The sequence below is a fragment of the Capsicum annuum genome, chromosome 7, assembly GCF_002878395.1.
Source record: "Capsicum annuum cultivar UCD-10X-F1 chromosome 7, UCD10Xv1.1, whole genome shotgun sequence".
Classification (NCBI taxonomy): domain Eukaryota; kingdom Viridiplantae; phylum Streptophyta; class Magnoliopsida; order Solanales; family Solanaceae; genus Capsicum; species Capsicum annuum.
The window spans coordinates 171,577,074-171,649,162 of record NC_061117.1 but is presented as its reverse complement, the minus strand read 5'-3'; the positions used below and the strand labels follow the sequence as shown (position 1 = coordinate 171,649,162).

Below are 72,089 nucleotides of genomic sequence, written 5' to 3'. Positions count from 1 at the left end.
ACCTTTTTGCATCATTGATTGATTGTTTTATTTAAAATTGACGTTGATTAGGTCAAACCCGATAGTATTATGCTTTTGGTCAAGAATTAATCAGCAAACGGTAGGTTGGGTAAGCAAATTTAGGAACTGTGGATTGTTAGGTGATTGAATGTTTGTTGGATGACTTTTATTTTATCAAATTTGAATTTCTTGTACTGATCTGATTGGGGAATGCTCCAAAGAAAATTTTATTTAAGCATCGAAGAATTCCTCGATGTATTATATATACGGGAGATGTTCGTGATTAAGGCACGAGGTATCGGGTAGAGCATAGCTTAGGACTAGTATAGGTTAGCATAGTTTATTTCAGTATTTTTTAATTTTGTATTGTATAATTGGACTGTACACTATTTTTGAATTTTTGAATTTTTGATTGTTGGTTTTCTTATTTATGTGTTTTGTTGGTTTATACATTCCATAGTGTCATACTAGCTGATATACTTCATGGAGTAATCGTGGTCGAACCACGGGTCCGAGGGGTGCCTTACACTTTCCCCTTGGTCAATAGACCTTAGCCGAAATCTCTATTCGTGGATTAGTTTTGAAAGATTCAAAAATAGTTTTGAAAAAGAATTTCCAAAGGTGACTTGGCACACCAAATTTATGCCAAGTGGAGACTCTGAGTTTTGATTGCTAAAGTCCTTTTCGAAACAAACTTTATAGTTTGTCACTTAATAATAATAATTCTTTTCTAACTTAAATTCAATATTTTTTGGTAAAAAAAGGGTGTGACAGCTCTGGCGACTCTGCTGGGGATTTTTTAGAATTCGAGCTTCATTCTTGAGGTGTATCGGCTTAGTGAGACACTATGGGTTTATATACGCCTTGTTTGTGTTATCGTTTGTGTTATTATTTTATCATTGTTGAGTGCCTACGTGCTACGTGTTTACAATTTTCTTTTATGTGTTACTGCATTATATCTGGTATTATATGCATTACCCCAAGTCATTCTTTCGCAACAAGTCTCAGATGCATATCGTGTACACGAACTCTAGTTGAGTCACCCTTATTTTAGGAGGAGAACCGTCGGATGTATGGAGTAGGTGAAAAACAATCGCAGCCACTATCGACTATATGCTCTCCTGAACGGCCTTGTTAGTGGACCCCAACCTAGGTCAGCCTTTAGATCATGCTTATCTATATCATATTGAGACTTAGCGGGACCTACTTGGTCCTTTGTAGGAGACTCACACTTGACTCATCCCTATATACTATTTTTTGCATCTTTAAGGGTAACGAGATCATTTGACGAACTGATTTGGGGAAAAGCATATGTTTAGGTAAGAAAAAGTTTGAAAAAAAGAAGAAAAAAGAGAAGTGACAACAATAAGAAAAGAGTTTCGTAGTTTTTAGGAGTTCTTTATGATTTTTATTTTCCATAATAAAAAATTCAAAACGATTTTTCTTTTTTACCTTTTGCATGCCTTTTTCTCAAAAAAAAAAAGATCAAAAAGATTTTTCCTTTGTTTCCTTTAGCATGCATTCATAATTCTAAAATTTCAAAAAGAATTTTTTTAATAAAAGCTTTTATAAAAGAAAAATTCAAAAAATATGGTAAAAGTTGTGTACATAATAAAAATGCCAAAAAGATTTGTCTTTCATAGTTGCTAGTGTCATTTTTATGTGAAGTGTCAATTGAAAACTCAAAAAGATTTTATTGACGTTGTTCATCGTCTATCTTTGGTTGTGTCTCTTAAGTTACGGTTCAATCTGTTATTCAATCCTTAGCTATCCAATCTGAACAAACTACGAACACCTGATTCTCCTCTCTCGGGAGTGAGATACGTAGGTAGCCTTTCGTGGGTTCGGTGATCTTATTTAAGAATCCAAAAAGATTTTCTTCACTCTTCATTTAGAGTAGGTATTTCATATACATATTTAAAAGAAAAATACAAAAAATATTTTCCTTTGATAGTTTCAAGTTTCATTTTCATATGAAATGCAAATTAAAAATCCAAAAAGATTTTTCTTTGGTAATCATAGGTTTCATTTTGTATAGGAGTTATAAAGCTAAAAAAAATTTTAAAAAGATTTTCGTCAATTCTTTTGACAATTTGTTATTTTGTTTTCTTCTTAAGGTTTCAAGGAAAAAAAAAGAAATGAGAGCTTGATTGGTTATCTTTTGGCCAAACTTCACGAACTACACATACCTGATTCTCCCCTCTCAAGAGAGAAATACGTAGGTGCCCTTTAGGGTTTGGTGATCTTTTCAAAAAAGGTAAAAAGATGTTTTGAAAAAGTGTTGAACCCTAACATATTTTTTATCTCTTGTTCAATTAGTTTAAGGTGGTTGGTTTGTGGCATTCTGGTTAGTCGTCCACATCACACCAAGTCTAAGAAAGAGTTAGTCATTTCCAGTAAGGATATAGAGAGTGACATCATGGATCAGGCAAAGAGTCAGGAAAATAAGAGTTTAAAGCAAGAGATTTTGAGACTAAGGCAACAAATGATAGAAATACACCGAGCTTAGGTCAGTGGGTTGCCTCCTCCTCCATTTCCTGTTATTGATCCTACAAATACCTTGAGTTTTCCACCAAAACTACAAAATCAATTTTCTACTATTGTTGATGCACCATAATATGCCTCAATAGTACTCCACATCAACTGCATCCCAATATTTCCACTACTCTTTCTCTAGCTCCTCAGTATAAGACTACTATATTTACAACACCATATATCATCTGTGATTTTATTGCTCAATCCTCTACTGAGGCTTCCACATTAGATATTCACCCAATGATTGTGCTTTCCCATGCCGTTAGTGAACCCATGTTCAATACTCTTGATGATCATTGCTATACTCCTGAGCCTACTTTTAAGTTAACTGGAGCACTAAAATTTCTTACCAAGAATCTTGGTATGCCAGAAGAGAAAGAGAGAATGGTTAAAAGAATAAATAGTGCAGAAAATGCTATGAAAAGTTTCCTAGGACTTGTTGGTAAAAAAGATTATTCGTATAAAGACTAGGGCATATCTTCAAGTGTTAACCTTCCTCCAAGCTTTGAGATATCAAAATTTGAGGAGCATGATGGACATGAGGATGTCGTGAAATATTTGGGATGATATTGCAATCAATTAAAGGAAATTGAAGAAAGAAAAAGAAGAAGAAGAAATAAAATGTACCTATTGTCATTCCAGAGGAAAAGCAGAGCTCAAGATGTCCAACTCAATAATATTGTCAGTATCAATCCCAAGCTTACACATCAAATCCACATACTTACCTGAAACAAGGTTCCTCTTTTCAAAATCCAAGATATTCCATTCCACTTTCTCAGTATCCTTTGAACAATGCATAGTTGTATGCTCATCTGTCTTCTTATCCACAATGGCATACACCGATCCATCAACATCGTCCTCGACCCTCCACATATTTACCAAGGAACTTCTAAGTCCAAGTTTCAACCGAGGTCAGAGTTTGTAAAGAGGAGGAAGTCAAAGGATAATTTTACACTAATTGGGAAATCATATGCCAGTTTATTCCAGAGATTGAGAGAGTTGGGAATAATCACTCCTCTCCTTGGGTGTCTTGATCTACATTCAAGAAATTTTGATCCTCATGTACGATGTGCATATCATTTTGATGCTCAGGGTTACAGTATTGAAGGTTGTAGTGCTTTGAAAAGAGAAATAGAAAGGATGATTCAGGAAAAATTAATTGCAGTGCAAAACATTGACACCACAAAGGTCACACAGAATCCTTCATCAATGCACGATAATGCACAATATGTGGGAAGCATCGAGTTAATCATGGGGATCCAGAACTTATTTGTTGAAGAGAATATGTCTGACAGTGGTAGAAGATCTAATCATGCTGATATGCAAACTAGTGGCCAAGATGTCAGGCTCAGCAATTGAGAAGTCACTTCTCTCCTTATTAGAAATAGGTCTAGTAGTTTGTTTTATTTTATTTTCTATTATCCGAATTATTTTAGGGTTGTAGTTCGGGATCTATCTTTTTTTATTCCTTTGTCGTTTATGTTCAGACCCTTCTATATTTTATTTTAAGTAAATATAGTATCCCTTTACCCTTTATGTTAAATATGTATTGTTGGTTTGTTTTCTTTACAAAGTACATTTTATGTTGATTCTAATGATATGACATGCTGGCGGAATTTTCAGCTAGATCTTAAAATTCAGTTTAATCATGAATTTTGAATCAAAGGGCTAAAGTTAGAAAAAAGTATCTGAGAAAATAAGTAGAGTGTTGAGATTTTTGGTGACAAGTTGAATCCTTCTTTGAAAATTAAGAAATTGATTTTAAGAATCACAAGAATAACGTGGTCATTAATTGAAAGACATGTCTCAATTATGTCAAACAGTAGATGTGTGGTCCTATATCAAGAGGAACAAAAAGAAAATCAGCTTCACAAAAGCATGAGTCATTCAATGTAAGGGATATACAACAAAGGTGGAGTTGTATGTTGGACAAATGCAGAAGAAGTAGTGACGTACAGGATCAGTTAAAGTTAGTGCTGTAAAAATATCATAAATGATTTTCATCTCCTACTTTTATATAGCATGTTATGATTCTTGCATTTTTAAGGATTGAAATGAGAAAGACATTTTATTCTGCTATCCAAACATTATGTCATCCTTTGCTTACCCCGTTCAAGCTTTAGTTCTATTTTCTATCATACCCCTCTGTTGGAATCAAGATAGAATAAACAAAGTTCAATAAAAAGGATCAAGTGAAAGAATTTAGTCAAAAAAGTTTTTAAAAAAAAAGAGAAAAAAATATGTCAAAAAGAGAGAAAAGAGATGATTGCCAAGAAAAATAAAGTCAAAAAAGCTACAAAGAGAAAAAGAGTCAACAAATAAAAAAAAAAAAAAAAAGGAATCAAAATCAAGCAAAAGAACAAGTTACCAAAACTATTTTTGACCTGAAACACCTCTTTCCAGTGTGAGATACGTAGGAAACCCTACTCTGGGTTCAGTCTAACCAAATATACAATTGGGAATTACTTAGTCAAAATAAACTGGGCATGAGTTAATTTTCATGGTTTGAGTTGATTGCAAAAGTTGTAAGTCTCACCCCACTTCAAGTGTCGTTTGGTCCTCATGCCATCCTTTTGTAACCTTATCCAAAAGCTAAGTTACAACCAAAGAAAGGCCTTCAAATCAATCTTTGAGGATGTTAAGGCTAAGTATGCAATAGATATGATGATGCATTTTGAGAACTACGTGTCTTCCTTAGTGTAAAGAATCAAGAGAGAAGTAAAATGATAGAGTCTTAGTGGTGAAAATCCTCACGAGCACCGTAAGATGATTATGAGTTGAGACAATGAAATGAGAGAGTCTTATTGGTGAAAACCCTCACAGGCACTGTAAGACTATTGTAAGTTAAAAAAAAATGAGAAAATATTATTGGTGAAAACGCTTACGGATACCGTAAACGATGGTGAGTTGAGAAAAATATGAATGAGAGAGACTTGTTGACAAAAACCCTCAAGACTTCACTAGCCGAATGAGATCTGCGAATGCAATTGGTCTATGGAAGCAACTCAATTTTAGAGTCATTAACTCAACAACAATTGCTAAAAATTGGATGGAAAAATCAGGCATCTTAATACAAAATGCATGTCATAATCATTAGAGTTGACTATCATTTTCAAACAAATTTTTCTTTTCTCTGTTTCAAGGGGGACATTCATTGTCTTTTCTTTCTTTTTTTCCATATTTTTATTTTTTTTTCTTGAGTCAGTTATTCAAATGAAAAGTCATTTTTCTTATGTCTTTGAGTCAAAGCAAGTGAGAAAAGATTTCAAAACTGGCAACCAACTTCTTTAATTGCAAAGCAAGACAAAAGGTCAGCACATGAAAGAAGCATGACTGTAAGTAAGAACAAGGCATGCTGAAAGTTGTTGTTGGAAATACCAAGATTTAAAGGGGGTTATCTGAGAAACATAACAAAGCAGAGATACTGTGTTTGATTTAGAGTCACTCTTAATAATCTTAATTTGGATCAGTGGTGCAGCAAAACCATGATATGTCAATAGATGGAAGCAAAATTATATGTGATAAGTGTAGGGGCAATCACCTCAAAAGCTAAAGTTGCAAGCTAACCACCATGTTCTTAGACTAACAAGTTTTATTTATATGAAATAGGAACACATGTTACCTTCAAATTAAGGACTTCAGAGCCTAAATATCATAGGCTGCAAGGCCTCACTTCTATAAATGCAAGAAGTAAGGTTGCTGCATAGGTTTGATAATCAAAACTACGGTAAAAAATAATCATCCTATATCCCTTGAAGACATACTTCCTTGTCAAGGTATTTCAGTTTTTAATTGTTAGGTGATGCACTTCCTAAATTAAACCTTCATTCCTAGAAGACACACTTTCTAGTTGAGTCCTTCCATTTAATCTTTAGAAGATGCATTTCCTTTTCTGTGTAATTCAAGTGGCATTTGTAAGGAGACATATTTCCTTGTTTGGGTAATTCAAGTGACATTTGTAAAGAGACGCATTTTCTTAACTGGGTAATTTAAGTGGCATTTGTAAGGAGACATATTTCCTTGTCTGGATAATTCAAATGGCATTTGTAAGGAGATGCACTTCCTTGATTGGGTAATTCAAGTTCCACTTGTTAGGTGATGCACTTCCTAACTTAAGTTTTGACTCCTATAAAATGCACTTTCTAGTCAAGTCATTCCACCTGACCCTTAGGAGACACACTTCCTTGTTGGGTATTCAAGTTTTGCATGTTAGGTGGTTCACTTCTTAACTTAAGCCTTGATTCCTAGAAGATGCACTTTCTAGTCGAGTCATTCCACTTAACCCCTAGGAGAAACACTTCATTATTGGGTATTCAAGTTTTGCTTGTTAGGTGGTTCGCTTCCTAACTTAAGCCTTGACTCCTAGAATACGTACTTTCTAGTCGAGTCATTCCATGTAACTCTAGGAGACACACTTTCTTGTTTAGGTATTCAAGTTTTTTTTGTTAGGTGTTGCACTTCTTAACTTAAGCCTTAATTCCTAAAAGATGCACTTTCTAGTCGAGTCATTTCACTTAACCCCTAGGAGACACATTTTCTTTTTTGGGAGTTTCAAGTTCATTTGTCGGGTGACGCACTCCCTAACTTGAACCTTCACTCCTAGAAGACACACTTTTTGGTTAAGTCCTTCCATTTAATCTTTAGGAAATGCATTTCCTTGTCTGGGTAATTTAAGTGGCATTTGTAAGGAGACGCATTTCCTTGTTTGGGTAAATCAAGCAACATTTCTAAGGAGACGTATTTCCTTGTCAGGGTAATCTAAGTGGCATTTATAAGGAGACGCATTTCCTTATCTATGTAATTCAAGTGACATTTGTAAGGAGACACACTTCCTTAATTTGGTAATTCAAGTTTCATTTGATAGGTGATGCACTTCCTAACTTAAGTCTTGACTCCGAGAAAATGCACTTGTTAGTTGAGTCATTCCACTTGACCTTTAGGAGACACACTTCCTTGTTGGGAATTTTAGTTTCGCCTGTTAGGTGGTTTACTTCCTAACTTAAGCCTTGACTCCTAGAAAGTGCACTTTCTAGTAGAGTCATTCCACTTGAACTTTAGGAAACACACTTTCTTATAGGGTATTCAAGTTTCACTTGTTAGGTAGTTTACTTCCTAACTTAAGCCTTGATTCCTAGAAGATGCACTTTCTAGTCTAGTCATTCCACTTAACCCCTAGGAGACACACTTTCTTGTTTGGGTGTTTCAAGCTTCATTTGTCGGATAACGCACTCTCTAATTTGAACCTTCACTCCTAGAAGCCGCATTTTCTATTCAAGTCCTTCCATGTAACCCCTAGGAGACATGTCTCTTTATCCTCAAGAGATGAATTCATTTATCAGAGCCTTGACTCACCTTTGTATTATGCATTTTGTAAGTAATTGTGATTGGGTTTGACACCCGTAAAAGCTTTCTGAGGATAAACTGGGGCAAAAAATTTAATTCTTGTTATTGGGAACATCATTTCAGGACCCACCTAGAAACTGAGACTTTATTTTTCTAGAAAATGAAATCTTTCTTTATCATAATCTTTGTTTGGGATAATGCCCATTCTAGTTTTGATTTTGATTTCAGGAACTCACCTGGAGAACAGGGTAAAAAAATTGCACGTCAGGAGCCCAATTGAAAAATAGGATGATGAAATTATAACTCGAGAGTCCACTCAAACAGGATGATAGAACTGAAAGTCAGGAGCCCGCCTGGAGAAAAAGATAATGAAATCGCAAATCAGGAGTCCGCATGAAGAACAGGTGATGAAGTTGCAAATCGGGAGCTTACTCAGAGAATACAGTGAAAAAATTGAAAATCAGAAGCTCACCTGAAGAACAGGGTGATGAAATTGCAAGTCGGGAGCCCGCCTGGAGAACAGGGTGATGAAATCGCATGTTAGGAGACCGCTTGAAGAACAGGGTGATGAAGTTTTAAGTTGGGAGCTCGCCAGGAGAACAGAGTAAAAAATTAAAAGTAAGAAGCCCGCCTAAAGAATAGGGTGATGAAACTGCAAGTCGGGAGCCCGTCCGAAGAACAAGGTGATAAAAATTAAAAGTCATGAGACTAAGAAATAGAAAGTCAGGAGCCCTCCTGGAGAACAAGGTGAAGAAATTGAAAAGTCAAGCAACAAGGAGAGGAAATTGAAAGTCAACCAACAATGAGAAGAAATTGAAAGTCAAGCAACAAGGTGAAGAAATTGTAAATCAGGAGCTCGCCTGAAGAATAGGGTAAAGATTTTCAAATTCAAGTTCAAATTTGGAAGTACTACCGACAGAACATGGTCAATTTTTTAGTTCATCTCCAACACTAGGTTTCGTATGGAGAGAGAATTATTCTCAAGCTAAATCCAGAGAAGATCAGATCATTCATCACTTTTGAAAGCATTGAAGAATTAAGTCAAGAGTCAAGAGAAGCTGCATAAATAGGAATTTTGTAGTGGCAGTTATCTTCTTAACTTGTAATTTTTTTTTTTGATGTAATGACAGAGTCGCGAATCGAAACCTCGACAGGACCTCACTCGACTCTCCAACTCGGTATAGTCCCTCTCCTTCCAACCCTTTAAGATATTTGTGACTTGATTTTCTCATAACTTGGGTAGGTAGGATTTCCTAAATCAAGACTCGGTGGCACTCTGTCCTTCTTTGTCTCCCTTTTGAATAATGTTCGGATCAAAATTTTATCTTTTTGTCTACTTGTTTTTCTACAAACACTTTGTGTTCACAAACAAAGATGGAGATAATGTAGACACGTAATTTTATCCCTCCCAAACATCACACTATCAAAATTCACTCTATTTTCCGTATTGTTACCATACACACTCACTCATTTAATACTTCCACCATAAGAATCCAATAAATTCATAACAACTTTAGACACCTCTCCAAACCCACGTACCCCTACACACCCTACTCACATTTCTCTACACCCACTAGCAGATATACTCACATACACAAGAATTCTTAATATTCAATGAGCACACACCCACTGGAATACATACCCACAGTCAGAATACAAATCATACACTACACACTACATACAACACACCACAATGAAGCTCTCTATTTTTTTATTTACGCACACACAGAGTGAAAAGGGGTAGATTAAACTAAAGAGAGATCAAAGAGAAGGGGAAAATTAGTGAAAGAACTAGTGAGAAAGAAAAGGGTTCATTTGTTGTTCACTGTTCCGACGGCCAACCCCTAGCTGGTTCGACCCAAAACCACACTGCCCACCAAAAGTTTAACACACCAGAAATTTGACAGACTCTGGCCTATCTGTCACTCCCTGAGCTTATTAGAGCTTCGGTCAAGTAACAATAACCGCCCTATTGACTCTCTAGTCAAACCACCACCGAAAAACACCATCAATTTCACCGACGATGACTCCCTCAAAAAATGACTAAAACCGACCGCAACATACAAAAAATAGGATAGGTCTTCTCTATTTTTAAATTTTGATTTGATTTTTGGGCAAAAAATAGCAAGCGTATATTGAGATCGATTTCGGATTAAGGTCGTTGGTTCGAGATTTATGAATTTGGTTCCGGTAGGTGCTCCTTCTATGTATTTGTGAAACTGCTAAAGGAATTTAGTGGTCTAAGGCAACATTTGAGGTCTAATTTTTATCTCTTTATTTATAATTTTGGGATTTTTACGTGAATAATGGCGTGAATTGTTGTTTGTTTTGATTTCGGTGTTTGATTTTCATGATTATGGATTGCATGGCGGAATAATATTCCTTTTGTGTTTAGAATGAAATTTGGGGGCGGAAATGAAAAATTGATAAAAATAAATGTAATTGTCTTTTTGCATCATTGATTGATTGTTTGATTTTTGGGTCATACCCGATAGTATCATGCTTTAGGTCGAGAATTAAAGACAAACGGTAGGTTGGGTCGGAAAATTTAGGAACTGTGGATTGTTGGGTGATTGAATGTTTGTTGGATGACTTTTGTTTTATCGCATTTTAATTTCTTGTACTGATCTGATCGAGGAATGCCCCGAAGAAAATTATATTTATGCATCGGGGAATGCCCCGACGTATTACGTATGCGGGAGATGTTCGTGATCAAGGCTCGAGGCATTGGGTAGAGCATAGTTTTGGACTAGTATAGGTTAGCATAGGTTTATTTCCGTATCTTTTTATTTTGGGTTGTATAATTAGACTGGACATTATTTTTGAATTTTTGATTGTTTTGATTGTTGATTTTCTTGTTTATGTGTTTTGTTGGTTTATACATTTCTTAATGTCATACTAGCCGATATACTCCACGAAGCGATCGTGGTCGAACCACAAGCTCGGGGGGTGCCTAACACCTTCCCCTTAGTCAACAGAATTTCTTAATCGAAATCTCTGTTCGTGGATCAGTTTTGAAAGAGTCAAAAATTATTTTGAAAAAGAATTTCCAAAAGTGACTTGGCACACCAGATTTATGTCAAGTGGCGACTCTGAGTTTTGATTGTTAAAGTCCTTTTCGAAATAAATTTTATCTTTTGTCACTTAATAATAAAAATCCTTTTCAAACTTAAATTCAATGTTTTTTTATAAAACAATGGGTGTGACACCTACTCCTTACCAAACCCCACCCCAATTTTTTTAAATTTGTTTTTTAAAAAAAATTCAAAACTTTTTCTTACCCCATCCTCACCCACCCCTGCCTCTCCACCACCACTCACTAGCCCCTCTTTTGAATCAATTTTTTTATTTAAAAAAAACATTAAAAGAATTTCTTACCCCATCATCACCTCCTACCAAGCCCCAACCCCACCGCTATGCACCAACCCACAAAAAAATATTTTAAATTTTTTTAAAAAAAATTCAAACCTTTTTTCTTACCCCACCACTACCCGTACCCTCGATCTCCCACTCTACTAACCCACCACCAAGTATTTTTTTTAATAAAAATTTCATAATTTTTTTCTTACTTCTCCCCCCTTATCCTATTCGTTTTCAATTTTTGTCTTAAATATATACAAATATTTTTAGAAAATATTTTTCTATTTGCGTAACGAATACAAGAACAAGTTAGAAACAATTTGTTTTTGTATAATTTTTTTATTTCATATCGAACACACCCATGCATTAAAACTTTCTACTTGTCGTTGGTGGTCACGTTTCAAAACACCAAAAGAAAATGAAAATTGTTACTAAAAGAATAAATTTGATTACATTTATTTTGATATACTCTTATATTGATTTTGTTAAAATTTACATGAATTTAACAACTTAATATATTACATGGCATAATTTGCGACAGATTAGCAGGAAGAAAATTATTTTATTAACAATTATTGACAAATTTAACATTTATAATAATTAAGTACATTTTAGCAAACCTATCAGTATGATACAGTACCATACCATCAAACTAAACAATAAAATTGTTATTAAATAGCAGTGAACGATGCAGTTCATTTAAACATTGTATTATATTATACCGTATAGTATTATATCATACCATATAATACTGTATATTATGAAATTATGTCAAACCACCATCCAAAGAAAGTTAAGTATGTCGTTATCATTAGTAGACTGATTCATATTTACCTTTCAACTGTGAGGAATGAAATAAATTGCTCTAACTTTGTATTATTGATCTCCGACATAATTGAACTGTACTTGTCAGACTTCTTTGTGCTTCTCTATATTGGTTGCTTAATTGGTAAATATTTCTTATTTAATGTCAATATCTCTTGTTCTCTTTCCTTTCTCCCATTATTGTTTTTGATCTACTATACAAGTTTAAGGTAATGGTTATCTTTTTAACAATGCTTCACGTTGGTATATCACGAGCGATTGATGATACTTACTAAATACATGTTGATGAACTCATACTGTACTTCTACTCATTTTATACAATTTTGGATCCTAGCGCTTGAATTTCAGCAAAGAGCTTGGGTAATGAGCCAATTGCTTCCCCAAACCCTGCCATACGTGAGTTTTAGTGCATAGAGATGCCATTTTACTATATTTACATTGAGTCAAGTTATGCCTTTTTCAGAATCACGTGTATTTTTAATTCCTATGTTTCTCACTTTCTTGTGACAAGCATAACAAATCCTTTGGGTGTTCTGGAGTTTAGCCTTTGATTGGTAATCGACTTATGGCTTTATTTATGATACTTACTGTTGTTATGAAGGAAATTAAATCGGATCATCCATGTGGGTTAGTCCGGATCCATATTAAGAGAGAGATAATATATAATTGTAAATATTTTTATATTATTAATAAAAGGGAATAGACACAACTATTTGAAGAGTTATGTTCCTCTGGGATTATTAAAGATTTCTCTTTGACAGAAATCAACGTATTTTTCATTCTCCAAAACAGACAAAATATTTCTCTCTTTCTGTAAAAACTCTGTTCTTCTTAGTGGGAAGAACTTCGGTGGAAGATTCCAATAAAGATCGAAACTATCTCCACCAAAAACGTTGAAACAATTTTCTGTAATGGGTATGATTTTAGATTGTGACATTACATGGTGTTGTTCACCTTTGCATGTGATTACACCTTCTGACTATTGAAATAATATTCAATTATCATGCAAATTGTGTGTTTGATTAGAATCTGTAGACTTTAAACTTTTAGTATGTGATTATTCTTAGAGTAGATCACTATGTTTAAGTTTAATGCAAGAAAAGAAGAAGAAGAAGGTATGCAAGAAGAAGAGAAAAAGATGAGGAAGATGAAGAAGAGAAGAGTTCACAGAGAAAAAGAATTAAATTCTACTCCATTAGTTGATTATAATCTCTCATGTAGCAAGTATTTATAGACTACTACTATGATCAAGTATCATAACTAACTAACAAACTTTACTATCCACTAGTTAGTTATAACTAACAGCTTGTTCATAACTGACTTAGTGAATAAGTAAGGCTACTAGTACTCTGTACTCTAACCACTCCCCCTCCAGCTAGGAAGGAGTGAATATGTCACACATTCCTAGCTTGGAGCTGAGGTAAGTGTGTTGTACTCGGTTAAGTCCCTTAGTGAACAAGTTTTTAGGTTGATGTTGAGTAGATATGTAGTTAATTGAGACTGTCCCTTGTAAAATTTTCTCCCTGATGAAATAGCAATCAATGTCTATGTGTTTGGTCCTCTCATGATAGACTGGATTAGCAGCTATTTGTAGAGCTGATTTGCTGTCACAATAAAATTCAGCTGGAAGAACCAAGTCAATACTAATCTCCTTCATCAAGCCTAGAATCCATGTTAATTCATCTATTACATCTGCCAAGCTCTTGAGCTTAGCTTCAACTGAGCTTGTAGACACCGTGGTTTGCTTCTTGGATTTCTATGATACTACTGAGTCATCAATCTTCACTAGATGTCCAGTGATAGACCTTCCAGTTTGAGGACATGATGTCCAGTCAACATCATAATAGGCACTTACATGTTCATCAGCACTACTGGAGAAAAGAATACCCATTCCTGGTTGATTCTTTATGTACCTTACCACTCTATATGTGATTTTTTGGGATTTTTCAAAAACTGACTCAGTGTTTGAATATTTAATGATATGTCTGGCCTGGTCATTGTTAGATAGAACAACTTCCCAATCAGCTTTTGATACCTTTCTTAATTTGCTGGAGGATTAACTTCAGGTTGCACATGTTTGCTATGATCATCAAATTCTTTAGTTGTAAATTTCACAGTATAATCAATGGGTGTCACTGCAAGCTTGGCTGCTCCAAGTCCTAACTCAGACAACAACTCCAATGCATATTTCCTTTGGTGCATCAAAATTCATTTCTCAGACCTTACAAATTCTATACCAAGGAAGTACCTTAACTCTTCAAGGTCTTTCATTTTAAAAGCTTACTGCAGAGTTATTTTTATTTCTTCTATCAACTTAAGAGCGTCACCAGTAATTAACATATAATCAACATATACTAATATTAGTACAGTACCCTTACTTGTCCTTTTAATATACAAGGATAGATCATACTTACTCTGAACAAATTAAAACTTCACCAAGACATCTGACAACTTAGCATTCCACTGCCTGGGAACTTGTTTTAATCCATATAAGGATTTGACAAGTCTGCACACTACATTCTCCCCCTGGCTCGCAAATCCTTCAGGCATCTACATGTATATCTCATCTGTAAGATCACCATTCAAGAATACATTATACACATCAATCTGATGCACAAACCAGTGCTTTCTTGCTGCAGTTGCTAACACTGTTCTCACCATTTTCATCTTGACAACAGGTGAAAAAGTTTCCTTGTAATCAATACCTTCTTTTATACTATACCTTTTGGCTACCAGTCTAGCCTTAAATCTTTCAATTTCTCCTGAAGATTTATACTTTATTTTATAGATCCACCTGCAGCCTATAGGGTTCTTTCCTTTAATTAGTGTGACTACATCCTAAGTGTGGTTAGATGTAAAGGCTTCAATCTCACTTTTCATAGCATCTATCCATCTAAGATCTTTACAAGCTTTTGCACATGTAGTAGGTTCAGTAATAGCTGAAGAAGATGTAACAAATTCCTTGTACTTATCAGATAATCTAGTATATGACATATGATTGGACATGGGATAAGTAACATCTTTGTGTATGTTGAGAGACACAAAATCTGTCATCTGTGCTGGAGATTTCCTACCTTTGATTAACCTTCTTAGTTCTTGCACCACCACTTGTGTATGTGGTGGGACTGCTTCTTCATGTATATGTTGAGTTTGTGCTTGTGGAACAGCTATCTCAACTTGTTGTACAGATTCCAGTACACTCTGAGTTGGCATATGCATGTTGTCATTACACCAAACTGTCTGTGGAGATTCTAAAGGAAACACAAGAAGAGGGGAACCAGCCTGAGTACTCTTCTGTGTGAAAGGAAAAATATCTTCCCTAAATGAAACATCTCGACTCACAAACACCACTTTATCTACTATATCTACAACACATACCCCTTCTGAACCTCATAATATCCTAATAGCACAGTAGACTTAGCTCTAGTCATCAACTTATCATGTTCATTTAATACCCTGGCATAGCATAGACACCCTATAACTTTGAGGTGACTATAGCTAGGTATCTTGCCATATAACTTTGAAAAAGGTGTTTAATACTCTAAAACTGAACTTAGAATCCTGTTTATGATATACACAGCAGTTAACACCTAACACACAATATCCCCACAGATGTATTGGTATCCCTGCTTGAAACCTTAATGCTCTGGTGACTTCAAAAATATGCTTGTGATTCCTCTTAGCCATACCATTTTATGAGGTGTGTATGCACAAGTTGTCTGATGTATGATACTAGAAGCCTTAAACAAATTGTGACATACTGAATTAACAAACTCAGTCCCATTATCTGACCTTACTACTTTAACAATTTTGTCAAATTGAGTTCTAACATAAGCAATGAACTACTGAATGATCATACATACTTCAAACTTAAACTTTAACAAGTAAACCCAAGTAAATCTTGAGAAATCATCCACAATTGTTAAGAAGAATCTTTTTTCATTCATAGTGGAAAATTTATAAGGACCCCATAAGTCCATGTACACAATATCAAAACAGTTGACAGTTTTAATGTTGTTATTCAAGAAAGGCAATCTATGTTGTTTTGCACTAGGACAGATTATGCAATTCTTCACTCTATTAACTATTACTTGAGTTTTCTCAGACACTAATCTCTGTAATATACTAGAAGATACATGACCAAATCTTTTGTGCCAAAGATCTACTGTTGTTTGACTGTGATTGTCTTTAGTCATACATGATCTATCAGCTGGTTCACTTGCCAATTCCCTGACTGCACTTTTGTCACGTTGATCACTGAGTAGATATAAACCTCCTTCTAATCTACAATCGCTCTCACCTTTCTAGTTGAGAGATCCTGGAAGACACAAAAATCAGGATAAAAGGTCACTGAGCACTGCCACTCTTTTGTCACTTTAGGAACTAATAGTAAGTTAAATTAAAACTCAGGCAAGTGATACACATTGCAGATGACATTCTCGTTTGTCAAAGAACAAGTTCCCACACGTTTAACTATAGTTGTATCCCCATTTGGAAGATATACTTATTTAGGCATACCAGGTCTCATAACAGACTTTCCATCTAGTAAACTCACATCAGATACCATAAGGTTTGTAGCACCTGTGTCTATTATCCATTCATGTGCTATAGAAGATACTAAGAAGGCATTAATACCTGTTGCATTGGCTAACTCAAAATCAGTTGATGCTTCTTTGTTCTGATTGATCAACTGCACTATCTGTTCATATTGTTCTTTAGTGAAAGCTTCGATTCCTACCTGATTTATCTGAGACACCTGCATTCTTGAATCTGAGCAACCCCCTGAGATAAATGACTGGGAGCAATGACCCATACCTTGATTACTTGTTCCTTGATATCCAGGCTGAACATAAGTTCTTAGACCTGGGAAGTTATCTTGATATAGTACAGCATTATACGCAGCACCACCTTCCATTTTAGGCTTCTTCCTGTTTTTTAATTCTGGTGGATACCCAATGATCTTCCAGCAACTATCCTCAGTGTGCCCCTTCATTTTGTAGAATTCATATTGCACATTGTAGTTCTTTTTAAACCTCTGGAACTGATTAGTTGCACCTACATTTTTGGAATACATGGCAACATCACCACCTTGTGAATGTATCATTGGATTAGCACCCAAAATTCCTGCAGTATTAACCACTGATTTGTGACTCTCATCACTCAAGATCATGGCATAAGCTTGATTAACTGTAGGCATAGGACTCATAAGCAGGATCTAACTTCTTGCTTGAATATAAACATCGTTTAGACCCATCAAGAATTGAAACAACTCCAACTTTTACAGATGTGACACAAAATATCTTGATTTGTCACAATCACAAACAGGTGCAGGGACAATCGAATCAAATTCTTCCCACAAATCGTTCATCGTAGAGAAATATGTGGATACAGACACACTTTCTTGTGTGCAAGTTGCAATCTTTTTATGTAAATTGAATGTTCTAGCACCATCTATTTTATGAAACCTTTCATGCAGATCATCCCATACTACCTTAGCAACAGATACATACATAATTCCACTAAGTAAATTTTTTGACACAAAATTCATTATCCAAGACAACACGATTGCGTTAACCCTTTTCCCATTGGTTGTCTAACTCCGCAGGGAATTTATCTTTAGTACACGTACCATCAACTAAGCCCAACTTGTTTCTTCCTAGTAATGCAACTCTCATGGAACGAAAATAAATAGAATAGTTTTTCATACCTGCTAACTAGAATGAAACAATTTGAATACCACTCTGATCTGCTGGGCCAAGAAACATAGGGTGATTATAGTCGATTGTTGTGTTTTGGGTCCTATTTACGCCATCATTCTCAACATTCGCCATTTCTGATCTTATTTATTAGCAAACAAGGGACCAAACCTTCCACACTTTGTAGATTACCAGACAACTATCAAAAAATCTTGACTCAAGATCAGTCAAGAACATAACCAACAACTTGATATCCCAAGAAGACGACCACCCCTTAGCTATTGATTCTTCTAGCTTTGTGGGTATGATATCATGTGATTATTCTTAGAGTAGTTCACTATGTTTAAGTTTAATGCAAGAGAAGAAGAAAAAGGTAGGCAAAAAAAAGGGAAACAAATGAGGAAGATGAAGAAGAGAAGAGTTCACAGAGAAAGAGAATAAAATTCTACTCCATTAGTTGATTACAATCTCATGTAGCAAGTATTTATAGATTATTACTATGATCAAGTATCACACCTAACTAACAAACTTTACTATCCACTAGTTAGTTATAACTAACTTGTTCATAACTGACTTAGTGAATAAGAAGGCTACTAGTACTTTGTACTCTTAACATAGTACTATACTTTAATTGAACAGAATCAAATGTCTTGTTTTACCTGATTTGGAACCGTCGGGTGCCATTACGATTTTAATAGGTTTTGGGTCATGACATCTGACAATGTTTGATTTGACACAATTTAAGAAAAAAAATCTTTGACATTTATGATCTAAATTCATGACCTTGTGACTGACTATAAATTATCCCACTATAGTTAAAATTAAAAAAAAGGGAAAAGGCATTGTTTCCATTCCAAACTATACCCGAAAAGTCGAAGCCACACCTAAACTATACTAGTGACCTATTACACACCTAAACTATAAAAAAGTGAAACTATTTACACCCTGTCAGGCTACCACCACTTGCATGTGGTGTAGTATTTTACACGCACTGCCACGTCAGCATCACGTCAGTAAAAAGTATCACTTTTTATAGTTAAGGTGTGTAATAGGTCACTTATATAGTTTAGGTGTGGATTCAACTTTTCGACTATAGTTTGGGGTGAAAACGATGTATTTTCCCTTAATGTTTTTAGCCGTTTACTTTTGTTATTTAATAGGTTGGACGCGCCTAAAATAAGTGTAACACACGCGCCTTAGAATGGGGGTCGCGGGGAAGTAATAATATCACTTTTATATAGTTAAGGTGTGTAATAGGTCACTATATAATTTAGATGTGGCTTAGACTTTTCTTGTCTAGTATGGGGTGAAAATGATGTTTTTACCCTTAAAAAAAATACTTATTTTTTTTTTAATAAGAAAGAATGGCAATCTTTTTTCTTTGAAATATTAGAAGAAACTGTATTTCAGACAAAATAATCATATTAAAATTTTTAAAAAGGCATTCCAAGGGGAAAATAGTGTAGGTACTACAAGATAGGACATTCAATAGTAGGAGTACAAATGTACAATGATGAGAAGGAGCAAACACAGCCGCAGTATAGTACTTTGTGCTGGGGTAGAGTAGATCTCATTAAATCTCCAACAACTACAAACTGAATTTTGCAGTAAATTAGAGGATCAATTAACATCAATGTCTCTTCATCTTTTATTACCCTTTACGTACTTCTACATGTGTTCATGGTTAGGGTAAAAAGCGATCCAAACCGACTCGTTAACACCCTTGCTACCTCTCAATACACTCTTTTAACCTTCTCATATTTTCTTGATTCCCCTAAACCTAAACGCACACAAAAAAGAGTTTCTTTTTGTTGTGACAAATTGTTCATTGAGCTTGCATTAATAAAAAGCAGCTCAACTTTATAATGGCTTTTCTTGGTAATTGACCAAAATGAAATGTATACAAATTTATAGCATCAAAAAGTTGTTAGGGAAAATAATTTGTTAGGATAATAGTAGTATATAAGAGGGGAAATGATTTCCTAACTTTGTGAAGAGAATCATATTTGGCGGACCAAAAGCAAAAAAAAGTGTTGTCCTAAATTGTAGAGCAATGTCAGGTTTAAGGTTATGATGGTTTAGTTAAATTTTTCATTTTTGTACAAAACAGTTTGATTTTTCAGCTGAATGATATCTCAACATTGATTCTGGTGGGGTATGCAGCTTTCTCCATTCAAGATAATGTACATCTCAATTTGAATGTTTAATCTTTTCCATACTCGGAAAAAAGTATTTTGTAATTTTTTTTTTTAAGTCATATTTGTGGGGTATTAAAGTTGGTAAAAAAAGAAAGTATGATGCATAAAAGCTTTCACTATGCATGAGGTTCGGGAGAAGTTGAATTACAGGTTCCCTTACATTTTACATCTCAAAGTGTCTTCCTTTCTTTAACTTGCACCATATTCTATTTATTTTTATAATTTATACTCTAACCTCTTGGGTCCCTTACATTTTACTCCCTAAGGTGTCTTCCTTTTTTTAACTTACATCTTATCTTTTTTTTTTTTACAATTTACACCCTAACCTCTTTATTTCCTTACAAAATAGTAAAATTATTTTTTAATTATTTTTTAATGAGGGAAAAATAGGAATAATAATATACTCCTTTCGTTCTATTTTACTCGTCCCAATTTGACATTGCACATTGATTAAGAAAAATAACTAATGACATGACTATTTTACTGTAGTATCATTATTAAATAATGTTTACATTTTAATTTGGAGATAAAACAATTAATACTAAGAGTAAAAAGGGAAAAAAAATTATCTTGTCTTGATTAATGAAAAATAACAATTAAAATAAAAAATAGAATTAGAAAATTTGGAACGAGTAAAATGGAACGGAGGAAGTATTATTTTTTAAAATAAATTTATTTAATTTTTAGTGTAACGAACTTTCAAGATATGTTCTTGCATTCACACTTATCATCTAACTATTGTCATGTGATAAGTATTCTCACTTTAATTTGTAACTGCTAAAATTTCGTAGTGGCGTTGCTTCTGAATGATGAAAGTACGGTGCAGTGAAATTTCTGGAGCCATATCTATATTAATGCAATCATAATCACATATACTACCTGTCAGAAAGAAAATAATAACGTAAAGAAAGGACCAAAATATTGAGGGGAAATGAATAGAATAGCAGTAGTTAAGGATAAAGCAAAAAATATAACACATGAATTAATGGAATTTTGTCTTTAACAATGTCTTCCTATATCACTAGTTCTGCAATATCAATCTTCTCTTAACTCATATGGCATTCGTTTGAAATTTTCTAAAATTTGACTTTACAAATTTTTCATCTAACTTCCTACACTAAAAATTAAATAAATTTATTTTAAAAAATAATACTTCCTCCGTTCCATTTTACTCGTCCCAAATTTTCTAATTTGATTTTTGATTTTACTTGTTATTTTTCATTAATCAAGACAAGACAATTTTTTTTCTTTTTTACCCTTACTATTAATTGTTTTATCTCCAAATTAAATGTAAACATTATTTAATAAAGGTACTATGGTAAAATAATCATGTTATTAGTTGTTTTTCTTAATCAATGTGCAATGTCAAATTGAAACGAGTAAAATGGAACGGAAGGAGTATATTGTTATTCCTATTTTGCCCTCATGAAAAAATCATTAAAAAAATAATTTTACTGTTTTGTAAGGAAATACAAAGGTTAGGGTGTAAATTGTAAAAAAAAAAAATAGAATAGGATGTAAATTAAAAAAAAAAAAAAAAAAAGACACCTTGAGGTGTAAAATGCAAGGGATCCAAGCGGTTAGGGTGTAAATTGTTAAAATAAATAGGATAGGGTACAAGTTAAAAAAAGAAAGACACTTTGGGGTGTAAAATGCAAGGGACCCGAATCACAGGGGTCTATTAGCACGTAACTTGTATGTAGTATAATATTGGAGATGCGACATTTATTGGTGCTTTCATGAATTTTATGTTAAAGATTAGAAGAAAATATTTATATGGAGCATCAATATTTGAAATCCACTCAACGAATTGTTGGTTGAGTTAAAAAAAAAAAAAAACAAGCACTAATAATAAAGATAATTATAACGGAAATAATTAACTTATTTTGTTTAAGAATGAAGTCATTTTCTACAAATATAAATTTTCAGTAACTGAAAGTATAGTCATATGGTTCTTGATTACACAAGTTGAAAGACATACACCAAGATCAATTTAAAATTTAATTTATGTGTAAACAACTTGTTATCCAATTCGACGGGCAAAAAATGATTATCCATTTCTCAAAGATGATGACCAGCAAAAGCATATAAGATATCTTAATTAATACTACTAAGTATAGATTATCATTACAACTTTTCCTTAAGCTTTCCCACAAAAAAAATGTATTGATCGACCTTCTGTTCCGACAATATTTCCACTTACACTTGTACTTGAGGACATTTCTTGAGGAGGTTGAGCCTAATCCCCTAATGAAAGTTGATTTATAGATTGTTTGGTTAAGTGTTTTTTTTTTTCTTCAGTATCCGGTACTTACATTGAAGCTTGACTAATTCAGATTTGTACCACATAAGACTCATTTGGGGAGACACTTCCTACCAAGAATTTTTTCATACATAAGACTCGAATTCGAGACCTTTAATTAAGGGAGAAGCAATTTCATTCGCTACACCACATCTTTTGACGGTTTGATTAAGTTTTTAAGATGTCAAAAGTGATTTTTCTTCTTCTTCTTTTTTTGGTTAAAAATTATTATTTAAAAAAAAGTAAAGTATTTAGATAAACTTTTGAAAGAACATAAGTGTTTGTGTGGAGCAGCATAAACTAATTTTGATTCCTCCAAAAAAAAAAAAAAATTACTTTTCAGAAAAGTATACTTAAACATATGTTTTATTTGTTGGTCAAACAATAACTACTCTTCAAAAGTGCTCTTTAAATTGATTGGTCAAATACAAATCATTTATCATGAAAAATTAAAATTGCTTTTAAATTTCTTTTCTTTTTTTTAATATTTTTCAAAATAAGATGTCTTTAGACGTTTAACCAAACATGTTATTAATTTAATTACTTTAAAATATGTAGAAAGATTATTTATAAATGAAAAATGAATTTGATCATTAATTCAGAACACTGATTAATGGGTTATATGCAAGACATGCAACTTTTTTCATCTAAAAATCAACACAGCTAAGAAGGCTCATTTTTTTCATGCTTTTCAAGACTTGGGCTATTTATTATTGGCATGTTCTAAAAAGGATTGACCAAAAACACAAAAATTGTGTGACCTAATTACCAGAAATGCATATCGTCTAAACGTCTAAGGATTATAGTTTAATGTATCGATTTAAGTAATTCATGCAATTCTTTTCATCATTCATTTCAGTTTTCCCTATGTAATATCAGAAAAAAAAAAGTTACAAAAACAAAATTTAAAAATGCACATTTCAAAAATTACAAGACAAAAAATGCACGACCACTAAAAAAGTAGATAAAAATGATGCAAATTACTCTTTAGTTTTCGTTTCAAAAGGACAGTATAATACATTTCATATTTTTGGTCAATATTGGTTCTTTCTTAATCTTGGAAAACAAAATGAAATAGTATCACTTTTATTTTATTTTATATGACGATTATTTGAAAATAAAATTTTAAACTAAATATAAATAATATATAGAGTACATTTGACATTTAATTGTTTTCAATATATCATGCTACTACCAATAAATGGGAAAATTCTGTCACATGAAATAAATAAGTAGGTTTAGTACAGATAGAGTAATTTATGAGAGAAAACATACTTTAAGCTGACACTTGGAATGGTCGAAGTACAATTGCATAGGTTTTCCGGTGAGACTAATACTCTGTTCTACTGTCAACACATTAAATGGTAGGGAACTGGTTGATTACTTGGGCTAATTACTATAAAGCTACTCGATTTCTATGTTGATTCAAGTACATCAATAACCATAAAATTAATTAAAATATATGCACGCTGATGAATCAATATAAATTATACTAATATTAAAAAGATTTGGGATTAAGTAGTCGTTTGATCATGAAATTTTTTTTTTTTCAAAAAATTATTAAAAAGTAAAAACAACATGTGTTTGGTCATGAGAATTTCAAATACAATTTAGAATTGTATTTGAAAAAATAAAAATAAATAAATTCTCTCACAAACTTTAAAAAACAACTCAAATTTATATTAATGACGAAACATAATTCCAACTCGAGTATAACTTAGTTGCACTAGCGAATCCAACGAGAGCAACCAAAGTAAATAGAGTCCTAATAACTTAGGAGATTACATGAATAGTTTCCTCCAACAGAATTTCACATTTAAAATTCAAATACTGAATACTGTTTGAAAATCAAATTTACCATTCCCAATTTTGAGTTTTTGACTCTCGTGGGGCCCAACAACAACAATGGCATTTCTGTAATTAAAAACAACAATCATGCCCCTTTTTTATTGAAACAACTTTCAAAAAATAGACCAAAAAACTCCATAGGTAGGTTAGTTTTCTTAACTCAGGTTTCAGGTTAGTAAAAAATATACAATAGTTTTTTTGTTTTTTTTTTTTGAATAATTTATAGTGAAGAGAATGAACATTTATTCCTCGTAAAATTCTTTTTAGACATTTTCTAATGCATTTTCTTTTTAATTTTCAACTTGTGGGGTTGGAAGCTATAGTGTTAGTGCTATTGCTGCTGGCTTGTGCTTTACTTTCTTCTTAGTTCTCTTATTACTTTCTTTCTCTCCCAAAAATATTCTCTTTAATTTTTTTCATCTTTCTTTAGAGTTCTTGAGTGTGTGTTAATATTCTTTCCTCTTTATGTTATATTCTATGTTGTGATTCTTTGAGGGAAAGAAGAGAAGGTTCACCACTCAAATGACAATGGCTGACATTTCTCATCCTCCAATGGAACAACTTCAAGACCTTGAGTATTGCATAGACTCTAATCCTCCATGGGGTATATATATATCTATATGTTTCTCTCTTTTTTACATCATGTTTGTTTGTGGGGGTTTTAAGTTACATTTGCTCAAACTTGTAGCTATGGTGTATATCACAAGTATATTGACACTGTTGTATGTGTTGAGTGAAGTGAAGGAGGAAGTATATTTCTTTTCTTTTTTGTTGGGTTCGCTTACTTGTCTTGAATGATGCATTGAAGAGAGTGTTGTGTTTTTGTTTTCATTGATTTTGGGTTTTGTTTGGAGTGTGAAAATCAATGCTGGGGACATTCTTGTTTTGTTTATTTTCCTCTTCTCTCTCCTGCCTCCCACCCCCTCTATAGGAGTGGGCTCAGGGGTCCATTTAGAATTGATGAGAAAGGCTTCACATTTTGAAAGTTGGCAACTTTTGAAACATTTTCTTTGGGTTCTGTGTTTCGTGTGTGCCTTTAAAGCTGATACTTTTAACTGTCTTTACTAATTGTTTTATGGTTCAAAATGGTGGACTGTGAGTGAATGCTGGCTGGTTGGCTTTTGATATTTCTTCATTCTTGTATAAAAGATGGTAACTTTTAAAATTCCTGTTTATGACTGATATCTTGGTCAATCTTGGGCTTTTGGGGTTGATAAAGGAGTTCATTTTACTACCATTTCTTAACCATCCCACTCGAAGGCTCCTTTTTTTCTTCAAGTAACTAATACCCATTTCAGGTAATTTCCATAAAGAATAAGAACAGAACAAAGTTTCTAAGTATCCAATAACAATGCAGTTCTCGGAGGGAGATAGCCTGCACCATTCAAAAGTTAAATGTTAATGAATATGAAAAAAAATTAGACTGTGGTCGCCATTGCATTTGATGAGGTGGTTCAGATACTTTTCCTCTTGGTATTGCAGTTTAAGGCTTGTTATTAAAAAGGGAAGTCCAGTGCACAAAGCATCCCACATTAACAGGGTCCAATTCAAGGATGTTTTAACAAGTATTTGGAGGTCTAATGCCTGCTGAGACCTTTGCTCAGTCAATCTCTTAACTATTGATTTCTGGAAGAATGCTATCACATTAGAGCCTTAAATATATAACTTTTCTTGTGCAGATTCTTATGTAATTAACTTGGGGAAACTATTGGTAGAATAGAGAAGTTCAAAATCTTTTTTCGGTCGGGAAGTGTTATCTTCTTTTCTTTTCTTATTGAACAGTCCTGCCCCTCAAATTGATTGGACTGAGGCGTATTAGTAGTTGCAGTAATGCTTGTTGTTGTTATTGTTTCGAACTGTCTGTCTAACTAATCATTTGACTACATCAGTGTGAAGCATCATCACTATCACTTTTGTGTGCTTACTGAGGCAGATTTTTCTTATCTGCAGCTGAAACCATCTTGTTAGCCTTTCAAAATTACATATTAGTGCTCGGAACAAGTGTGATGATCCCCTCAGCTCTTGTACCTTTAATGGGTGGATCAGATGTAAGCTGATTCTCTAGTTATCTTATTATATATATCACAGTCCATGTGCAACAAAGGAAAAGAATTATCTCAAGCTCATATCCTCATCAAAAAGATCTGTCATTTCTCTATCCAGGGGGACAAGGCAAGGGTTATACAAACCCTGCTCTTTGTGGCTGGAATAAACACTCTTCTCCAAGCACTGTTTGGAACTCGGTTGCCTGCTATTGTTGGAGGTTCATTTGCATATGTCATTCCTATAGTCTATATAATTAGCGACTCACATCTTCAACGAATTAGCGAGCCGCATGTAGTAAGTGTACCAATCTCAGTCATTTCTTGATTCATTTTGTTCCAATGATCAACAGGTTCATCGAAAGCTGAAAGTTTTGTTGTCTGTAAAATGCTACACCAACATTAGTCATTTTCTTCCAGTTCATTGCCCACAAATTATACTTTATTTTTATGTTTCCTCAAGTGATTGATAAGAAATCAATCCTTGTGGCGTCATTTGTTAAATTATGTGCTTGAAAATTAGAATGGTCCATCTTTAAGATGGAATCAGAGTCATACCTTGTACTGCCTAGGCTGTGTTGGTTTTGTAAACCTGATCAATTGAGATATATTGATCTTTACTTTAGTTCTTTTTCATATTATACCCATAATCTTCTGGGAAAAGAAGATGTTTAAGGATCTAAATGTACTGCAGAGATTTGTACATACAATGCGAGCTATTCAAGGAGCTTTAATTGTTGCAGCTAGCATTCAAATTATTTTGGGATACAGCCAAGTTTGGGGGCTCTTCTCACGGTATGGTACTGGTATTTTATTGCTCAGTAAGGATGATCTAGTAAGTATGTGGCCATATTCTTAACTGGCTTGCTGCTTGTTTACAGATTCTTCAGTCCCCTTGGGATGGCACCTGTTGTGGGATTAGTTGGTTTTGGCCTGTTTCAGCGAGGTTTTCCTGCAGTAAGTATTTGTTGCCACTGTTGAACTTCCATCTTATCATATGCTGGGAAGCTACTCATCTTGAATTCTAAGATTTGTTCGTTTCTTGTCAAAATTTGTTAAATCTTTTGGTCGGACTGCACTGTGTATGTTGTTGGATAATTTATCTTCACTAGTTCATTATTAAACAAGTGGTGACCTGAATCATCTTTTCACTCTTTTGATGAATTTCCTCATATTTGCAGCTAGGGAATTGCGTTGAAATTGGGCTTCCAATGCTATTGTTGGTAATAGGCTTGTCACAAGTAGGTGGTGCTTTAAAATGGTAGAACATTTCTCACTCATACATTCTTGAGTTCATCCAAGTAACACTTATGTTTTTGCAGTATCTAAAGAACGTTAAACCAATGAGGGATTTTCCAATTTTCGAGCGATTCCCTGTTTTGATTTGTGTTACCATTATCTGGATATATTCCATTATTCTGACGGCTAGTGGGGCTTACCATGGCAAACATGCTATAACTCAACGTAATTGCCGCACTGATAGGGCAAATCTCATTTCTACTGCTCCATGGTGTGTTTAATGCTTGGTGCTTTTCTAAAATACAACTATTGATGTACCCCAATGGTTTTAAACTTCCTTTGCAATATAATTTCAGGTTCAAGTTCCCGTATCCGCTGCAGTGGGGTCCTCCTACTTTTGCAGCAGGGCATTCTTTTGCTATGATGTCTGCAGTTCTTGTCTCAATGGTTGAGGTACTTAACAGCCCTGCTTTTTGTCTTCATTCATTTAGCAAATTGAACAGAAATGAATTCAGTTGACGAGGATATTTTACATACTGCTATTGGATTTGGGGCATAGTTGATCGTTGATCAGTACTTAGCCAAGTTTGTCTTACTGTGGTTGGAGTGCTTCTCTGAAGCATTTATTAGATTGATGTTCTGAACTCCTTGTACTTTCCAATCTTTTCTCGATGAAAATCGCAATGAATGCCTCTAAAGTTGAATAATGTGAGATCATTGCAATACAGTTGCTTTTGTCTAAGTAACTATTTGCACTTGGTGAAGATACATTTTTACTGTCATACGGAAAGCATTTATTTCTGACTCTAACTATGTGCAGTCAACCGGAACTTATATGGCGGCATCTCGTCTGGCAATTGCCACTCCACCTCCTGCCTATGTACTAAGCCGTGGCATTGGATGGCAGGTAGCTTTTTCTATTTCATACTTTTTACTTCTTGTGTGCTTCAGCCTTGCTGTATAAATCTTACTGACTAAGCAAAATTTACAGATATAACTATGATTCTGTAGAAACAGGATGTTACTCATTTAAATAGAGTGCACGAATATTTGTTTATTGGTTAAAAACTCCTTTTGACACAATTAGACAGAATTTGCATACAATAGATCCTTGTGGTCTGGCCCTTCCTTGGACCCTGCGCTTAGCTGGAGCGTAAAGCGTTTGTGCATTGAGCTGCCCTTTTTAATTTTGTTGCCAATAGTTTCATATTTGTAAAAGCAGATTCTCTTTTAAGTTTCTCTTATACCATTACTAAGGATTCTTTTGACCAAATTCATTATTTTTGAAAAAAAACATTTTATTGTTCTAATTATCATTTTTGCAGGGAATAGGCATTTTGCTTGATGGACTTTTTGGAACGTGCAGCGGTTCCACTGTTTCTGTGTAAGAACTCAGGCTTCACAAATATCTCTGTAATTTGGGATGATTCATAGGTAAGAAGTAACCATGGCAATTCATTTCAGAGAAAATGTGGGACTTCTTGGATTGACTCGAGTTGGAAGTCGAAGAGTAGTTCAAATTTCTGCTGGTTTCATGATATTCTTTTCTATGCTAGGTTAGTACATTCACACACTCTATTAAGTTATATTTTCAATTTATTTTTTTGCTATATTTTTTTTTTTTTCTAGTATTTGATGTTGAATTTCAGAAAGATGGAATCAGTAACCAGTTTCCGAGGTGCTTTAGACTGCAGTTTATAAAACTGATTGTTTTCTGCAGGGAAATTCGGGGCTGTTTTTGCATCGATACCTTTCCCGATATATGCTGCACTATATTGTGTTCTGTTTGCCCTTGTAGGTATGCTATTATTTTCAGATATCATCATTTTATTTGTGATTTCTCCAGATAGTAAGGTGGTTTCTCTTCTGCAGGCTCCGTTGGATTGTCATTTCTTCAATTCACAAATTTGAATTGTATGCGGAATCTCATAATAACTGGTCTATCACTTTTCCTTGGGATATCAATTCCACAATTTTTCAATGAATATTGGTATCCAGCTCGTCATGGTCTTGTTCAAACCAACGCTGGATGGGTGAGTACTATTTAGATCACCTACATCTTCAATTATATAGGTAGGGTAAGGTCTGCAGTACACTCTACTTCTGCAGACTCTACTAGTGGGATTATTGAAAAACTGGTCTTAACTGTTGATGTATCCCTTTGCAGTTCAATGCATTTATCAACACCATATTCACATCGCCTCCAATGGTGGGGCTAATAGTTGCTGTGTTTCTTGACAACACACTGGATGTGGAGAAATCAAAGAAAGACCGGGGCATGCCTTGGTGGGTGAAGTTCAGAACTTTCAGAGGTGATAACAGAAACGAAGAGTTCTACACGTTGCCATTCAATCTCAACCGGTTCTTTCCTCCTACATAGCAAGTGTGAAAAGCCTAGTTCTCTTTTGCAATTAAGTTAACATGATAGATAAAAGTCTCAAGATGGGTCTCCGGCATCATTTTATTACAGACACGTGATCACAAGCTAATTTTTGTTACATGAATTTCTTCGATTTTTTGTGGGCATTCGCTAGCAAGGTCGGAAAGGGAGCCTTGGTGCAACATAAAGTTGTCTCCATGTGACCTATTGATCCCACGTTCAATAGTCTGATGTTCAGTAGGAGGTCAGCTGCTGGTGTGTGAACGTGGGATGCTTCTTGCATCAAACTACCCTTTTTATTGGCTGGCAAGGTCCCTAGTAGGAATCTATAGAGCTTACTGATCAATGATGTGTAGCTATTGCACTTTGATGAATAAGGAAAAAAGAAGTTATTCCTCACTTTGCTTTTAGGGATCTATAGAAGCAATGATTATTATGTAAATGAGAGACACTTCTTCAGATTCATGCTATAAATATTGAGCCTTACTGAATGAAACTGCATCACACTTTTGCCTTGAAGCTGGAAAATAGTGGGGACCTAAAAGTATTATATATTTCTAACAATATATGCACATCATCATTACCAAATGAAAATTGGCTTGACATGCTATGCTAGATATCGGATTGCCATATTAGAATTGAACTTATTGACAGATGGATTTTGATATTATGGTATTTGGTATTTGACAAAGTGAAGGTATAATCTTAAGAACCCAAGAGCTTATTCCACACTTGGACCCTTAACACTTACAGTACACTCAACAAATACCTATCTCTTTAGTGGACACAAGAGAGACAACTCAACCTCCTCTAGCACCCAACGTTCTAAGCAAGAATCCAACAAGAGTGATTCCACACTCCTCTTGACCTAATTTCGGGTTTGTGCCTCAAGGAGAGAGGGCTTGTGTTCCAAAGTGTTATACACTCACAATATCATGAATAATCTAAGACAAAATGACCTACAATGTTCTATTTATACTAGGTTACAAATAGAATACAAAATGACCAAAAGACCCTTTAATGAAAAGCCTCAAAATGCTGCCCATGGAGTGTAGTGTAGGTTCGGTTTTGGTGTGTGTTTTAGGCTCTCTTTTGCATTTTTCTTGCACACTCCAAGCCTCGAGTTCATTGCACTTTCACACGTCCATCCTCGTAGTCGTACTTGTATCACAAAGTCACACCTAAACCATTGAGAGTGATTTTTTTTTGAAACTGGTGACATCGTGTATGTATATATTATGAAGAGATTCTTACAAGAGTTGCTGAACTTTACATAAGTGCATCTTACAACTATGCTCCTATGATCCTATGTCTATAATTACCCTAAAACATCAATAATAGAGACAAAATCATTAGTAAATATCTGGTTATAAACACAGTAGCAAGATGTAGTTGAGCTTGATCTGCTGAATACTGTTTTCTATATTCTCAAAACACCTAGAGTTCCTCTCCTTTCAAATAGTCCACCAAATGCATGCTGGGACTATCCTTTATCTTCCTCTGCTCTTGGTTAGCCTCCTTGCCTGCTCCCAGCTTAAGGCCCCTGTAATCTTCCTAGGCATGCACCTTGCTGTAACTCTGAGGTTTAGAAACAATCTCCATAGTTGTCCAGTGATCTTACTATGGAGGAACAAGTGTGACACTCTCTTCTTGCTCACCACGCAAGAAGCACCTAGTTAGGTTATCCCTCTCTTCATTAGATTTTCCTGAGTTAGCACCATCTCTTTTGCCAGAAGCCATATAGAGCACGCCACTTCATATGGAATTTTGGTTTTCCAGATGTTCTTCTAAGCCCAGCTTCTAGGATGCTGGTTGGGTCTATTCAATCTCGTGTAAGCTCTATTCACCTGAAAGAACCTTTCTCACCATCCTGCCACCACAATTCATCATCACCTGCTTTCAGCCCACTAAACTGCTTAATTTTGTTGATGAAATCTGCCATTCTCTGTATTTCCCAATCATTAGGTTGCCTTCTAACGTTAAATCTCCACCCTACTGGAGTCCATAGCTTTGCTATAGTCCTTTGTTAGTATGTAATAAAGAATAGATATCTGGGAATAGGGTTTCCAAGTTACGTTCTTCATGCCACACATCTGGCGAAAAGCTACTTTTCATCCCCTTGTTGACCTTGATTGTAGTATATATAATTCTCGAGTTCAGTCGAGAAACTTCTTATGGATTTATATAATTGGACTCCTATGGAGTTGTCACTTACTTAGTCATCCACCTATCTTCCTCCTCATACTTGGATTCTATAACTCTCCCCCACAAGGTTTGTTTGTCATTAACATACTTCCATAGCCATTTCTTCTAAGTGCCTTGCTATGGTTCTCCAAATACGTTCTTCCCAACCCCCCAAACATTTTGTCAATAATCATATACTTCCTCTTGACCAAGTTGTAACCTTTCCAGTTTTTGTTCCCTTGCCACAAAAAATTCTTCCTTATTCTCTCCAACCTACAGAAGGGGAGCCTTAGAGTAACTGGTAAAGTTGTTGCCATGTGACCAAGAGGTTACGGGTTTAAGCCTTAGAAACAGCCTCTGGCAGAAATGCAAGGTAAAGCTGCGTACGATACACCCTTGTGGTGGGGCCCTTCCCCGGACACCGCGCATAGTAGTAGCTTTAGTGCGCCGGGTTGCCCTTTTTATTCTCTCCAGCCTACTAACGATTCCAGCTCGAATAGGGAATTGGGACATCATATAAGTTGTCAGGGAATCAAGCATCGAATTGGTAAGAGTTAATATACCACCTAGTGACAAGTATTGCTTTTTCCACATTGCCTGTTTCTTCTCACATTTTTCAATCACACTATCCCAAATTTCATCAGATTTTGATTTATCACCTAAAGGCATACACAAAGAGACTGTTGGTAGGCTATCAATTTCACCTCCCAAATTGTATTCAAGGATTCCCAAGTCTGTGACCTCATTGATAGGATACATAAAGCTCCAGTTGATGTGTAGCCTGAAAATCCCTTCAAAACGACCAGTATCACCTTCAGGATCTGGAGCTGTTCTTCATCTACATCACAAAAAATGAGAGTATTATCTGCATACAGTAGATGAGTTACCTCTAGGCTATCCCTTCTCTAGAAACATTGAAGCCTCTTAGCCAGCCATTTCTGTTTGCTGTTTTGACCATGCTATTGAGAGCTTCCATTGCTAATAAAAACAAGACAGGTGACATAGGAGATCACCTTGGTTAAGACCCTTTGTGCCCCTAAGAACCCTGCTGGTGAGCCATTGGTTAGAACTGAGAAGCTCATAGTGGAGATTCAGTAATTTATCCAGTGTATCACTCAATAGTTAGCGAAACACACCTAGACGCGGACTAGACTAAATGTTTGTCTGCAAACGCTTTTAGACATGTTTGGCCATAAAATCTCCATCCACATGGCACATATTATGGCTTTATTAGTTGACACATATATAGTGAAAAGTAAAGTTTTTGAAACCACGATGAAATTGTACCTAATTAGTGGAAAATAAGTCAGAGATGTTACGCCACAACTGAGATGAGACTTCTGTTGAGAAGGTGGAGAAGAAGATATTGGATGCGACACACTGTAAATTATTTTACGTGGTGTTAAGAACTCCCACATCCAAAAAATGAAGGTGGCAGAAATGCGGATGTTGCGCTGGATGTGTGGACTGACCCGAGGGGATAGAGTTCGGAATGAGACTATCCGGGAGAAGGTTGGTGTGACTTCAGTGGAGTGTAAGATGCGGGAAGCACGATTGAGATGGTTCGGACACGTGAAGAGGAGGGGCATGGATGCCCCGGTCCGTAGGTGTGAGAGGCTAGCGTTGGATGGTTTTAGACGGGGAAGGGGTAGACCGAAGAAGTACTGGGGTGAGGTGATTAGGCGGAACATGGAACAGTTACAGCTCACCGAGGACATGACCCTAAATAGGAAGGTCTGGAAGATGCGAATTACGGCAGAGGATTAGGGCCAGTTCGGGTCGCTAGTGTAGGGAATTAATTGGTGGGGGTGTATTCCTGTTATGATTCCGTATTCAGTGTTTCGTGTTCCGTGTTCCATGTTTATTACGAATCACGAATCTGTGTGCTTTCCTCTGCTTTATATTCCTGCATTCCTGCTTTACTCTGTTTTATATTCCTTATGGGTGCCGTATCTATGTTATGTCATCTGCTTCTGTGCTGTACTATATGTTTGTGTGATATCTCGTGACTTGAGCCGGGGGTCTTTCGGAAACAGCCTTTCTACTTCATCAGATGTAGAGGTATGGACTGCGTACATCTTACCCCCAGACCCCACTAAGTGGGAATACACTGGGTTTGTTGTTGTTGTTGTTGTTGGTATTTGGTATGACACTCCATATTTGTAAAAAAAATTATTGAAATATTGTCTACTGTACGAATGTACTAAATACTGAACATGTAAAGATATGTTATTATCACAAGATGCAAAAACAATTAAGTCTTAATTCCAAGCACATTTGGGTGGACTACATGAATTTTCATCAAACGGAAACTTTTAAGGCAGAGAAGCGATGAATGATACCATAGTATATAAAGAGGGATTAATTGGTGTCTAGACCAAATTTGTGCTTGAGTTCCAAGACATAATCATAAATTTTGTGAGGATGAGGAAGGGAGTTTGCGACACTCTCAATTTGCATGCATCTTCTAGCCCATGCCACCAACTTTGGACACACTGCTTCTATACTGAAATTTGCACAAATCTCATATGAATAAAACCAACTAGTGAAGGGAACCAAAGCCACATCCACAAAACCCAAATTGTCATCACCACCAAAGTATGTTTTGTCTCCAAGCTCTCCTTCTAATGTCTTCAAGATTTCTATAAATTCCTTCTTTGCTTCCTCTTGATCTTCACCTTTACCACTCCAAACTCTTCTTCCTGTACTATATATCTGCAACATCCATAAGTAGTGAAGGAACCAGTAAGTAAAAGAGAAATTTCTTTTATCAACAACAACATATCCAATGTAGTCCCATAAAATGGGGTCTAGGGAGGGTAGAGTATATACGGACCTTACCCCTACTTTAGAGGGGTCTAGGGAGGGAAGAGTATATACGGACCTTACCCCTACTTTAGAGGTCTTGAGGTTATTTCCGATAGACCCTCGGCTCAAGGAAAAACAGTGCAAAGCAGTTCAAAAAAGGAAGCAACGGAAGCATAAGAAACAACATATAGTATCAAAAACATCAAAAGTAACAATTCAACAGGAACAACATATAGTATCGAAAACATCAAAAGTAACAATACAACAGGAACAACATATAGTATCGAAAACATCAAAAGTAACAATACAACAGGATAATCTAGGTGCAAGAATCAACAAATAGTAACGAAACGAAAATCGAAGGACAAGAAACTACATGAACAATAGTACTACTACTAATATGAACGGACAGCCTACCTTCTTATCTACATAGTCGGCCCAGAATCTGGCTTGGGATTTATCATAAGGGTGAGAAGGAAGTAAGGGATATTTGTCATGCCAGACTTGATCAATGTACTCAAGAATGATGAGAGACTCACAAATGGGCTTGCCATTGTGAATCAAAACAGGAATCTTTTTATGAACAGAGTTCATCTCCAAAAGCAAAGTACTTTTATCAAATAAGTTTTCTTCCCTCCCTTCATATTGAATCCCTTTTAAGGCCAATGCAATTCTTAGCCTCATACCAAATGAACTTGGCCAGAAATCCAGTAGAACTACGTCATTGTTGGTGCCTTCCATGTTTTTGAATGAATAATTAAGTTGGATTATCAATGAAATCGCACAATACTGCTACAGCTATTTATATTATATGTTTAGATGTCGTCATTGCTTGCGTAGGTCTTATAAGGATGTGGAAAATTTGGTTTTGGACTCTACAAATTCTTCTTGCACAAGAAACTGGAATAAAACCACAGTCAAGCCAATGTGAAAAATATTCTTTTCCGTAGGAAAAACATTCATTAAGAGAGTTTATGGAAGTAAAAGATACTTCTAAATCTCATGGTTTGGCCCGTGCATTAAGATATTTATTTATCTTTTCAATATATATTTAAATTAAAAAAAAATTAATAAAAAGACTGCATATGTTTTCTAGGATTCATCCGGAGGCATATGTTTTCTAGGATTCATCCGGAGTCTAGCATGAGTTCAACATATGTTATTTTAATATGTATTTAGATAATTTAAATTGTTAACTATTGTAATTTATAATATTTTTTTATATAATTTTCAAATTAATATACGTTACTTTTCTTGTCCAAATTTTTATGGCATTGATAGTCAATTATATTTAAAAATAATTTAAGTTTTTAATTATTGTGATTTATAATACTTTTCTTCTATTCCAATTTTAGTGACACTAATATAATTTTAAGAGTCGATCAAATATTTTATATCTTTAAAAATTTTTAAGTTGTTAATTATTGTGATTTCTAGTATTTTTCATGTAATTTTTTTGAAATATATAACATATTAAATTATTTTTAGATATTTTAAGTTGTTAACTATTGTAATTTATAATACTTTTTTATGTAATTTTTGAATAATATATGTTACTCTCCTTGTCCAGAGTTTTGTGTCGACGATAGTCAATTATATTTTTTTAAATAATTTAAATTTTTTATTATTGTGATTTATAATATTTTTTCTATTTCAACTTATGTGGCACAATGCTTAAATGACCATAATAATTAATTAGAGGTGATATAGTAAAATGTAATTATTATTATTTATTATTTATTATTTTTATTATGTGTATGTGTTGATTCAAGAAGAATTTGGAAACATTTAGAAATGTGTTGAATGTTACAAATGTTAATAATCTATTCGGTGCTTCTTGATTTCTCTACATTTATCTCTTGTGTGTTTTTACTCTTTTGCCTTTTGAGTATATGTAGTAATTTTTATTTTTATTTTTAAATATCATGAAATTTTTTATTCAATATATATATATAGAGAGAGAGAGAGAGATAGATAGATAGATAGTAAAATCGTGGATTCAATATTTTTAATTTTTTAATGCATAAGTGACTTATAATAATTAATTGCGGGTGATACATTAAAATCACGATTGAAGTAGCAAAATCAGTCAATTTTTTAAATTATTTTTGTTAATTATTGTTATTTACGGTATTTTTTTTTATGATTTTCAAATAATATATGATGTTTTATATCTTCTTCTGTCCCGACCCAATTTATGTGGCACTAATATAATTTTGATAGTCAATCAAATATTTTGTGTTGACATATCATTTTGTTATTCTTATTTTTCTAATACATAAATGACTTATAATAAGGAGTGATATAGTAAAATTATCGTTCGAAAGACGAAAATTTAATTTAAAAGTTTAATATTTAATTTCGCATTTTATGTCTATTTTATTTTTCATTAAATATTATTTATTTTCTTAATACTTAGATGACTCGAAATAATTAATTAAGAGCGATTGATTATGTTATTACTATAAAAATTAATATAATTGTATCATATAATAGTAATCATCGATAATTCACCGAAATAGAATATTAATTAAATACGGGATGCTATATTTGCATATGCAAAATATGATATTATTAAATATTATTGGATAGTGCATTATATTTATCTTTCACGGTAATAAAATTTTACTATATATTTTTCTTTATTTCTTTTTAACTTGATACATACTGACCCAACACAAATTCTAAGAAATTATTCATTAGAAATTTATTTTATTAAATTAAATTTATTAATTTTGTACTTTAAAAATTTAAAGTTAAGTTTAAATATTAGTGTTTCTATATAAGAAAAAAATAATTTTAAGATTTAAATTTACTAAAATAAATAAATAAATAAATATATTAATTTTCTATATAAAAGTCAATTTAAATAATAAAATTGTTTTACTTTAAATATTTAGTTGCAATTAATCAAGATAATTTTTTATTTTGTCATGATTTATGGTACATCGATAAAATTTTGAGAGTTGAATAGAACTTTAATCTATTTTTAAAAAAGTATTTTAACTTGTTAATTATTGTGATTTATAATAATTTTTACATAATTATCAAATAATATATTTACTCCTTGTGTCCCAATTTATGTGGCTTCGATACAATTTTGAGAATCAATTAAAAATTTTATATATCTTTTAAATATTTTAAGTTGTTAATTATTATGATTTGCAGTACTTTTTCTTTTATCTCAATTTATGTGGCATTGCTAAAATAATGAGTCAATAAAATTTCTATATGTCTTTTAAATATTTTAAGTTATTAATTATTGTGATTCGTGGTAACAAATTAACTTTGAACATGATAGCCAATTAAATAAATAAATAAAATTATTTTCAATATGTAGTTATAGTTAATTAATATAAATTAGTAGAATATATTAAATATTTAAATCATTATGTTGAAACAATAAAATTATTATATATTGGGGCATGGTATGTAATTAAGTGGGAGTGGAGGAGTTTTTTGATAATTTCATGAGAGGTGGTCGAAACCACCTCTTCTATATAATAGAAAAGTTCTGTCAAATGTTCAAAAATATTATTTAATTTTATGTCTTAAAACGTCTCATGTGTAAAATTGAAACTAAAAAATTTTCAATATTAAAAAAAAAAAAAAAACCGTTTAAATTGGACTAAAAAAGTAGATTTAATTTTATGTCTTAAAACGTCTCATGTGTAAAATTGAAACTAAAAAATTTTCAATATTAAAAAAAAAAAAAAAAACACTGTTTAAATTGGACTAAAAAAGTAGAGTAATACAAACAAATTGAAATGGAGGGAGTAACTTGTCCTTTTATATCAACAGTTCCATTTAGGTGTTGGATCTTTCCTTCATTCAATCAATGTTATACCCATGGGGACAGAGCTAAGGTTCGAATATTTTGTTTATTAATTTTAAATTATAATTTAGTTTTAAGTCTTAGAACTAGATTCTGCTTTATGCAAATCGGAAGATGTATTAAATACTAGCTGAAGAGAATCATTGATTTGTTTAAACAAATAGATTTTGACCGAAATGATCCATTTTTTTTATTTATTTTTTTTTGGTAATACACAACATTTTATTTACCAGAAGGACTTTGAACAGAGCAAGACATAATCGAAACTGGATTGGACGTGGTCCCAATTGTGAGGATATACTATAAATTATGTGGTGTTATTTATTAAACGACTATTTATTTATTTATTTATTTATTCAGTTCAATAAATCATTACATTAAATAGATCATTTTTGTATATGTGTCCTCAACTAATATAATAGATGATTTGGTGTATAGAGGTTAACTTATACATAAAAGATGAAATCATCGATTCTTATAAGTTAAAGTTATAGTTCACAATCGTAGATGGAAATTTGAACAAACCATCAAAATAATTGTAGCATGAGATTATATGTAATTTATCTTGATTACAAGAACGATATTGTTCTAACTTCTCGTGCTAGTACATTTTGTATGTATTAAACAAGACCAAATTGAGATGATTATTTTGGACTGACTGATAAAATATATATTCTCTAAACTGTTAAATGTACTTATATTCTCAATCCTGATATGACTCTTCTGATCTGTATATATTATTTGTCGTTTTGATTTATTAAAAGGTGAGATTTTGAGATAGGTCAATATTCTTGGTAGATTAGATATAATAATATATATTGGTGAAATAATAAGTTAGTTGATGGAATTCATGTCTCGGTATAAAGATTGATGATACGCCTTCTATGAGAAGCTTATTAATTTTTATGTGTAAACCCAGCAAGTGAATTTATGAAGCCGACATATGAAATAAGTTAAGCATTGGTCTAAAAAATTTAATCATTATATTAAATTCACCAGTAATTTAATTTAATATTTAGTAGTTGTAATCTTAACACGGGGAATTACATAAGTGTTTAATGGAGAGTTTCACAATAAAAATAGACGAATGCAATTACGAATTTTTAGTGAAATAGTTTATAATTTACTATGGTAAAAATAATTCAAATTGGTATTTTAAATTATTTTCATAGTAGAGAGTATCAGTAATTAATTCTATGGTTCCTACAATGCACATATTAAACTAGAACTCATAATCCTATTTTGTATGAGGAAATTAGAAGTTACCGCATGTACTTGTTCAACTAAAAATAGGTGTGTGTTTCCTTTCCTCTTTGGACTGATGAGGAGTATCTTAATAAATAGAGATTTTCCTAGCTAGAAATTCAACGAAAAGAACAAGAAGAAGAAGAAAAGAAAGAATAGAGTATTCTATTCAGTACTTGCCCACTGAAGTATTGAGAGAGTTTGACTATGAATTTGGAATCACTATAGAAGCCACGACCGCAGATTTGAAGACGGATTCGCTTCAAGATATTTGCTCACGCTTCAAAAAGTAACCCTGATTATTTTTAAGCAGTCTTTGCGTGAACTATGTGTTTATGTTAGTTGTCTATATTACATACAAGAGATCCTATCTATTTGCTTCCTCAACGTATGCCTCATTTTCCAACACCAAGTTCCAAATGCAAATATAAGCAATCCCACCACACCTCATCTTCTAAAAGACGAAAGAAAATTATATAGGATAGTAATTGTTGACATCTAATTTTTGCGCTCCACGATAAGTTTAATCTTGAGTTTCTTCAATTTTAAATAAAATCAGAACATTTATTTTATTCAAATAAAAAATCTTTTCAAAATATTTTGTAGGTAATTTTGTCATTTTAAGTAATGATTATATATTCTCGTATTTGTATATACGAGATTGTGTAATTTTGTTACTCAAATAATTATTTCATGGGAAATTAAAATTTAATTAAGGGCTAGCTTGAGAATTAATTCAAATGGGTAAAAACTCAATTTAAAGATGATTTATTCTCAAAAATTAATTTATTTGAATAAATAATTGTTTGATTTTAGTAAATCAAGAAACTCGAGATTAAATTAGTTGTTAATTCATTTTAAATTTTTGATTCAATTTTGTCAATTTATTAAATTTGACTGTAATTGAAATTAACTTGGTCATAATTGCATTGTAATTGGCCAAATGATTTCAAATTTGATCAAACATTAAATAAAATTGATTAAATCCTAAATTAATTAAGATTATTTTTTAAATAACCTCAAAATCCTCTTAGTTCACCCAATTCCCAAATTTCAGCTACAACCCTGCCTAGGCCCAATTAGCAGCCCATTCCCTTAAAAATTAACCTGCAACACAATCCTTTTTCCCCCTTCAAAATCGGGTCAGCCTACCCGACCAGGCCCACCGCCCTTATAATGGGTTATTCTCAAATATAGACCCAAATTAGGGTGACTTTCAAATTTTAGCCCCAAATAAAAAAGCTTTGTTAAAATAGCCTTAACTTGTTAAGTCATATTTTTTGAACGAAAATACCCTTCTCCAAATTATTCGCTGTTAAATCTATTTCGTCTTCAGAATCGACTTTTTCTTCCTTTCTTTCTTATAAATTCCAAAATTGAGTTTTTCTTCCTCTCTTTCTTCCAAATTTTAGAATCGACTTTTTCTTTTAATTCCAGAATCGACTTTAGCCGTAAGGGTTCTTCAGGTATGAAATTCACCATCAAAATTCATTGTGGTAATTTTATCTTATTGATGTATTGTGGTAATTTTAGCTCATTATATAATTAGCATATTGATTTGATTTTTGGGGAGGTGAACGTAAGCTGAACTTCGGATATGATGTTGTTGTAGTAATATATTTACCATTGAGGAATTACGTCGAACAGGTTGTGGGAAATTTGTTATTGCGGTTATAATTATGTTTTAGTAGTTGTGGGGGGCTCGATCTTGGAGGGAAAGGCCGTTAATAAGGGAGTTAACATTGATCGCAACATATTTTGGGAAGGCCAAATGTATAAGGTCAAGGTGGTACAAGAAATTAGTTTCAAGTATTTCAAACTAGTGGTATAATTATCATTAGAAGATGATGAGGAATTGTGTCGAACAGGTTGTGGGGAGTTTGTTATTACGGTTATAATTGTGTTTGAGTAGTTGCGGGAGTTTGGTCTTAGAGGCAAAGGTTGTGTTTTTCATCTCGGATGAATCCAGTATATGTTTTAGAGAGTAAATAAGCACTAAATTGTTGATTCTAAGAGAGAGCACCTCAGCTATTAGCTTGTATAACATAGAGCAACAAGTAATGGGTTTAAACTCTCTAATGGTAATAGGATTTGGCACTTTAGGTAACGAGGTTACTATTGTACAGTTCACTGCATTATACAACTTTTTCATGTTAAAAAAATCCTTCATTGTTGAACACGCATCATAGTTAATCCTTCATCTTTTGTTAACTACAGTAGTATTGGTTACGTCTACTTTAGTATAGTAGTATTCATGAATTCATCTCTTTTTATTGCTCGCGGTATGAAAAGGTAAGGGGTTATTAACTGAGATCTTTGGAAGCACACAATAAAAATCTAAGTATATATTACCGTTCCCACATCCTTTATCATCTGGTCTTTGTCTTTGTCTAGAGCAATTTTGTTTACGAAATTACCAAAAAGATAAGAATACCAAGGAAGTGATCCTCCATTTATTAGAGCCCTAATACAACCCAACAACAGTAGTACTATATCCAACTTGATTGAGTATTTGAACAAGCTTAGTAATCCAACTTGCTTAGGAGCTAGTGTGTCATCTTCTTTATCATGTATTGCATAGTTCTTGTCAGTATCATCATACAAATCATTTCCATACAGATAGAGATTTGATTTCTAGAATGTTGAACATGGTGGCTCTACTCCTCATAAATATGATCAACACATTTTACCTCACAATCTGATGTATCAGTGTTGAAGCTTTGTCCCATCTGATTGACGTGTCCATAATGACCTCTTACGATGCCATGATTATGTGCATTTGACCTGCAACGTTAAATTAATATGATTAGAAAATCTGTATACATGCAGATTGATGCTGTGAAAATAATTTGACCTGTTGTGTTTGCTTAAGAATATATAGTGAAGTATTCGAAGTTTGCTCTCTATCATCTGAAGCTTTTCGATGAGATATTCACACAATTAAGCATTTATCATAGCGTTTAGATGCCTTATGTATGAGTCTAACTGCACTAAAATATATGGGGTTTGAATCACCTAGCTTATACACAAAGCCCTAAATTTTTATTGTAACATGCTCTCTTCAATATTGCTCTACTTCTCAATAATAGTTAGAACATCATTCTCTTTCAAGACCATACTATTAGAGTATTGAGTTGATAAACTATGTTGTATCACTTGCAACGTATCTCTAAAGTAAACAACTCTCCTAGAATCACCCATATAGTGTGTGTTATTCATTAGTTTCAAGTGCGATTTTAGCATCTTTCGATTCTACCATACATTTCAAGTTATGCCCCATAGGCAAGAGTTGACATTTCCTTAGTCTGTAATGATTTGGAAGATGACCTATAACTCTTACCCCAGAGGCGAGACTTAGACAGTTATGCCCCATGGGCAAGAGTTGACACCGTCATAGTCTGTAATGATTTGACAGATGACCTATAACTCTTTCCCTAGAGGCAAAACTTTGACAGTTATGCCCCATAGGCAATAGTTGACTATGCCTCACTCTTTAATGATTTTACTTGTTGAAGATATATATTCTAAATTAAATTATTTCTAATATTTTGTTGTTTTATTTTTCACAAGGGTTGTGCTTGGAATAGATGGAAAAGAAATGAGTATTGAAAGTATTGATAGAAATAATGAGTTACAGGTTATTGAACAAATATTGGAGGCTGAAATAGCTGAGCCATCCAAGATTAAGAGGGTACGCCAAAAAAAAAGAGGATACTTGATGTCGAGACTACTCTCTTGAGACACAATGCCTCTTTGAATGAGGTAAATATCAAATCGATCTTCATTGACAAACAAAATATGATGACGTGCATGTCAAACATTGTAATTACATACAATATCCAATTTAAGGTTATCAAATCAAGCACAACAAGATATTCACTACGATGTTTGAACGACAACTGCATGTGGCGGTTTCATGCCACGAAGATTGCCGATTCTTTGCTTTTTCAAGTTACTATATATGAAAAAGCTCATAGTTGCTCGATTGATTTCATAACGTCCGACCACAGGGATGCAACATTAAAGGTCATATGTGATTACATACTAGAGCTCGTGCGTGACTCTAGTAATGTAATCACACCCAACTTAGTAGTAGATAAAATGAGAAGGAAATATAGAATCATCATATCCTATAACAAAGGATGGCAAGCAATACAACATGCCTATATGGTGATAAGAGGAACCATAGAAGATAACTACAATAGGTTGCTATCGTATCTTCACATGATGAAATAAAACAACCCAGGCACGTACACAAATATAAAGAGGGACGATGAGAACAGGTAAAAATGTTATAATGTTGAAATTGAAAATTTTTGCTCAAGAGGCAACAGTTTATCTTTTATTTGCACTGATCAGATTATTAATATAGATGGAACTCTTGCCTCATGGGCAAGACTTGGTTTAAAAAATTATTGAAATTGAAAACTTTTGCCCAAGGGGCAATAGTTTATCCTTTGTTTGCACTGATTAGATTATTAATATAGATGGAACTCTTGCCTCATGGGCAAGACTTGGTTTAGAAAATTGTTGAAATTGAAAACTTTTGTCCAAGAGACAACAATTTATCCTTTATTTGCACTGATTAGATTATTGACATAGATGAAACTCTTGCCTCATGGGCAAGACTTGGTTTAGAAAACTGTTGAATTGAAAACTTTTGCCCAAGAGGCAAAAGTTTATCCTTTATTTGGACTGATTAGATTATTAACAAAGATTGAACTAAGAGGCAAAAGTTTATTCTTTAATTGCACTGATTAAATTATTAACATAGATGCAACTCTTTCTTCATGGGCAAGACTTAGTTTAGAAAATTATTGTACTCTGATTATAAACATCAAATACAAATTGTTACTAATATCTTTTGCTCAACGCAGGTTTCAATATGCACTTTTTGCTTATGACGCTTTAATCATTGGATGGACCAACTGTAGACCAATAATAATGGTAAATGCAATATTTTTTAAGATGAAATATCATAGTGTCCTCATGATAGCAGTGTCAAAGGATGGAAACAACAACATATTTCCTTTGGCTTTTGGATTTGCAGACTCAGAAAATAATGAGTTTTATAACTGGTTCTTCAATCAGTTAAAACATGCAATTGGAGTACGTGAACAATTGTCCATTCTATTAGATCGTCACCCAGCCATTGCAAATACAATTGTAAATGTCTATCCAGAGTGTCAACACGGGATATGCATCTATCACATGGAGAAGAATTTAAGAAAAAGATACTTCTCAGATGTGTAACTATCACTTTTCTACAATGCAGCAATAACATACAAATGAACTGAATTTTATCCTTTTATTAATGAGATAGAAAAAGTCAACAAACTTGTTGCGGAGTACTTGAAAGAAGAAGAACGAGAAAGATGGGCTCATTCGTTTCATACCAACAAAAGGTACAATATACTTACGACTAACAACGTGGAGTCCATAAATGCAGTACTGAGAAAATCCAGGCAACTGCCAATACTGGGACTGATCAATATCATTCAAAACAAGTTATAAAGTTGGTTTTATGAAAGAAAAATGGAATTGCAAGGCAACTTTCATGACATCACACGTTGGGCGAAAGTGGAGGTGACTGACAAGATCCAAGTTGCCTTGAAATTGAAAGTAAGTAATTTAAATTGTATTTTGATAATAGGGAAATATATGGTTACTGTTTTTTCATCGCAGATTATACATAGCTGGTTTATTGTTATTTGTGATTTATTACTAGTTTTTTTATTTTCTTGAGATTCGCGCGTAAAATATGTGTTTTATTGCTTCTGCTTTTAAATGCGTGATCGTTTGTGATTTGATGTTGTATGCTTGATTGTAGCTGTTTTTTGGTTGCCTCAAGATTCGTTCCCTATGTATATTTGATTGCTCTGTATGGCTGATTCTGCTCATATACTAGATGTTTCACTAGCATAGTTGATTCTACTCCTAGATTAGATGTAATATCTATTTTATCTCAGTTTATTTGTAGCTGATTCTCCTGCTCATATGTTGGAAGCATTACTATTGGATCAGTTGTTGTTCCTGAGTAGGGTTCTATCTTTTCCATATAATACAGGGAATTTGACTTTAAAAGCTCATTCCTTGGATGACAGACCCTTCTCCTGCACTTTCCCTGAATAAGCCAAGCATCAAAACTCTAACTATCCTCTATATTGGCCCTTCTCTTTCATTTTGAAATAGAACCTTAATTGTTACTCCTTATTATTGGTCACTTATTATTAGATTTTCGATTAGTTCAATATTAGATTGTGATTTGATGTTATTCTTGATTGTAGCTGTTTTTTGGTTGCCTCAAGATTTACCCCCTATGTATGGTTGATTGCTCTGTATGCCCAATTTTGCTCACATACTAGATGTTTCACTAAAAGTTGTTATTTATTTATCATTTTATTTACAGATAGACCCCATTAATCTAACAAAATTTGTTGTAAGAGAAGAAAGAGTTGAATATATTGTAGACCTGAAGAACAGGACTTGTCAATGCTTGGTATTTCAAACAGATGAGATACCATACACCCATGCAATTGCAGCGATAGAGAGTAGACATATGAACAAGTCTAGCTATTGTTCTCATTGGTTCTTAAGACAATCTTGGCTACAAACATACTAGGGAGAAATCCTACCAATTGGAAGCACAACATTATGGATTGTCCCAGATAGCATAATGGATCTGATCACAAACCCCCCAGATAAGGAGGTTCTTCTTGGGAGAAGACAAACATCCAGATATCCTAGCGGAACAGAATCTTCAAGAAACAATTACAGATGTTCGAGATGCAAAAGAACCGGGCATAACAGATCAAATTGTCACTATACTCCTATTCTCCATCCATATGTAAGAAGATACAGAAAGAAAAATAAGAAAACATGATTAGTTTTACATTTTATCCGAGAAGTTGGATCAAAATAACAGTTATAATAGGATTTTTTTTATCCCTATTTTAGTTCTTAACAAGTACTTTTGACTTCAAATCATAAATGTCTTCTTATTTATATGAATTTTTAACTTGTGGTAAAGTATTTAACTCAATACCTTCTTATTGATTATTTATAAAAATTATTTAGCATGTTAAATTTTCTTATGTATTGATGTATAAAAATATATCATATTAATAGGATTCGGGAAAGGACTACACCCCCAAGAGATGTGATGTGAATAATTCCAGGGGATACACTTTAAAATTTGCCTTGAAGGCAAGATGCAGAACAAGTTGTGCCTCATGGGAAAAAGTTGACACTAGCTTATTCTGCAATGATTCAGCAGATGATCTACAACACTTGCTCTAGAGGCAAGACTTAAGCCCCAAAGAAATAAGTTATGCCCTATGGGCAAGAGTTGACACTAACTTAGCGTGTAATAACTTGGCAGATGATCTGCAGCTCATGCCCTAGAGGCAAAACTTAATACAACAAACAAACAAGTTATGTCCTATGGCCAAGCGTTGATACTAGATTAGTGTGTGATGATTTGGTAGATAATTTATAAGTCTTGTCCAAGAGGCAAGATTTTTATACCCCAAAGAAACAAGTTATGCCTCATGGCCAAGAGTTGACACTAGCTTATTTTGCAATAATTCGACAGATGATCTACAACACTTGCCCTAGAGGATAGACTTAGGCATCAAAGGTGGTTCAACTGTCATTGCTTGTACAATATGTGCCATAAAATACTTGTATAATTTGATCTTTGTAACTTAGCTTCGTAGCTTGTAATACAACACACATTTGAATGCAGTGGTTCAATAGAATACAACAGATTCAAAGGAAATGAAGCATTTGATATTTGTTATCTTCTCCCCAAGTTTAGCATATGTGACATCAACAGTACCGAAACATCTTTCATGGAAAAGTTTAAATATATAGCACTAGAGGAACAAACTATACCTTTCTGTGGCACAAAACTGAACTGTTGTAGCAGCCCAGTGTTGGAAGTATAAATTTTTGGGAAGATGTATTACTTGTACACCCTAGTGCGCGCACACAACAGACACACACGCGATGTTCTTCAATCCAAGGAAAAGAGAATTAACATCACGATGAAAATTTTCAAAACTATTGAGATTACAGCTGCCATCGCTGCCATCAAAACTAATTTACTTAAAGGATAAATTTATTAGCATGATGTCAATGATGAAGAGAGTTGACAAATTAGAGAATTTTGTGTTTAACAAGTACCCAAAGTATATAATGTCTGTAACAAATCTAACTTTGTTGTCATTTAGAGGACAAAACCAAGAAACTAAGACATAAGCATTGTCTAAAATGGCTTTATTTTATTTACAAGACTCTTCAACAAGTGATTGAAAGCCCTGCACGACCAAAAACCCTCGACAAAACCCTCAATACCTATTCCAGAAGAAACTGTAACACTTGGTCATGTAACTTCGACGAATTCAAATAACAATAACTATGAAGACATCATGATTGACTGCATTTTGAGACAATCACCATCATAACCATGACTGCCAAGCCCATGAAATATGCTCCCAATATCGTCTCCACAGCGCCTAATTTAGCACTTCCATCAGCATTAAAGAAAACCTTGTTGCCTCCAAAGAAATTGTTGAAGAAATCTGACAAGTTGTTCATTATATCAACCACAGTTTATGTTACTGTTAGTGTAACATTCTGCAAAAATTTTGTAAAAGAGTTCCCAAATTTAGATTCTTCTGCCTCAGATTTGGAAGATACACTCCTTCGGGATGACTAAGAAAAGGAATCGGCATCAATAATAGATTTATCTATCTTGTGATCCAAGTCTGGGAATGATACACTTGCGAAAATGGTATTGTAGTAAGAAGCTTGACCATTATGAAATATTTGAGTAGAATCAAGGACATAGATTTCTCACTGGTTTCTGTGAGTCGGGGAATTATTAAAAGGCTGGATTTTGCATTACCGCATTCCACATATTTGGGTCACAAGCAATTGAAGCAACAATGCTCTGGGAAGGGGAAAAATGGAATCAACATTAGCAAACCTGGCACACTCGTAACCCCCAGACACTACTAAGACCACACTCCTAAGAACTCATCAAGTTATTAGGAGTGTCCACTAGAATGCAACATCATTAAATCCAAGAAAATGGATAAAAAATTACTTCAGAGGACTTTTAGATCTACAGCCCCTAATCCATCTAAGCCACTTCATGCTCATGCCTTAAGCTAAAATGTGAATGAAGAAAGCTAATTACACCATCCATCCGCCAGACAATAGAATTGGATATAACAGTGGACTATACACTTGACACCATAAAGAGTTATCTTGACATTGAAATGCTACTGCTTCTTAAGAAATCTAACTATGTTACAGATCAGTATTGGACTCAACTCAGATATATCTCTTCTACAGATGTCAACATCTAGAAAGCGGTACCTAAAGAAAAATCAAATAAGGCAAACCACGCTGCAAACTCACAAGGAAGAAGAGTTCTAAATTCTTACAGTCACTCGCAATTTAAAAAAAAAAGTCCTTGTTTGAGGAGATGCCACAAGTGGATTAGGGGACAGCTTATTATACAGTAGTTCCACTTTTTATGCTACAACTATAATATTTAGTTCAGTTTTTGTTAACTGGATCTTCTCACTTGTTCAAATTGAACATATTCATATCCGTTCCTCACCCCTAGTAAGGTTTATACTAAAGGATTAATAGAAAAAATTGTTATATCCAGTTTTAAATACATGAACATACAACACTAGATAGAATATGAAAACTAAGAGAACATGTAAACATAAATGACAAAGAAGAAAACCTGAGCGGCAGGAGTGTCATTTAGAAACCTAAATGCCTGCGTAGCATGTTTCGGCGCAGACTTTGTGACTACAGTCTCGCTGATAACACAAGCTTTGGAGTACGATGATGAGCTCGAGCCAGATACACAAGATCCACCATCTTCATTAGCAGATCCAAACAAATAAACCCTGTAAATTTAAGAAGAGTTTAAAATTGATACTATGTGAGTAGTCGTTCACATCATCTATTAGAACAGATAAATATTTGTATGCAGAGTAACATTGAGAAGTATATACCATAAGCAATGTCCAATAGCCTTTCGAATCCCAGACGTAAGCCTTTTGGGGGCTAAAGGTTAATTGTTGATGAAATTATTACGAAAAGACTAAACATTCCAATATTAAGAACAGAACAACAGCCAAATAGACAAGAACATTTTCATTATCTCCTTTATCTATTGCAAGTCCAAAACTTAAGTTTCTATCTTCACTGACACTGTCACATAAAAAATATATTTGGACTCTGACAATGTCACCCAACTATAATACTAATGAGAATGATATTTTATGACACAATAAGTTGAAAATACCCATTTTGTTGAATTAATCCAATATCCCTTAACAACAAAAATGCCTCAACTCCTTGTGATTAATATATATGAACTCCCACGGTGCTAATTTGTTGTGAGTTTTAAGAGGTAGCTCTTTTTCAAAAGTTCAGTTCATATTGGGCTAATCCAAGTTACATTGAAATGAGGTAACATCAAATCAAACATTTCAAGTTTGCAAGTACAACACATCCTTTATTATCCTAATTAGCAAAATTTTTCTTGGGGAGACAATTAAAAAAACATGTTCATTAAAATTGTAACTTTATTCGTCAATCAAATCAATCAATTTAGTGATCACTCTTTACTTTTACTTAGTAAGTTCCGTTTCACTAGAGAAAATTTAACTGATCTTTGAAACTAAATTGAACATTTTAAAGTTTGCTGCAACATGCCCCATTTCACTCTACTGAACAAAAATTGATTGAGCAAACAATTGAGAGGCGTGTTCATTAAAAATTATAAACTTATTAATCGATCGAATCAATCAACTAAGTAATCACTCAAAACACCATTAAGTTTTATAAAAGACTTCAATTTCTATGATTATAAAACACAGACACACCAAAAGCAATACTTCAAAATCAACAATAACAACAGATACTACTCCCTCCACTCTATTTTACTTGTCACGTTTCATTTCACGAGAATCAATTTAACAAATCTTCGAAACTAAACTGAATTATATTAATTCACTATTTCAAATATAAAATTATCATATTTGATGTATAAGTTGCACTAACAAACTAAATTGCAGAAGTTAGATATAGTGTTACTCCCTCCGTTCACTTATCACATTTTGTTTAACGAGAAACAATCTGACTAATCTTTTAACCTGAATTGAATTTAATTAATTCACTATTGTATACATAAAATGTAGATATTATCTACAAAAACTATACATAAAGTACTGTAAATTTCAATAGCACAGTAAATCACATACTTTTCGAGAGCGTGTTTGAGATCAGAAGTAGCTTCAGTAGCTTCCTGAAGAGACGGGGCACCACCAAACACAACTCTCGGTAACGGTTCATCAACACTAACCATCATTTCCTCCTCTCCACCATCCATCTCCCAGTCATCAAACTCCGCCACTACTTTTTGCATCGACGACACATCGGATAATCCTCCTCCACCTCCGCCGTTAACCGTCACCCTTCACATCTTTCGATGACAACGATATAGCAGAAACGGACACCAAACGGACGACGTTACATGTGGCGGTGTAAACTGGATGCTCCGCTGTAGTGGAACGGAATTCACTGTTTGTGACGGTGACTCCGGCGACTTTCGCCGCTGCTCTGAATGCTCATCCACCATCCATGATTTTTTGTGATTAATTTTTTTTTTTCGTTTTGAAATTTGGATAGATTATGGAATTCTTAAGGAATGAAGAGACTCATTTGAGGGGTAAAATGATACTTTTAGTCTATTAAAAAGTAAAGAAGGCTATTCTTCAAAGATATTCTTATTTAGGGTCAAATATCTAAAGCCACCCATATTTGGGCCTACAGTATGCAATTTCCTGATAATCCTCCTCCTTACCCAATTAACAACAACAACAATAACCAAGCAAAAAACTTCAGCGATAGCAACTATTAACAATGATTTCAGTTTCAACGCAAAACCCGACAAATCGATAACAACCCGATGAAATCCATCAACCAATACCCCAAAATTGACCCGATATCATCAACTCCATTGGTATCAACTCCGATCCATATTCGCAGTTTGAACGAAGTTTCTAGAAACTGGACACCTCACCAACCAATGTCAATCGTATGAATTCGTATGATTTTTCCACCTCAACCGTATTTTCCATTTAAAATCTTCGAAAATGTCCCTAAAATTCAAAATCCCATGTCGGTGGATGATAAGAAGTTGATCTCCATTCCTTTCTATTAATACCCACTATTTTGGTTGGAAAAGGGATGGTCATTGTGGGGCAAGAACCCCATTGTAAGGGATATTGCCATTGTATGGGTTTTCAAAGTCAAAAGGTCCTGTAAAACTCCCTGACTCTTGGATTTTGGTAAAGGAAACTCAAAACTTTTCGACGGTGGTAAAGTGATTCCGATTAAAGTTTGACATCCTAATTTGCTGCTGTGGAAAAGTTCAATTGGACTTCATATCCTTTGCATTCAAGCATTATCGAGTTCAAGCCTCTTATAAGTCCGAAATGGACTAATACATGAATAAATGGGATTGATATATGCACATATACAGTAGTATACAATAGTATACACCAATAAATGAAAAGACGAAATGAATATATCAATTCTATACACTGATATACAGTGTCTATACAAAAATGCAGCAACGATAAAGCGAATATACAAACAGTATACAGCTGGTATACACTGCAGAAATGGACTAAAGTCCACAGAAAATGAAGCCCAAACTTGGGCAGATTTGAAAGTGGGCCAAAAAGGGCCCAAATCTCAACTTCACTTTATTTATTTCCTTGTAATTGATACTTGATTATTTATTTGTAGTTTAATTTAACCTTGATGAATCCTCGAGAAGCAAATGATATTAGAATTATTCATTTATGTTGGTGGTTTAATATTTTTAATTTTTTGATTCCTTTATTTCAGGCAAATTTAAGCTCGAAGAATAGCTTGAGGATCTACTTATATTCGTTCATAGTTATTATCCACTCAAAATCTAAGTTTAAGAAATTGAGTTAACTATTTAGCCCAAAGTCTTAATTCGGGTAGATTTGTTAAAGTTAGAATTATTTTGAAATTTTGATGTTTAGTTTATTTTAGTACTTAGAATAAAGTAAACGAATTAGTATAATATAGATTCTATTGACTCGAATAAATTCAAGATTCTTTTAAAAAAAACATGTCTAAGATTTTTATAACTTAAGAGATGTTTTTCAAGTTTAGCCAAGCAAGTTTAATCCGCCGGAAATCACATTTTGTGGATTTTCAAAAGTGTCTAACACCTTCTTTCGAATTTACTTGAACCCTTATCCAGACTTTGGTTATTTTGAAAGGTTTTTCTTTCAAAATTGCCTTTTAAAATGGTTTCTTAATTTTTCTAAAATTAAGTGGCGACTCTAAGTTATTTTTCAAACTAAAATCAAATAAACTTCTCTTCTCTTTATTTTCGTCACGAAGTTATGAAACGTTTTTGACTAGTTTTGAAAACGGATCGTAACATCATGGCGACTCTGCTGGAGATTCATCTAGGTTCTAACCATAAGAATTTCATGTGTGTTGGTTAATGCTTGTATTAATTGTTACTTTTGCAATTATGTGTTTTAATTTTAGCAATTATTAACTGTTGCTTTCATGACATATTTTCACATTTTCATTATTAAACTATTTTGAGATTTCACGGATGCCTCGACCCCTATTGTTCAATTCCAAATCAAGTATTGAGAATACAATGATTTATTGACATGCTAGGCGTCAGATGGTTGTTTTTATTTCGAAACCCAAGTTGTTCTCTTAGAAATCTGGTCGAAGCCTACTCTAGATACCTAGGATGGAAAGAAACCAAAATTCTATTTAGAAATGAACCTAGGACGACTCAATACCTGAGGGGGTATTGGGCACATTAGAAACCTACCTTACGTCTATTGACCACGAGTCATAACAGACGATCATCCCTTATGTGTTAAATTGAAAGATATAATATCGGATTATACGGACCATTGTCTTTTGGGTTTGAAGGTTTTATTTAGATAGTTTATTTTAATCAAAAGAAGATCTTCATCGTAAGGATATTCAGACGTTTCAAGAAGTTCAAGATCAAAGGACTCCCAAGTAGTTTTAGTTTAGATTTGCTCCCTTGCATGGGACTGATAACATGAACTTTCCCTTTCCCTCATTTTATATTCTCATTTGATTTATTTATGAAGTTTATATATTATTTTGAGGGAAATGGAACGTCTTACAAACGGCATGTATATCGTTTAAACGTTAGACTTACCTTTGGCTTAAAAGGTCCCATGTATGCTAGGACGCATTAAAAATGATTTATGTGCTAAAGTATATCTATTATTTTGCTTTATCCATATTTTGCTTGATTTGTGTGTTTAAATAACATATGTTTGCTTTAAACAAGACTAGTCCATTATTCTATCTCGAAGTCTTAGAGTGTTGTTAGGCATATAAGACTCAAAAAATTTGAATCCTCCTAAAATGTCCTTAAAAGTTTATAGATAAAATCCCTTCGAAATCGCCCAAATTTTATTCAAAATTCATAGATCATTGTCCAATTTACATTAACCATGTTGCTCTCACAAATCACCTTTTCTCGTTATTAATTATAGCTAAAGTTATTCAGATATTCTATTAATGGCAAGACTAGTTTGTCTTCAAAAGAGTTTTCCAAATTTGCCTTTAGGGTGTTTATTCGTAAACACCCGACCTCTTCAAATCGTTTAATTCGCTCTATTCGAAATGTTATTTTCCCCATTAATTCAAAATTTATCGAATGGTCAAAATTCTGATCATTCAATTACTTTTCAAAAAGCGTCCCATTCTTCAAATTCTGGGCTAATCTGTTTCGAGCTAAACAAATGTTATTTATTTCATATATTACTTTGATTAATTATTATGATTCATGAACTAATATTTTACCTTTTGAGTGTTTTTCTTTTCTTTTAGAGAGGTTGATTTGTGTTGATAATCAAGCTTGTCCGCTTCACAAAGACTAAAAGTAAAGTACTCATTGACATCATCAGTCGAGGAGAAGAATGGAGCTTTCTCAAGGCATACTTTTGACATCTGTTATCTTGCATGCTGAAGTTATCATTTTCTTTTCTTATAATCATACTTTCTAATTTCTTTGTAATCGCACTTTATAGTTTGATTTTTTTTAATCGCACTTTTTTGGTTGTAATGAACTACTTCGATATGATTTTCCTAGTGGAATCCATTGGCGGCAAGTATTGGCATCGATCACATTATCAGAAATATTAAATATTTATTTTAGTTATACGAACTATGTTTGACCTGGATTTCCAAGAATGGAATACGTAGGCAGACTATGTCAGCTTCGATCAATTTCTTAAAAAAATTATCTTTCCATCTTATGGTGGAACTACATTTGATATGATTCCTACCTCAGTGGAATATGTGGATACCCCACTAGCTTGATCATATTCCCCATAAGATATTTATAGAATCTGGGATAAAAAATTTTAGAGGATCTCAAAATATTATCAAGATGATTTTTCTTCAAGTTGCATATAGATAACATTGGAGCATGTAACTGGGATAATTTTTTTTGAGAAGGTAATAAAAATTTCACAAAACTTGACATTTTCTACCAAGGTGACCACCTGACGTTGCTAAAGCTGAAATCGGGGCATAGTTTTTAAGAAGTTCTCAAATTTCCAACTATAATATATAAGAAAGAACTCAAGTATTTTGCATTCTAAACTAAGGCAGAATTTTTGAGAAGATCTCAAAAATTTCATATTAATGAAATCATCAGTTAAAAAGAAGTTTGAGTTTCTAAACTAGGCAGAATTTTGAGGGAGATCCTAAAAAATTCCACAAAGACTACACTTCAAGCTTGAAAATCCATGATCAATAAGGAGCATCAGGAGAGCAAGTAAAAATCAACACAGTCAGTCTCTCAAAACTAAGAATTTTTCTTTGAATGTAGAAACATTAAAGTCACAATGTTAATCATGGTAAAAGACATTATCAGATCCATCGTGGCATTGCTCTAATAATCTAGACAACTTCTCTTCTCCCTTTTCCTCTTGATTTATATTTTTATTACTTCGTTATGATCTCTAACACATTCTGTGATTTTGTAGAAAAATGATCGGACATAACAATTAAGATATGGAGATATTATTCAAAATACTATGTCTAAATCATCATGAGTCAAACGACTTATCTTTAAACTCTATTTTTTGTTACACTCTTGGCTTAGTCATAACAAATTATTATGTTATTAATAAGTATTGTTTGAGTTATGCAGGTGACGTTATGCAAGACTGCCTCTAAGAACTAACACAAATTAATCCTCTCAAAGTTTGAGGATTCAATCCAAAAGCTTAGTACATCCACAAGTTCCTTTAAGGATTTTTTATTCAAAGGATGAAGCTCAACAAATCAACTTCTATTTTTCTTATATATTAGGGCTTTCTGCCTTCCAAGAAACTTATTAGATTATCAGCAATTCAAGGCGACAAATCTTACTATATTTGGTCATCCCCCCTTTCAAGAGGACATACCGATTTACATCTATTTGAGGTGACACATTTTATTATATTTGGGTCATCCACCCTTTCAAAAAGACATATATTATTATATTTAGATTTTTCATTCTTTAAGAGGATACATTGGACCATCACTTTATTTGAGACATATTATTAAGTTATGGATCGTCACCTCCTTCAGAGTGACATATTATTATGTTATGAAGCATTTATTCTATGGACCACCACCTCCTTCAGAGTGACATGTTATTATGTTATGAACCATTCATGCTATGGACCGTCACCTTCTTCATAGTGACATGTTATTATGTTATGGACAGTCACCTCCTTCAAAGTGACATGTTATTACGTCATGGACCGTCACCTCCTTGAGAGTGATATTTTATTATGTTTTGGATCGTCACCTCCTTCAGAGTGACATGTTATTATGTTATGGACTGTCACCTCCTTAAGAGTGACATGTTATCATGTTATGGATCATCGCCTCCTTCAGAGTGATAAATTATTATATTATGGATCATCACCTCCTTCAAAGTGACATGTTATTATGTTATGGACCGTCACCTCGTTAAGAGTGACATGTTATTGTGTTATGGACCGTCACCTCCTTCAGAGTGATATGCTATTATGTTATGGACCATCACCTCCTTTAGAGTGACATGTTGTTATGTTATGGACTGTCATCTCCTTCAGAGTGACATGTTATTATGTTATGGATGGTCACCTTCTTCAGAGTGAAGTGTTATTATGTTATGAATCATCACATCTTTATCACCTCCTTCAGAGTAGCATGTTATTATATTATGGACTGTCACCTTCTTCAAAGCGACATGTTATTATGTTATGGATCGTCACCTCCTTCTCACCTCCTTTAGAGTAGCATGTTATTATGTCATAGACAGTCACCTCTTTCAGAGTGGCATGTTATTATATTATGGACCGTCACCTCCTTCAGAGTGACATGTTATTATGTTATGGATCGTCACCTCCTTCAGAGTGACATGTTATTATATTATGGATCATCACCTCCTTCAGAGTGACATGTTATTATGTTATGGACCGTCACCTTCTTCAAATTGACATGTTATTATGTCATGGATCATTGCCTCCTTCAGAGTTATATATTATTGTGTTATGGATTGTCACCTCCTTCAGAGTGACATGTTATTGTGTTATGGATCGTCACCTCCTTTAGAGTGACATGTTATTGTGCTATGGATTGTCACCTCCTTCAGAGTGATATATTATTGTGCTATGGACTGTCACCTCCTTTAGAGTGACAAATTATTATACTATGGATTGTCACCTCATTCAAAGTGGCACCTTATTATGTGATGGACCGTAACCTTCTTCAGAGTGACATCTTATTATGTTATGGATTGTCATCTCCTTCAGTATGGCATATGAAAACAAGGTTTCCACAATTGCCCTTCCATTGCATTTGCTACTACTAAGTTTAATGCAGGTGATTAATAGACACGCCACTCCATTCAAAGTGGCATGCTACATTTAAAATAGGTCATCTGTCTTTCAATGAGACACGTTGGACCGTCGCTCCGTTCAAAGTGACATGTTACATTCAAAATGGGTCGCTCGCCTTTCAATGAGACACGTTGGACCGTCATTCCGTTCAAAGTGGTATATTACATTCAAAATAGATCATCCGCCTTTTAATGAGACATGTTGGACCATCACTCCGTTCAAAGTGTTACATTCAAAATGGGTCGTCTTCCTTTTAATGAGACACGTTAGACCATCACTCCGTTCAAAGTGGCATGTTACATTAAAATGGGTCGTCCGCCTTTCAACGAGACACGTTGGACCTCATTCCATTTAAAGTGTCATGTCTGCCTTTTTATAAGACACTTGAACCATCACTCTGTTCAAAGTGGCATGTTACATTCAAGATAGTTCATTCGCTTTTTACTAGTACATGTTGGGTTGTCACCTCGTTAAAAGTGGCTTAATATTTTTAGAATTGGTTGTGCAAATTGATTCATCGACTATCTCAGCATAGTACGTTCAAACCCTTTTTGCACCAATTTACGTTTGTGTAATGTTATATTTACAACTAATCATTTGTTTGAGTTATTGTTGAGAGCATCCAAAAGGATGAAATTCTCAAATCAAACCACAGGTGTGGACGACTCCAAAAAGGATGCAGCACAATATAGAACTTTTTTTTAGCAGGGAACTGGACATAGTCCGAAGAGAAATATCAAACTCTTTGGACACGAGTTGAAGGACGACTTCTACCACCATCAAACCACAGCCCTTTTATAAGGCATGTAGGGTACTTTGGCATATTCTGGTTTCAGTTTCACTTTTAGGATATCTCTAAAATTATACTGGAAGTAACCTTCACTTTCCTTCAAATCCAAGTGATAACGTACTCAGAGTTTTGGAAATTATGTCTAGGTAAATCACTGCCTATAGATGGAAAGGATCCCATATTTCTGGTTAAGAAGTTACACACCTCTTTTCCTTAACTCAATTGACTTATCACCCATCCCGAGTCAAAGATCGTCTAAAATAAAAGACCATCTTTTTTTTGGATTGAGTCGAACTACAAGTAATTTGATTTTCTTAACATTGAGATATGTATATTGGGCTCCATGTTGAAAACTCGACTGCATTCCAACTTCCTCCCCAATCCCCTTATTCCCTAGCTTTTTTTTTTTTAATTTGAAAATCAGGATAACATGTGAATTCTTTGGAAAGTCATGCTTAAAAATCAAGCGTCATGAACTATAAATGGCCCGAATTCTCATGTAACCTGAGATATGTAGGAAACTCAATACCCAAGTTCGGTCATAACTCATTAAAACTCGTGTGAATATCAACCCCTTTCAAGAAATAAATTTATGGTTGGATAAAAATTAGGAACGTCAAACTCCCTCTGTCCAAGATTACTTGCATCCACCATACCCAATGGAGGGGCAGTTGTTGACACCTAATTTTTGTCCTCCACGACTAAGTTTAATCTTGAGTTTCTTTGATTTTAAATAAAATTACAACATTTATTTAATTCGAATAAAAAACTTTCAAACTATTTTCTAGGTAATTTTGTTGTTTTAAGTAGCGATTATATATTCTCGCATTTGTATATACGAGATTGTATAATTTTGTTACTCAAATACTTATTTTATGAGAAATTAAATTTCAATTAAGGGTTAGCTTGAGAATTAATTCAAACGGGTAAAATCTCGGTTTAAATATGATTTGTTCTCAAAAAATAATTTATTTGGAAAAATATTTATTTGATTTTTGTAAATCAAGAAACTCGAGGATTAAATTAGTTGTTAATTCATTTTAAATTTTTGATTCAATTTAGTCAATTTATTAAATTTGGCCTAATTGAAATTAACTTGGCCATAATTGCAATGCAATTGGCCAAAAGATTTCAAATTTGGTCAAAAATTAAATAAAACTGACTAAATCCTAAATTGGTTGGGGTTATTTTTTAAATAACCCCAAAATCTTCTTAATTCACACAATTCCCAAATTTCAACTACAACCCTGCCTAGACCCAATTAGTAGCCCATTCCCTTAAAAATTAACCTACAACACAACCCTGTTCCCCCTTCAAAATTGGGTCAGCCGACCCGACCCACCGCCCCTATAATCCTCCTCCTTACCCGATTAACAATAGCTTTAAGCAATGGCAAAACAACAACCAAGCATACAACTTCAATGTTAGCAGCCATTAACAGCGATTTCAATTTCAACGCAAAACCCGACCAATCGACAACAACTCGGTGAAATCCATCAACCAGTACACCGAAATCAACTCCAGCGGTATCAACTTTGATCCGTATCCGCAGTTTGAACAAAGTTTCTATAAGTTGGACACCTCACCAATCAATATCAATCGTACGAATTCGTACGATTTTTCCACCTCAACATTATCTTCCATTTAAATTTATGAAAATGTCCCTAAAATTCAAATCCCACATCGGCGGACTCTAAAAGTTGATCCCCATTCATTTTTATAATGACCCACTATTTTAGTTGGAAAAGGAATGGTTATTGTGAGGCAAGAACCCCATTGTAAGCGATTTTGCCATTAGTAAGGGTTTTCAAAGCCAAAAAGTCTTATAAGATTCCTTGAGCTTGGATTTTAGCAAAGGAAACTCAAAACTTTCCGACAGTGGTGAGGCAATTCCGAAAAAGTTCATCATCCTAGTTTGCTGCTTTGGAGAAGTTCAATCGGACTTCATATCCTTTGCATTCAAGCATTATTGAGTTCAAGCCTCCTACAAGTCTAAAATGGACTAATACATGAATAAACGGGATTAATATATGCAGATATACAGTAGTATACAATTGTATGTGCTGATACATAGTGTGCATACAAAAATGCAGCAACAATAGGGCAGATATACAGACAGTATACAACTGGTATACACTACAGAAATGGACTAAAGTCTATAAAAAATAAAGCCCAAAACTTGGACAGATTTGAAAGTGGGTTAAAAAGGGGCCCAAATCTCAACTTCTCTTTATTTATTTCCTTGTAATTGATACTTGATTACTTATTTGTAGTTTAATTTAATCTAGATGAATCTTCGGGGAGCAAATTATATTGGAATTATCCGTTTATGTTGGTGGTTTAATATTTTTAATTTTTTGATTCCTTTATTTTTGGCAAATTTAAGCTCGAAGAATAACTTGAGGATCTACTTATATCCTTTCATAATTATTATCGACTCAAAATCCAAGTTTAAAAAATTGGGTTAATTATTTAGCTCATAGTCTTAATTCAGTAAATTTGTTTTAAGTTAGAATTATTTTGAAACTTTAATGCTTAGTTTATTTATTACTTAGAATAAATTAAACGGATTAGTATCAAATAAATTCTATCAACTCAAAATAAGATTTTCAAATAAATTTAAGATTTTTTTTTTAAAACAAGTTTAAGATTTTTATAACTTAAGAAGTATTTTTCAAGTTTAGCGAAACAAGTTTAATCCACCGAATATCACATTTTGTGGATTTTTAAAAGTGCCTAACACTTCTTTCGGATTACTTGAACTTTTATTTAGACTCTGGTTATTTTTAAAGAGTCTTTCTTTCAAAATTGCCCTTTTAAATGGTCTCTTAATTTTCTTAAAATTTAGTAACAATTCTAAGTTATTTTTCAAACTAAAATTAAATAGACTTCTCTTCTCTTTATTTTCGCCACAAAGTTATGGATCATTTGACTAGTTTCGAAAACAGATCATAACAGTAATCAAGTTCAAAAGTTCTAGCAGCAACTCTTGGCTTCATAGTCCCTCTAGCAACCGGCTCTTGAATAATCAAAGTTAGTAACAATGTTTGGGGTTCCACATATTCCCTAGATATAGATGGTGTTTGGATAAAGATTATAAGTTGGTCAAACTAATTTAAAAGTCATTTTTTACATTTAGTAGTGTTTGGCAAATTTAAAAGTTGCTTAAAAAAAGTCAATTTCAACTTTTTAAAAGTCAAAAGCCAGAAGTTGTCCATTACCTACTTTTTTTTTAGCTTATAATCCATGAAAAGTTGACCAAGTAAAAGGCATTTGTGTCCGTTATAATTCTTACCTATTTCAAAATTATCCTCTTGTAATTCTAAAATACACTTCTCTTTCACTACAACACACTTCTTTTTGTCTTTATTAAATATTTTCACCTTTTGTATTTATGCGAACTTTATTCTAGCCATATTAGTACCTCTTTTGTATGAAACTTCTAATTTATGAAATATGATTTTTATGTATTAGTCTCATTTTTTAATATATTTATTTAAATTTGAACAATTATTATTATACAACATATGAATTTCTCTAAGAAAGAAACAATTCACCAACCAAGATACATGGAGTACACTCACTGAAGATATATAACTTCATGAACAATTAGTGAACGATTCATGTATATTTAACGATGCAACGTTCGTATTCGACAATGTTTTAATAATGATATATTCATTACTCAATCAACGAGTAATATATATTTTAATTAAGAGTCATTTTAGCAAACAAATAGTATCATTTCCGACTAACTATTTATCTATTAATGTAATTATAGTGATTAGTAACATATATATTTTGTTTGATGATTTAAACTCTTTCAACAAGAAAAAAAAATTAGCGCACAAATTTAATAGTCATTCATGAAAATATTATATATATATATATATATATATATATATACATACACACACACACTAGTCACATTTGGCCCGGGCTTAAATTAATATTAAATTTTATATTTGTAAACTTTTTTTTTAATCTTATTGCTATTCTTGTTTTTAATTTTATTTTTCTTACAGGTAGTTCGAACATATCTCAATATTTCTAATATTAGTCAAATTATTATTTTTTTAATTGAAAGAATACTTTTTTTCTCAAAGCTTATTTTAGATTTTTCGTTTTAGTTTCAGACACATGCATGCACAAACACTATTTTCCTTTCTATTTTAGTGGTAGTTTTGGAGATTAAAGTCTTTAATGATCCTAATCGTGTTTTATTTTATGTTGAATTAACTTCATCATTCTTTTCTCAATTCTTTTTCATTAAGTTTTTTCTAATTAAACTTATATTAATTAACTCATTTATTACAAAATAAAAAAAATCTACATTCAAAGTAATATAATAAATATTTAACACTGGAAATTGTTGTATGATAACATCAATAAAGTTAACTTATAAATAATGATAGAATTTAATTTAAATAATTAAAAGACTAAATTTAACAAAATACTTTTGTAGATGTTCCTTCATATAAAAAATAGATGTTTCGTTTTGTTGGTCCATTTTAACAAAGTAAGCGAGTTTTAAAGTGCTTTTTTTATCCATATTATTCTTAGTATTAAATAACTATATAAGTAAACGTAATTAAATTTATGATTTTAAAGCATCATTGATAAATTAGTTCACTAAAATACATTTTCAATCAATAAAACTTTACTTCAACCATTCCTAAATAAGTGCTCCTTTTGGTTTAGGCACACCCTTAAATAAACTTCACTTCTAAAAAATAAAAAATTACTTTACTAACTGATCACTCTTAATTAAATTTCGTCTCTTTTCAAATTTACATTGATTATTATAATTAAACTCAGAGGTATATTAAAAAGATTATGATCAAAATACTCTTAAAATTTTAAATATATATTTATTTAGGAACAAAATCACAACCGAAAAAAACACTTATAAAGAAATGGACTAAATAAGAATTGTAATAGGATATGAATGTAAATGATGGAGGAGCAAGAAAACATAACAAAAATCATGTAAAATATCAACAAGATACACGAATTAAAAATGTCCACTAAGAAATGAATTAAAAAGAAAAATACTGCAAAATGAGAATAGGCCACCTATATCAATTTGTATCAACACAAAAAGCTTAATATTATTATATTTATTGTGAGGACTACCAAATTTGGTCACCCTCACTTATAGTTAACTAGATACCCATGTCCGTGCAAGGCACGGGCATTTTGGCAACACTAATGTGCAAAAAGAGATCCAACTTTTGAAAAGATTATTTCCTACTTGTTTTAATTGTTTAGTATGGAGTAAAGGAAAAGAAATGTAATACAATGAACCGATGTTAACATAATACTCTCTACGTTTCAAAAAGAATGGTCTACTTTGACTAAGCATAAAGTTTAAGAAAATAAAAAAAACTTTTGAATCTTGTGGTCTTAAATTAAAATTGTGTCAAATGTACCAAAATGCCCTTTAATCTTGTGATCCTAAACATGTCATGTGGAAAGTTGAAATTAAAATATTGTTAAAAAAAATGGGTCATTATTTTTTAAACGGACTAAAAAGAAAAGCACGTCATTCTTTTTTAAACGGAGGGAGTATATACATTCAATGTAGTCATTTAATAAGGAACAAAAAGATATTTATAAAAAAATACTACCATGTCTAGATAAAAATATTATTAAAATAATACATGAGGACAAAACTAATAAATATAAGAAAAAAAAATATACATGTGTAACCATTTTATTACACCATAAAAATGAGTATAAAACTAATAAATATAAGGAAAAAATCATATGCATGTGTAACCATTTTATTTACTTCTATATATAAGTGAAGGTTGAGGTGACTAAAATTACCGAAATACCGTTGGTAGTCACCCCAACCTCCACTTATGTATAGTAGTAAAGTAAAGTAAGAAATAATATCCATGTTTAACCATTTTATTTCACCATAAAAATATAAGGACTAAACTAATATAAGAGGAAAATCATATGCATGTGTAACCGCTTTATTTACTAACATATGTAAGTGAAGGTTGGGGTGACTAAAATTATCGAAATACATTTGATAGTCACCCCAACCTTCACTTACGTATAATAGTAATAGTAATTTATTAATTTTATCATCATTTTTATGTTGTAATAAAATGGTTGCATATGCATATTATTTTTTTCTTATATTTATTAGTTTTGTCCTCATTTATTATTTTAATAATATTTTTATTTAAATCTTTGTAATTGAATTATACATAGTAATAATTTCTTAAAAATATCTTTTTATTTCTTATTAAATTACATATTTTTTATACTCCAAAGGTATTTCGATAATTTTATGGTGCAATAAAATAGTTACACATGCATATTATTTTTCCTTATATTTATTAGTTTTGTCGTCATTTTTATGGTGCGATAAATTGTTACACATGCATATTTTTTTCTTCTATTTATTAATTTTGTCCTCATGTATTATTTTAATAATATTTTTATTTAGATCTTTATAATTGAATTATACATGATAGTAATTTTTTATACATATATTTTTATTCTTTATTAAATGATTACGAATGGTATTTTGATAATTTTATGATGCAATAAATATTTCAAAATCGATGTATATCCACATGCATGTGTAACCATTTTATTTACCATTATATATAAGTGAAGATTGAATGATTAAAATTACCGAAATACCCTTAGTAGTAGTAATAATAATAATAATAGTAATACTAATACTAATACTAATACTAATACTAATACTAATAATAATACTAATACTAATACTAATACTAATAATACTAATACTAATACTAATACTAATACTAATACTAATACTAATAATAATAATAATAATAATAATAATAATAATAATATGATACCATGTATAGGATTTCTTAGGCTGGGGTATGTCACTCAGCCTACCAGACCATATAATAATATCGAATTAAGCCTAAATTGGAAGACCGAACCAAAGCACTAATCGAAATAGAAAAGAATTTTAAGTAGTTTTATGACTGTATGGACTCTTTTACCCAAACATGGGGCCTGTCAGAGATTTAATAATCTTATGTTAAACCTGTGTGTCTAGAAGTTCTAATTGTGCGAAAATTCGCCCTTTTCTCAACACTACGGGCTAGAGAAGCACAACTTACTAGACGGCGTCACAGAGACAAGGTTAACATAAGTGTATTATTGAACTCGACTGTACCTCCATTTTGGAACCAAGTCAAGAAATTAAAAAGATTCTTTTATATTTTGATAGAGTCTGGAGCTTTCATAGTTAACATGTCAGCGAAGTTAAATCTTCAACATAGATATAAAAAATTTTTTTAGCCGGACATAGTTACGGCTGGATTATGGTAGAAGTTTAAGTAAATGAATATAAGTAATAAAGAGATATGTACCTGACTAGCCGGGAACCAAACTAAAATAGTAGTAAACAAGTAGCTTCTTCTTTATTTAATTCTTGAATATATTACAAAGAGAGAGAGGGAGAGAGAGAGAGTTTTTGAAAAATAAAAGGAGAGAATTTCTGAACTCCTGCCTCTTCTCTAGAATGAGGCGCCTATAAATAATAAAAAAGAGAATCTTGCACAGTAATAGATGGGTCCCTGTGCACAGTGATTTTACTATTACAAAGAGAAAATTATTACAGTTATATCTTATCCATCAGTCATGTGTTGTCTTTTCCTTTCTATTTCTTGATGAATGCTTCAACTTTTTCAATTTTTTCTTCTATCAAAATTTCTGAAGGTTGTGAATCAGTAATATCTTCAGTATTTGTTTCGGTACTATTCATTGAGATGTCTGAATTTTGCTCAATAGTTTGAAGTAATTTACCTCTGACCTCTGATAAATATTTTTCTATCATTTGCATTTTATTGCCGTCATGTGCAGATATTCTTTGGGAAACATAGTTAAGACTCTTTTCTTCCACCATAATTGATTTTTTGAGAATTTTTTCATATTTAGCAATTTTATTGACTATTTCCTCCCTTTGGTCATGACCATAGGTGAGTTTAGTCTTTGAATCTTTCCGAAGTAATTTGTCCCAAAAATTACAATAAAATGTTCGGTATAAGGCAGAAATTTGTTGAGTGTTATAGCCTATTTCTATGGACCAACGATGGATTCAAGGGATAGAGAATTCTATGTAGAAATACATCTGATCAATAGTATCAATTTTACAAATATGATCTGAAAGATATAATTCGGTTAAAAAAGGAGAAGACTTTTTCCATGAGTAATATAAAGAAGAATATTCTGGAGGTAACATTTTGACCGTAGGTCCATGTTGAGACCACCATTGAATAAACCAGTTTGGAATAGGTTTTTCAAATACTTTAGCACAAATTTTTATGAACCAAGTGTATTTGTACTTATAATTATTGTAATATAATACTTGAGAAAAGACTTTAATATAATCCCAGTAAGTAAAATTGGCAAGTGTTTGGCTCATTGGTCCCATTGGCATAGATCGTTAAGTCATTGACGAAATTTCTCATTCTTCAATAGAAATAAATTTTTTAATTACCATTTTGGAGTATACATGAATTCCAGGAGTAGTTTCTCCGAGAGGGCTGTGATCAAAGGTTGCACTCATCATCATAATCATTATCATAATAATAATAATAATAATAGAAACAACAGCAGCAGTAATAGTAATAGTAAAAAAAATATATAAGTAAAGATTTGATAGTATTACAAAAGATAAATTAGTAGTACACCAAATCTTTACTTATATATAATAGAAAATAGTATAATAGTAATATTGAAATTGAATTAAGAAAATATATATATTAATTTTAATTTGAATTATTTTAAAAATAAAAAATAATAATAATCACTTTACATATTGTTAAGAACTTTAAGCATATTTCAAGTATTTTGACCCAAAAAAGTGCTTAACAACACTTGTTTACCAAACATATCAATAATTTTTTTTTTTAGTTTCTCTACTTTTATTCAAACACATAACTGCTTATTTTTAAAATAAGTTTCAACACTTTCAAAAACACAACTTTTTTCAATCTATCCAAACGAGCTCATACTCAGTTTCTCTCTTGCCACAGCTATTTGACCATTCAAATGGTGTACCATCCATGCTCTCTCATCTGACCACACCATAGTCCTCCTAGTGTTCCAATTTTTCCCAGATTGCTTTCAAAAAGGGTCCAACAAAGAAATGATCAATAGATCACTTAGCTAAACGATACACTCACTAATGAGGTACCATTGTGTTAGTCTATCACTGGTGTAGAGCTTGCCATATAAGGCCAAGAAAAAGACACACTCACTATGGAGGACCAAAGTTATGATATATACATGTATAGTTTACATGTATTTCATAGTCAAAACCAATTATTCTTTTTGAAGTGTCTTTTCCATCATTGTGGACACTTTTTTTTCAGCAACAAGACAATATTTTCAGAAGTCATCTAATTACAAAGATCATTCTTTTTGTCTAACCTTCGGAGGAGAAATTACAAATCTGTTCCGAGAACCTAATTGTGTAACTTGAGACATCAAATCTATATATTAAAGTGATTCTACTCTGTCCTTCGAAAAATTTATTATAAAAATTGTCGATACTACTTTCAAAGATGGAAACAAAACCTATTTCGAATTGACAATCCTTTTTTTGGTGTCTATCTTTCTCTTAGGAGCTGAAACAACCGGAGAAGTCATAACCCTGATTTTTCTACATTTTACAACTACTTTAAAATATTTCAATAAATTAGAGTCCTTCACGATAAAATCAAATAACATGAAAACAAATCAAAGTTTGAAAAATACAATATGAACACAATATTTAAAATAGAACACCGGTAATAAGGAAAATGTAACATTAACATAATATTTGAAGAGTTATTGAACTGATGAAATATTTTGATAACATTATAAGATTGAAATTTTGATAAACAAAATTTGGATTAAGTTATGGATTAGTCCAAATTGGTAGATCGGGTTCTGGATTGTAACAAAAAATATATTTAGACCTTTTCGCAAAGTTTAGAGATTTACTCCAAAACTTTAACAACGATAACATATTTTGAACCAAACTTATAATGGGAGATATATTTAAACCTTTTTGCAAAGTTTAGGAGTATATTTACACCTAAAGTTTAAAAGCGAGACATATTTAGATCAAACTATTTGAACCTTTTCACAAAAGCAAGGGGTATATTTGACCCTTTTCCCAGGAAAAAATAGAATAGTATATTTGTACTGTGTAATTATATTTTTCTTAAATTGCACTCGTATATTTTAAAAAATGTCTATGATAAACTGGCCACATTAGTCATTGTAATGTGATATACACCACCAAAATTATTACCGTAGTATTTTGATTTTAACTAATAGTCTTATAGTGATACTTACTACTTCTTGTTTGAGATGTACGTTTTATTACAATATTCATAATAATCATATACAATTTTAGATTATGAAAAATGATTTTACTGAATCAAGTAATTAATGTATGAACACAATAAAAAAGAAAAGAAAATGTTGTGTACTTCCTTTATATGCTAAAAATTACAAACAAAAATGGACATGAAGTGAAGCCTCAGACAGCCGAATACACATCAATAATTTTCAGACGGTAATTCCAAAAATTCATATTTATAAAAAACCTCATTGGCTTCATTAAAAATCACAAAAAAAAATACTCGTAGTAATTTTTTTTGAAGAGAGAATAAGAGAATGTAATCGCAAGAAACGGCTCCGTGAAGGAATTGGAAATCCGTACACAGATTCCTATCAAAATGCGAAACGTTAATTAAAACTTGTATATTGGTCCAATCATAGCATCGTCGGTCATCGCATTTTGCTACCATCGACGTGGCATCGGACCTTAATAAAATACTCCCTCTGAGTCAAAACAGTTTAAATTTGTCCAAGAATTGAAATATTTAAAAACTGCATAAAAAATAAAATAATTATAACAGTCAAGACATATTTTGTTTGAATCTCAATCTAAAAAGTGGCACATAAATTAAAGCACAGCGAGTAATAAATTAGAAATGAAAAATAAAAACCTCAGGGACCCGTTTCAAATCACACACACAGCAGCGTCACAGAAGTCACCAACAAAATCCCGACCATTGAACAGAGACTGGGTAGACTCCGGTCAATGGTGGATGAGATATGAGAGTGGGAAACCTGCGCCGCCGGTGCTTTTTAAAGTGTCATACGGCACTTCCTATTCTTTGGGATGTCTTCCTCATCGGCACAAAAATAGACAAAACCTTTATAAAGACAACAAAAAAGAGAAAAGACGAAAGAAAACGCTGATTAGATAGAAGCTGCAGACGGTGGATGAATGAGTTTGGATAGGAGAATATAGCGGTTTAAATAGATGGACATGGTCTTCAAACCCTAATTCTTACCCGCCGCACGGGTTTGGGCCTTGATATTATTTTGTAGGCATTGGTTTGACAAGGGTAAAATTGTATTTTAATTTTTATTTTTTTTTTGTCAAAGAGATAAAATCAGTACTAATTGTTCGTGTTAGGATAATTAAGCGGATTCAGGATTTCAACTTTTCGGGTGCCAAGTAAATTTAATAATGAATGCGGAGAGAGGTGATTGGTGAGGCTGAGGCCGTGATCTTTGTCGGTGATTTCAAAAACTCCGACGATAACAGCAACAAAGATCAAAAAGTAGAGAGCTATGATGATTTGGAAATTGAGATTTGAGAAAAATGATTTTTCTTTTTATTTGAGGAGAGAGAATAAAATTATGCACTTTTTAATACAAATATTAACTATTAACATTTGAAAAATAAAAGAAAAATTCAATATAATTACTATTAATACTCATATAAAAAAGAAATTGCCAACTAGTAGTAGTTATTTGTAAGGCTTTACTTCAACCTAAAATTAAGAGAAAAAGTAAGGTTGCCAGCAAAGGTCGAACCCACATCCTAGGGGAGCTAATGTGACACTTTGCTACTCGAATCAAATAGCACTTCAATCTTGTGGATGACATGTTAATTATTTGACTATATTCGTGTATATATACAGAGAGCTTCCGTCGAAATTTGTGGGTGGCGTGGCATCTTCAACTCTCTTAATAGATCCGTCCCTGAGGATAACAATAATTTTGATCGATATCGGGTATCTTTATTGAAAAATATACGCAAATCATTGAATTCGTCTATGTGATGGATTAGCAACAACATACCCAACAACAAATTCCTCTATGTGATGGATTTGCTCTTTGCATTAATTACTTTTTAAAAAAAAAATTAAAATGTGAACATCATTTAATAGGGGTACTATAGTAAACTAGCCATATTATTAATTATTTTTCTTAATCAATGTGTCTTTTCAATTTGGGACGGGTAGTTTGGGACGGAGAGAGTATATACAAATACTTTTAGAAAATATATACTTACCCAATTTGCATAACGAACACAAGAATATACGTAAGAAACTACTTATTTTTCTAGAAAATATTTTTCCTCCTTCATATCGAACACACCCTAAAAAATATTTTTCAGGGTCAAAAATTATTTTTCTAAAATGTATTTTTACTCTTTAGCTGAACACTAAAATGTATTTTCTAAAAAATATTTTTTTCATTCACCAACCAAACACTAAAAAAAAATTACAAAAATATTTTTCATCCACCAACCAAACTTAAGAAAATAAATAAGAAATCAACTTGTTTTCCAGAAAAACATTTTCTAGAAAAATATTTTTCATGGAAAATATTTTCTCCTTCATATCAAACACACCCTTATTATTTTATTTTTCAAAGTAAAAATTTATTTAAAATGAAATAAACCCAAATATTTAATTTAGTTCTAAAAGATACATTTCAAACACTAAAATCGTGTAACAATTTAGATTTAATAAAAATTAGGTGTCCGCACATGTCATACCTATACTATCACAATATATACTTAATAAGTATCATTGACTTGTTAGTCTAAATCTCAAAGTTTGGATAAGACTTTTTTAAAATAAAAGAGAAGAAGAAAAGGAAAAAAAGATATAAATATCATCCTAAATTATTATCGAAATCTCAAAGACGCATCATAACTATATGAGGTCAATTTTGCAAGGTTTAGGACCCGCTTATAGTTCAAGTGTGTAATTGAAATTTAACTTATAGTTTAGGGGGATACTTATGCTTTTTCCTAACAAAAAAAAAGTAATAGACATATTATTTGGCACAAAACAATATTTACTATTGTCAAATGACAACTTTTAACATTTGCAAAGAAAAATTTAGTGTAAATTCACCTCACCCCAACCTTATAAGTCTTCGTCTTTTTTCTTTTGTTGAAAGGATATATTATATCACATTATGATAAAACTAGATTATTACAATCAACTTGAGTACTAAGAGTGCTAGAGGTACTTTCACCATCAAGAGTGGAAATAATATTAAATAGTCGTTTGATCATGAAAATTATTTTTTTAAAAAAAAATAAATTATTTTAC

The 72,089-nt window shown here is 32.8% G+C and overlaps 2 protein-coding genes, 3 non-coding genes and 1 pseudogene across 6 annotated transcripts; 1 reads left to right on the top strand and 5 right to left on the bottom strand.

Moving 5' to 3' along the window:
- The first annotated feature begins 24,276 nt into the window (after positions 1-24,276).
- Positions 24,277-30,264, top strand: LOC107856403 (nucleobase-ascorbate transporter 1). 2 transcript variants are annotated; one of them, XR_007057670.1, is made up of 14 exons: positions 24,277-24,711; positions 26,058-26,155; positions 26,271-26,447; positions 26,844-26,944; positions 27,031-27,106; positions 27,331-27,390; positions 27,472-27,659; positions 27,745-27,841; positions 28,209-28,295; positions 28,714-28,772; positions 28,853-28,944; positions 29,109-29,182; positions 29,261-29,421; positions 29,556-29,698. XR_007057670.1 is itself a non-coding variant. In XM_016701421.2 (14 exons), the coding sequence occupies exons 1-14, from the start codon at positions 24,630-24,632 to the stop codon at positions 29,766-29,768; spliced, it is 1,569 nt and encodes a 522-aa protein (XP_016556907.1). In that variant the 5' UTR covers positions 24,280-24,629; the 3' UTR covers positions 29,769-30,264. The 2 variants fall into 2 exon arrangements, 1 of the variants encoding a protein (XP_016556907.1); XM_016701421.2 differs by having other exon boundaries at positions 24,280-24,711; positions 29,109-29,186; positions 29,556-30,264.
- Positions 30,265-34,195: 3,931 nt separating this feature from the next.
- On the bottom strand, positions 34,196-35,611 carry LOC107856402 (probable glutathione S-transferase parA). Its single transcript, XM_016701420.2, has 2 exons — positions 35,178-35,611; positions 34,196-34,667 (listed from the first exon to the last, which is right to left on the bottom strand). Exons 1-2 carry the CDS (start codon positions 35,499-35,501, stop codon positions 34,314-34,316), a joined length of 678 nt encoding a protein of 225 aa, XP_016556906.1. The 5' UTR covers positions 35,502-35,611; the 3' UTR covers positions 34,196-34,313.
- A 12,659-nt stretch (positions 35,612-48,270) lies between these two features.
- On the bottom strand, positions 48,271-51,518 carry LOC107856400 (annotated as a pseudogene).
- Positions 51,519-69,194: 17,676 nt separating this feature from the next.
- Positions 69,195-69,280, bottom strand: LOC124886314. Its single transcript, XR_007043400.1, has one exon. It is a non-coding gene; the product is annotated as a small nucleolar RNA snoR77Y (small nucleolar RNA).
- Positions 69,281-69,337: 57 nt separating this feature from the next.
- Positions 69,338-69,490, bottom strand: LOC124886325. The gene has a single exon (XR_007043411.1). It is a non-coding gene; the product is annotated as a small nucleolar RNA snoR2/U65 (small nucleolar RNA).
- A 312-nt stretch (positions 69,491-69,802) lies between these two features.
- LOC124886328 lies at positions 69,803-69,868 on the bottom strand. Its single transcript, XR_007043414.1, has one exon. It is a non-coding gene; the product is annotated as a small nucleolar RNA U49 (small nucleolar RNA).
- Between the last annotated feature and the right edge of the window lie 2,221 nt (positions 69,869-72,089).

Excerpts from the sequence above, each read along its gene's own strand:
- LOC107856403 (XM_016701421.2), top strand. The coding sequence starts at position 24,630 with ATGACAATGGCTGACATTTCTCATCCTCCAATGGAACAACTTCAAGAC. Across the intron at positions 26,448-26,843 it reads GAATTAGCGAGCCGCATGTA|AGATTTGTACATACAATGCG; the intron begins GTAAGTGTACCA and ends AATGTACTGCAG. Across the intron at positions 29,422-29,555 it reads TTCAAACCAACGCTGGATGG|TTCAATGCATTTATCAACAC; the intron begins GTGAGTACTATT and ends ATCCCTTTGCAG.
- LOC107856402 (XM_016701420.2), bottom strand. The coding sequence starts at position 35,501 with ATGGAAGGCACCAACAATGACGTAGTTCTACTGGATTTCTGGCCAAGT. Across the intron at positions 34,668-35,177 it reads CCGACTATGTAGATAAGAAG|ATATATAGTACAGGAAGAAG; the intron begins GTAGGCTGTCCG and ends TGGATGTTGCAG.